The sequence below is a fragment of the Dreissena polymorpha genome, chromosome 2 (genome assembly GCF_020536995.1).
Source record: "Dreissena polymorpha isolate Duluth1 chromosome 2, UMN_Dpol_1.0, whole genome shotgun sequence".
NCBI classification, from domain to species: Eukaryota; Metazoa; Mollusca; class Bivalvia; order Myida; family Dreissenidae; genus Dreissena; species Dreissena polymorpha.
Genome location: NC_068356.1, coordinates 143,175,654 through 143,242,402, shown reverse-complemented (window position 1 = coordinate 143,242,402; position 66,749 = coordinate 143,175,654). Strand labels below are relative to the sequence as shown.

The 66,749-nt window shown below is 33.8% G+C and overlaps 2 long non-coding RNA genes across 2 annotated transcripts; one reads left to right on the top strand and one right to left on the bottom strand.

The window, feature by feature from the left end:
* The first annotated feature begins 6,068 nt into the window (after positions 1–6,068).
* On the top strand, positions 6,069–12,602 carry LOC127869289 (uncharacterized). Its single transcript, XR_008044505.1, has 4 exons — positions 6,069–6,492; positions 9,677–9,748; positions 10,491–10,573; positions 11,207–12,602. It is a non-coding gene; the product is annotated as an uncharacterized LOC127869289 (long non-coding RNA).
* A 1,565-nt stretch (positions 12,603–14,167) lies between these two features.
* On the bottom strand, positions 14,168–16,371 carry LOC127869288 (uncharacterized). Its single transcript, XR_008044504.1, has 2 exons — positions 16,201–16,371; positions 14,168–15,421 (listed from the first exon to the last, which is right to left on the bottom strand). It is a non-coding gene; the product is annotated as an uncharacterized LOC127869288 (long non-coding RNA).
* Positions 16,372–66,749: the final 50,378 nt, after the last annotated feature.

The window sequence follows — 66,749 nt, the reverse complement described above, 5'->3', positions numbered from 1 at the left end:
TGCATAGAGGTAATCACATTTTTCGTCCGGATATCGTTTGTATTTATACGGTGTTACTAGTACATCTTTCGGCCCTTGTTCGGCAGTGTTTCATTTAAATAAAATGTGTTGAATTGGCATTTAAAATTTTTAAGACTGATTGAAATGAATTTTGGACCGGAGGCCATATTTTGCTCAATACGCTTAAAGTCTCTATAACGCTCAAAACAACGAACATTTCGTAAATTATTTCGTAAAATAAAGTTAACACAAACAATCAGTGTTCCTTATAGAAATAGCCACCATATCAACGCTAGATGTGGTATGATTACATGTTTTTTTTTGTAGATACAAAATGCTCGTTGTTATTTATTTGTGACCGCAATAAATTCCATGTTAACTTCCTTCGAATATATCTATTGATACGAAACACGAACACTAAAATGGTACCATGTTAAAACCATAATAAAAACGAGCATTTTGTATCCACAAACATCTATTTTACCAGATCACATCTGGCGTTGAAATTTCGACAATGGCCATAAGGATCAATGATTTTAATTGTTTAGCTTTATTTTACGAAATATTGTACGAAATTTTCGTTGATTTCGAGTAGTAATGTAACTTTAACCTTTGGTGGTGATGTTTGTTCTACAAGTGTCCTGGCAGATCAGTATAGCCAACCTTTGTAATAGGTGATCGTATAACTACGCGGAGTGGCAATGGTTATCCAAATATCAATAAGCAATAATAATGATTAATTAATTACTCGTTTGCAGACACAATGAATAAACATTTCAGATCTCAAATGACATAAGTCATCCTTAAAGTCTCTATAACGCTCAAAATCAACGAACATTTCGTAAAGTATTTCGTAAAATAAAGTTAACACAAACAATCAGTGTTCCTTATAGAAATAGCCACAATATCAACGCTAGATGTGGTATGATTACATGTTGTTTTTTTGTAGATACAAAATGCTCGTTTTTATTTATTTGTGACCACAATAAATTCCATGTTTACTTCCTGCGAATATATCTATTGATACAAAACAAGAACACTAAAATGGTACCATGTTAAAACCATAATAAAAACGAGCATTTTGTATCCACAAACATCTATTTTACCAGATCACATCTGGCGTTGAAATTTCGACAATGGCCATAAGGATCAATGATTTTAATTGTTTAGCTTTATTTTACGAAATATTGTACGAAATTTTCGTTGATTTCGAGTAGTAATGTTACTTTAACCTTTGGTGGTGATGTTTGTTCTACAAGTGTCCTGGCAGATCAGTATAGCCAACTTTTGTAATAGGTGATCGTATTACTACGCGGAGTGGGAATGGTTATCCAAATATCAATAAGCAATAATAATGATTAATTAATTACTCGTTTGCAGACACAATGAATAAACATTTCAGATCTCAAATGACATAAGTCATCCTTAAAGTCTCTATAACACTCAAAATCAACGAACATTTCGTAAAGTATTTCGTAAAATAAAGTTAACACAAACAATCAGTGTTCCTTATAGAAATAGCCACAATATCAACGCTAGATGTGGTATGATTACATGTTTTTTTGTAGATACAAAATGCTCGTTTTTATTTATTTGTGACCACAATAAATTCCATGTTAACTTCCTGCGAATATATCTATTGATACGAAACAAGAACACTAAAATGGAACCATGTTAAAACCATAATAAAAACGAGCATTTTGTATCCACACACATCTATTTTACCAGATCACATCTGGCGTTGAAATTTCGACAATGGCCATAAGGATCAATGATTTTAATTGTTTAGCTTTATTTTACGAAATATTGTACGAAATTTTCGTTGATTTCGAGTAGTAATGTTACTTTAACCTTTGGTGGTGATGTTTGTTCTACAAGTGTCCTGGCAGATCAGTATAGCCAACCTTCGTAATAGGTGATCGTATTACTACGCGGGGTGGGAATGGTTATCCAAATATCAATATGAAATTATAATGAATAATTAATTACTCGTTTGCAGACGCAATGAATAAACATTTCAGATCTCAAATGACATAAGTAATCCATTTCAACAAAGAAGAAAAGACTAGTATTAGCGTTTGGCTTCTTATTCACTTTCTTTCTATTTATATCAACATACAACGTTTTAAACAGCATCTTCTTGTAAGAAAGACATTTAGATTATAATATTCTGCCACACTTGTCAATGTATGCTTATCAGTGTTGTGATAAATGTAGTGTTTTCTTTAAACAAACACTAAAGCACTCTGAACTCATACAGTAGATATTTAAGTTTATAAAAAATAGATTATAGCAATTGATATCCGAAAACAAGAACACACTTAATACAAAACTTTATTAGTCTCCTAAAACAATAGACTCATGTAAACACATAAATTGATTGATTTTACTGAATCCCAATTAGTTCTGTTTTTATGTTGACGCTTGTAATATAAGAAATCAGTCAATTCGAACTGGTAGTGTAATCATACTCTCTAAAGATAACACATATAAAGAGTTCCGGTTGAATGAGTGAGTGAGGACATGTGTTTTTCTCAAGGGTAAATTGTTGGTTTTAACTTGAAAAACAAACAATTCAGTGTTAAAAGTTGGATAAAGCGGAATATCAAATAAACGGTAACATCAGAAAAATTTCTTTTAGTTTCGCTCTCTCGAGACAAAATGATTTTATTGACTTTTTATCAAATCGAATCTGCAGAGGTAGAAGGCTAACAGGCAGGCATGTTGGCTTGTTATTAACTACACTTTGCAAGAGGAAAACATGCCTAGCCATTAAAATACAACAATGACCAAATGGAAGTATAGTCATCAAAAAAGTAATTGATGTTACAATGCAATGTCTTATGCGTCGAAAAGAAAACACAGTGACTCGAGTAGCAGTGAATTAGATGCAAGTTTTACAAATGCAAACACAAGAACAAGTAGAGACCCAGTAAAACAAAAAAAAAAGAAAGGTAAAGCTAACCCAAAACAAGAAACAATAAGCGAAATAATTGAATGTGGAAAGACATCTGTAGAAGAAATGCTTGATATAAAGCAAGAACTTTAAATATTAGTAAGAAACTTGAAAACCTTTTTTCAGGACAAGACAAAAGTTTTAAGCAAATGATTGTTGAAATATAAATCAGACTAAGGATGAGTTCTGAAAGTCAGTAAAACACAAAATTGAAGTCCTCGAAGGGAAATTGTTCGAGAAAGAAAAGGAAAATTACACACTTAAGGAGAAGGTTGATAGGCTGGAGAAACAAATTAAAAGCAATCGAGAACAAGACAACCAAAATTCAGCTAACATCCAAGAATACGCAGATTTTCATTCGGGCCAAATTAACTCTATTGATCAGTATAGCCGTAGGAACAATGTCCGCATATTTGGAATACAAGAAAGTTCAAATTCAATACAAAATAACCACATAACAGCATTAGGCGAAACGGCGAACTACAACTCAGAAAGTCATTGAGCAATTAAATAAAAAAATAGAAGGGCTGAATCTGCAGATGAGCGATATTGACATTTGACATAGGCTTGGTAAGTTTAAGGCAGGATATACAAGGCCGATCATCGTCAAGTTCGTCACGAGACAGAAGCGTAAATATGTGATGTCCGATAGGAAAAATGTTTAAGGGCTCAAACATTTATATAAATGAAGACCTTACGAACATAAACCAGAATGAGTTGATTACACTTAAAAAGGCACTGCCTGAAAATGAAGCTGTCTGGTCATGGGACGGCAAAGTATATCACAAAACAACAAAAGGCGAGATACGACCAATCGCTTTCGAAGACTACAAACAATGGATGGAAATTGAATGGCCTAAACTTATCAATAGGTTTTTCGACGTTAAGTAGATCGACTCCCTCTTCTTTATTGTACACTTTCAAAAAAACAGTGCACCATGATATCCCCGTGTTTTTTAACACCAAATTAACATTAACATATGACAACAATATCCTCTTGTTTTTTTCATCACCGAATTAACATAAACACATGGCCATGGTTCTCCCGTGCTTTTATTCGTTGATTGCTATCGTGTGTATCATAGGTATATAGACACTCAACCAATAAATATGGAATGTTTGTTCAAGCAACGATCTTATAATGTCTTTAACATGACTCAGAAATTATAGCTACAAAAGTTTAGGCAAATGTTAAAGCCAAGTAAATCTTAGACACTATTACTTGATCATAAATCCATTCTAAAACTTTTTAGAACATATATCTCAATGTAAAGGATAATTAAATGATTATGAGTGTGGATGAGCTTTATTAGAAATGGCTAACAATAAAAGTCCAGGCTCTGACGGACTGACCGTTGATTTCTATAAAATATGTTGGTCCACCTTGAAAGAACACTACATTAAATCAATAAATTACTTTGTGAACTTACTGCCTTACAAAAACAAGGTGTTATAACTCGTATTCTTAAATCAGATAAATACATTGATTATATTTCAAATTGGCGACCAATAAATTTGTTAAATATAGATTAAAAAATCGCAACTAAAACAATTGCAAACCGTATCAAAAAGGTTTTGCCACTTATAATAAGTTTTGATCAAACAGGTTTCATGAAAACCAGATATATTGGTGAAAACGTTAGGTTAATTTTCGATGTTATCGAATATCTAGAGAATCATAATAAACATGGACTTCTATTTTTTGCAGACTTTTAGAAGGCATTCGATAGTTTGAACCATCTCTTTATCATAAAATGTCTAAATCACCTTAATTTCGGGCCACACATAATTCAGTGGATTAAGGAATTTTATATTGATATAATAGTGTCATTATTAATAATGGTCATCTTTCCAGGAATTTTAAAATAGAAAAAGGTGTTCTTCAAGGTTGTCCTCTGTCTTCGTCGCTCTTCATTATATGTTTAGAATTACTGTCAAACTACATAAATAGCAACAATAATATTAAAGGGATAAAGATACATGGGGCCGAAATAAAACAGACCTTCTTTGCAGATGATGCAACTTACTTTAATGATGGTTCCCCAAATTTATTTGAAATATTAGTTCAAACACTTAAAAATTTCAGAAAAATATCAGGACTAAACCTCAACGCATAAAAATCTACAGTTATGAGAATCGGATCACTAAAAATCTCAAACATCAAATACAGCACAGAAAACAAATTTATTTTGACATCTGATGGGGCAAAAACGTTATGTATACATTTTTATAATCAACATAAATAAATCATAGACAACAATTTAATGCCAAAAATAAAAGACTTTAAATGCTGTTTAAAACAATGGCAACATAGGAAACTTACTCTTATGGGGAAGGTCACAGTAATACAAAATTGCGCTACCAAAATTAATTTACCCCTTTTGTGTTCTCCCTAAACCAACTAAAAAAAGTAATAGAAGGATTAAAAACAGCAATATTTGAATTCATATGGGACAATAAGCAAGACAAAATTAAAAGGAAACGTTTAACACAAAATTATGAAAATGGTGGCATTAAACTTACGGATATTGATTGTTTTCTAAATGCCATTAAAGCGAGCTGGGTAAAACGATATCTGGATAAAAATAATAAAGGTAAATGGAAAACTCTATTGGAAAAAAACTAAACACATTAGGTAACTGTCTTATATTTGAAAGCAATCTAGATGATTATATAATACAAAATGTAAGTAAAAATCATGTGTTCTTAAAAGATGTACTTACATCCTGTCAAAGTATTAAGAACAAATATAATGTTGCCAAAAGTTTTCCCATATGTAAACATGTAATATGGAATAATAAATGTATAAAGGTAAATAACAATTCTTTCTTTTTGACAAACTGGTATAACAATGGTATAAAAACTATCGGTCAGTTGTACAACTATCGAAAAGATACTTATTATACATTTGATGAATTAAAGGGACTGTCCAATGGATTATGGTCTGAACAAAATATAAAATTATTGTTTTAGATATTAAAAACGATTATCGCCTTTGATTTAAGGATATAAAAACTCAAAGCAGACTAAAGGAAGTATAACACAAACCAACACATAAGCCCAAGCGGATGGGAATTCCATATTATATTTCAAAAACGCCGATCGACGTTTTTGACCTAAAAATAAATGTAGCTGAAAATCAGCTGACAAGTCACGTGGTACATGGTACTGTCATTTATTTTTGGCATAGAAATTACATTATTTCTAAAGAAAGAGATTTAGCTTGTTGAGCAAATAATTGATTTTCATTGAATATTTTTGATAAACCAATAAAATATACTTCATATTTAAATCAATATTTTTATTGGAAAATCACTTTTCACAAATACGAATATGCGGTCGAAAAGAATTCAAGATGGTTCGGACAAAAACAAGTGCTAGCGCTAAGACTAAAAAAAAACAAGAGATGCAAGGTACAGGCGTAATAAAAGGGAAAGGATAATAGACATTGGTATTCAGTGTGATCGATGGAGAAGAGTTAAAGAAGCTACTGGGATTGAAAAGGACGAGAAAATGATGGAAATATTGATCGATGCGTAAGTCTTCTTCATTTTCAGTTTGTGTTTCATAGTAGCAAGAGGCAATGATTTTTTTTAAATGGGAATATTTGAATGATATTTAGCATTGATGTTATACTACTTAAAACAAACATAATGATGTCTTTCTTTTTTTATTAGGATGAAAAATAGATTTTTTATGATTTTTTTAAAACACGTAAAAAAATAGGTGAATTTTTCTGCTGTTTTTTCTGCCAAAAATCTGGTTCATTGCCAGCAAACAACTGACATTTGCATTTAACCAGCTATTTTGGCCATTTATAAGTTATTTTTATCCATGTGAATGCCTTTTTAGATATAAAACACATTAAAACATATTAATAACACGTATTTTTTATTGGTTTTGCACTTTTTACTGCACAGTTTATGGCAAAATAAGGAGGCATACAAATATATATTTATGTGCGTGAATAGCCTTTGTCTTTACTGCTATCAACAACAACTCTGCAGCTTTTTTAAGGTTTTATTTTCAATGATAACTAATGGTGAACTAACACATAATTTGTTGACACAATTTATATTTGTTGTGCATACACAATATACAAATACTTGTGAAATGTCCAATTACCCGACATTACATAATGATGAATTAAAATGACACATGCCTCCCAATCACGATGACGAGTTGTTCAAATTAAAAAAAAAACATTGTTGATGTTGGTTTTTTTGTCAGTCAAAGGTAGCATATAGGCAAAAACTAATCCCAAAGATTGAAATTTTTCATAAGTGATGATTGATGAATCATTTTACTTCAACTGCACTCTCACATGTCAGACCGACAGTGTCACGAGCAGACATAGTGGTCACTACAAAACAATGAAATTCTTATGGGGGCTTTCAATAGTTTTGACAAGTTTTATATGTTGTTCACTCAATTAAAATAAATTGTCCATTAGGTAAAATAAGTCCTCAAATTATAAATACACCCCAAGAACAACAGCCAATACTTAAATAAGGTTAACATGCAGACAATAGTTCACTGCCACACATGTTTAACAAAAGTAAAATCATTTGCTTCATTAAATAGGTTCAAAAACCAAAATTCTTCTTATTTAAATAAGACCTAACACTAGTTATTTGAACTTCAATGTATCTGTAAGTATTTTTCCTAAGATAGGTGACTAACAAACCTATCCAATGGTTTAAAAAATCTTATATTCAGTTATCGCCTATGGCGATTTCTTCCTGATTTATTCTCTTTTCCCCCCGCTGCCTTCAGCTTCTTTGCCTCAATCTCCTCTATCGCATTCACAAACGGCAGCTTCTTGCGGTACTCTGTAACATGTAAATGAACATTTGAGCTGCACTCTGGGAAAACGGGGCTTAATGCATGAGCCTAAAGTGTCATCCCATATTAGCCTGTTTAGTCCACACAGGCTTATCAGAGACAACACTTTCTGCTTCAACTGGATTTTCTTTAAGAAGGGACTTTCTTAAACGGAAAATAGCTTAAAGGTTCATTGTTTTTACCATTCAAGGCTTTTTTAAGGCTGTTGGGGGAAGGGGCCTTAGCCTTCATATTATATAGGAAAAAGTGTGTGAAACCCAAAATTTGGGGACACAACTCACGCATTGTTAGTCATAGGGGAATGTAATTTCCAGGTGTAAGTTTCTTTTTTGGGTTAAGTGCATGAATATAATGAAAAAAATTGAGAGGATGTAGCCTTTTTATGAAAATTTCCGAGGGATTGTAGACTAGATTAGGCTACAGCTTTAGAATTAAAAAAAAAGACTGCTCTTCCTTATCTTGTGATATCAGTCTTCTTAAACTCAATTATGTGATATCTGTCTTTTTAAACTACATTTTGTGATATCTGACTTCTTAAAAGTATAACAGTATATATTTCAAATGCATAAACATTAGTGAATTACAATAATGATGATTAATTAATGTTGATAATAAATGTATTTCAAAATGACCGATACATTGCCATAAAATAAAATTACATGGGGTTTATGTTTCAAAATGTCATTCTGCTGAAATGTCATTTATATACTAAGAATAATATTTATTGGTTAAAATTGCATATTATTTTTTATCTAGTACCTGATGCGGAAGCTTCAACTTTTCAGCTTTTGCAGCCCGGTCCTGTGTAAATTGACCTGGCTGCGGTGATACACGCTCACTGTGAGACTCCGAACGCTCACTGTTAGACTCCGACCGTTCACTGTCAGACTCCGAACGCTCACTGTTAGACTCCGAGTCAAACTCTTCCCAATCCTGAGACTCTGACTTATTAGTATCAAACATATGTCTGCAAAAAGAATAATTGAAATCAAAGAAATAATATATCTACATAATATAACTAAAATACAGTGACTGTATCGAATTGTTGTTCACATCCGACGTTAAATAAAGATTCTTGTATCTTGTATCATTAATGCAATATCCGAAATACTTGCTGTCCGAATAGTGCAAGTCTGTATTTTGTATTATCGAAACGTCTATTTACAGATATACGAATGAAATCTACCATTACGATATAATGTCGGCATAAATATATCCTTCAATGATGTTTAGCACGTACAACACATTTTTTGGCAACTTTACAGAGCAAAAAAAGAACAATTGATATTTACGTCGTATGAATTTTCAACAACGGCGGCCATCTTGCCATTCATGAAATGGGTCAATAGTGGGTCCATACATTAGCAACAACCAGCAGAATTGCGGCATTTTGCAAAGCAATTAGTGGCATGAATGGAAAGGAGAATGATTAACCTTCAAAATAAAAGCAATTTTTCTACTGGGCAATGTATCTTACCTATTTTTCTCGATCTCGGAAATTTTCTTAGGCTTTCTTTTAATCTTCAACGCAACTGTGTGGAAACGAAAGTGCTTTGCCCGCGAACATAAATGTATTAACTTATATGATTAGTGGTTATTTTAACCATATCCAATCGAAAACCACCTTAAAAACGACGTAATTCCGACCCCCTATCGGCACTATTTTTATGAACGAGATTTCGCGCAGGAATTGTTCAGTAATAAATGAGCCGTACACAGTTGCCTCCCTTGTGCCAATCGCTATTCATAGCTACTTTTCTATAAATTCCCTTAATTATTTTGCTATATAATGAACACGATTTGACTTACACACACACAAACCCTTATAAGTATAAAAGATGTGTTTTAGAAATGTACAATGCTTTTAAATTTCAGAACTACTTCTGAACTAGAGAGCTTCAACAATCATCTTTTGATACGCTCCAAACCAAAGCGAAATGTTTTCAGGTAAATAAAAAGTTAAATGTTTAAAAAATACACTTGTTAAAGTGTTTCTTTTTTTATGAACACATGCTCATTCATTGAACAAAGGAATTTATGCTCTTTCTTTTTGAGAATTTACATTTTAATAGTGTAAAAATGATGTACCCTTTGTGACAAGTCTCGTAATAAACTGCCTGAATGACTAAAATATGAATATATTTTTAGCTCGGCTGTTTTCGGAGAAAACCCGAGGTATTGTCATAGCCAGCTCGTCGTTGTAGTGTCGTCAGCCAGCTACTCGTTGTCGTGTTGTCCGCCGGCGTCGTGCTAAAACTTTTACATTTTGCTCTACAATCAAAGTGATTCCACCTACAACTTTGAAACTTCAAATGTGGATTCACCTTGATGAGTTCTACACGCCACACCCATTTTTCGGTCACAAGGTCAAAGGTCAATGTCCCTGTGACCTCTAAAAAAAAATTATGACAAGCTTTCGAAGCCTAGCGTGGCACCCGTAACGCGGTGCTCTTGTTTCATCATGTGATAGTAAAATTATTTATGAACAGGATTTTTGTATTTTTGTTCACAGGATGTTTAAACAACTAGTAGTTAATCAAGAAATGAATTCTGATTATGAATATGTCAAGTCATTGGTGTTGAATTAGTTCATATCTAGTGTAACATCATCAAAGTCCTAAAGGCAGATTTTCACATGATGAGTTGCATGATATTTTCTGAGTTTCATTTCTAAAATTATTTTTTTCAGCTGTGCAGGTGTCAGTTAGCAGCAATAGATTATTCAAAACACTTGAATCGTCCTGTTTTGTTGGACAAAGAAGGAAATGAGAGGTATTTATATTATTGTTTTCGCCCTGTATGTTGGTTTGTGTGTTTGTTTGCGTCAAACTTTAACATTTGCCATAACTTTTGCAATATTGAAGATAGTAACTTCATATTTGGCATGCATGTGTATCTCATGGAGCTGCACATTTTGAGTGGTGAAAGGTCAAGATAATCCTTCAAGGTCAAGGTAAAAAAAAACAAATTCAAGAGAAGTAATAAGCTTTAAAGAGTTCATCTGAACCTACCAAATGATAAAAAAAAAATCAAAGTGGCGCAGTAGGGGAGATAGTGTTTCTGACAAACACATTTCCTGTTTTTATTAAATTTTGAATTGTAAGGATCAATTTACAGATTTATGATTACTTATTGAAAGTTTGTATTATTAATAATTAAATTGAATTTACAAACATGATGTATTTAAGCTCAAATTTGACACATTCATGTGATATGAATAATAAGTATACATTTTGCAAACAATGCTCCTGTCATAAAAGAACTACTGCAGCAAAGTATGCACTGCATCAGTAAATTTATATTATGGCATATATATTGTCTATAGATCTTTATTCTTTTGTTTTGTTTTAGCAATTGTCATTTCATTTTTTCAAACATCATGTCAGTTATAAAACAATCTTTCAGGAGAAAAAAGGTGTACTCAAAAGCTGCTTGTAATTGGAGCACAAGGCCTGTGAAAAAAACATACATAATCGGTTTGATCACTGAAGTTATAAATGAATTCACCATAGGCAAGAAAAGAATAAGTGGCAAATGTGAACAGCTGCCTGAAGACTCCAAAAGAATTAGGTCAACTATAGCCCCCGTCACCCCTCCACCTACATCAATACTTGGAGATCAGCATGTCTCTAGATTGAGAAAAGCGAAAAAATGAATTGTTGCCCAAGACGTGTTTGATATTCATTTGAAATTGACGCAGAAGTTATCTTTGTTAGATAACTATTAAGTTTCACATCTTTAGTGTAAATATAATTTTAGAAGTGTTTTGAAAATGTACAATCTTACATTATGTTATAAATAATGAATGCTCTTGGTTGTACAATGCAATTACATTTTTTAGGAAGTTTTAATATTGAATTTAGCATAAAATATTTTTTTTTTATGTTATATTTTGTGCGTTTTTTATCAATACATTTTTATGCTCCCCCAAAATTTATTTTGGGGGCAGCATATAGTTGCCGCTTCGTCTGTCCGTCCGTGTGTCCGTCTGTGCACAATTTTTGTCCAGGCTATTTCTCAGAAAGTAATGACCGGAATTCAATGAAACTTTATGGGAAGCTTTACTACCAAGAGGAGATGTGCATATTATCAGCCGGTTCTCTTCAGATGATTTTTCACAGAGTTATGGCCCTTTGAAATTTTCCATTGTACATATAGTGCAATTCTTGTCCGGGCTATTTCTCAGCAACTAATGACTGGAATTCTATGAAACTTTATGGGAAGCTTCACTACCAAGAGGAGATGTGCATATTATCAGCCGGTTCTCATCCGATGATTTTTCACAGAGTTATGGCCCTTTGAAATTTTCCATTGCACATATAGTGCAATGCTTGTCCGAGCTATTTCTCAGCAACTTATTACAGTAATTCAATGAAACTTGATGGGAAGCTTCACTACCAACAGGAGATGTGCATATTATCAGCCGGTTCTGGTTGGATGATTTTTCACAGAGTTATGGCCCTTTGAAATTTTCTATAAACTGTACATATAGTGCAATTCTTGTCCAGGCTATTTCTCCCCAACTACTGACCGGAATTCAATGAAGCTTTAATCCATCCATCGTATAATTTTGTCCACAGTTATGCCCCTTAAGACGTTTCCTTTTATCTGAATATATAGTACAATATTGTGACAAAAAAACACTTTTGGGGAGCATCACCAGTCTACACCGGTTTCTTGTTACACATGTAAAAAACACAATTTTTCTTACAAAATGTTTAGTTTTTTGTTTGATTATCGATATGTGTTTTTCATTGCCTTCTTTATTACCTGTATTTAATAAACCATTGTAGTCAATGTCTCTAAGCCTCTTATAATTGACCTCGAGAGTAGTTTCCTCTTTAATTATCGATACTATGAATGTGATAGTGTATCCAGATATGCCTCAGTGTTCTATTTACACATCAACATTTAATACTTTGTAATGGCCATACTCATTTGAAATGCAAATCACCTAAATAATTAAATGCCAGCATCATACACTCGAACCAACTTCAATGAGTTCTCAACTCCTGTCACATTTCTATGTGCATGTATTGAGTTCGATCCATTTTCTGACACCAGATGAATATAATACATAATTTGTAAAAAAAAATCAAACTTCAATGCATGGATCAAGTTCATATCACACTGAATAAAATACCTCAATTGTATATTAATTTAATAGATAGGAAAAAATCGGCTGAGCTAAAATGTAGACGGTCTGCACAGGTTACTACATAAAGAAAGCACACAATATACAAAACATGGTTGAACAATAATAAGATACTATTTTTTTTAATTTCAACAGCAACTTGTTGCTTTTTTATTGATTTCGAAATGTTTAATCATGCATTAGCATATGTCATGTTTAAAATGTATTTTAAGAAACCTAATCTAACAAATATCAAGTGTGAAACAAAATGACTCCAAATAAAAATAAACAAGGGCTGTTTGTAAAACATGCATGCCCCCCATATGGGCTGTCAGTTGTAGTGGCAGCCATTGTGTGAATACGTTTTTTGTCACTGTGACATTGACCTTTGACCTAGTCACCTGAAAATCAATAGGGGTCATCTGCGAGTCGTGATCAATGAACTTATGAAGTTTCATGATCCTAGGCGTAAGCTTTCTTGAGTTATCATCCGGAAACTATTTTACTGTGTTGAGTCACCTTGACCTTTGACCTAGTGACCTGAAAATCAATAGGGGTCATCTGCGAGTCATGATCAATGTACCTATGAAGTTTCATGATCCTAGGCTTAAGCGTTCTTGAGTTATCATCCGGAAACCATTTTTCTGTGCGAGTCACCGTAACCTTGACCTTTAACCTAGTGACCTAAAAATCAATAGGGGTCATCTGCCAGTCATGATCAATGTACCTATGAAGTTTCATGATCCTAGGCGTAAGTGTTCTTGAGTTATAATCCGGAAACCATTCGGTGGACGGACGGACCGACTGACCGACATGAGCGAACAACATACCTCCTCTTCTTCGAAGGGGGGCATAATAAAACAATCAAAATGCAAACTTAAAATTGAATAAAAGCAAAAGATATAAAAAATAAAAATAAAAACAGGTAATACACTATTGACTGTTTTTTTATGAACGGTCTTTTCAAGCAAACGTTACCATTTTTGAACTCATCCAAAATATCCTTGAGACCAATCTTTATTTTACGGCTGTAGAGTGTTAACAAGGCAAATGTAGACGCCGCACGACGGACAAAAGGCGATCACAAAAGCTCACCATGAGCACATTGTGTTCAGGTGAGCTAAAAAGTGTAAAAATCAAACTATTAAGTTCAAACAAGAAAATAAAATAAGTATACAAGAAATGAATTTTGATTTTCAATTAGTTTATTTACATAGTATTCTTAAGAAATATGTCATTGCTTCTTTTATTTCTTTCATCTTACAATCCAGAGTACTCGTGGCATTTCATTCAAATGACACCAAAGTAAGCATACAAATGTAAAAACTGCTGTGCAAGTTTTAATAATAAACTAGCACATTTCACACAAATTGATTTTTCAAAACAAAATGCATAGAACTGAAAAATCCAAATGATTAAGCATAACTCAAATGATTTGCATAAATATAAATGTTTCAAAAAAGGAGCCAGAACAAAAAATAATCAAAACTAAGAAAAGTTCTATGTCTGATAAATGAAAAAGAATAGCAACAAGGGCTGTTTGTAAAACATGCATGCCCCCCATATGGGCTGTCAGTTGTAGTGGCAGCTATTGTGTGAATACGTTTTTTGTCACTGTGACCTTGACCTTTGACATAGTGACCTGAAAATTAATAGGGGTCATCTGTCAGTCATGATCAATGTACCTATGAAGTTTCCTGATCCTAGGCCTAATTATTCTTGAGTTATCATCAGGAAACCATTTTACTATTTCGAGTCACTGTGACCTTGACCTAGTGACCTGAAAATCAAAAGGGGTCATCTGCCAGTCATTATCAATGTAGCTATGAAGTTTCATGATCAAAAGGCGTAAGCATTCTTGAGTTATCAGCTGGAAACCATTTTATTGTTTTGAGTCACTGTGACCTTGACCTTGTGACCGGAAAATCTAAAGGGGTCCTCTGCCAGTCGTGATCAATGTACCTATGAAGTTTCAAGATCCTAGGCGTATGCATTCTTGAGTTATCATCCGGAAACCGCTTTACTGTTTCGAGTCACTGACCTTTGACCTAGTGACCTGAAAATCAATAGGGGTTATTTGCCAGTCATGATCAATGTACCTATGAAGTTTCATGATCCTAGGCCTAAGCGTTCTTAAGTTATCATCCCGAAACCATCTGTTGGACGGACCGACATGTGCAAAACTATATACCCCCTCTTCTTCGAAGGGGGGCATAAATATGCACAATTATTAGAACACTGGGCCTTCACCTGGTACGAAGCCTGTATACTGGCCTTAAGGACTAGGAAACTTCTCCCTTATTAATTTAACACAACATGCTGGGACAGTTATTCTCATGCATTAAGATGGTAAATTGTCTGTATGCAGCATGTCTGAAAGATTTATTGACATCTTCTAGTGTCTCTGCATAAAAGGAAAACACATCTTGTTGATACTGCTGCTGACTGTAGAGGGTCATCCTATCCAGCACCGAAAGAGTCATCTCCTACAAAGAAATTGTAACAGATTTTACAATAAACTTCTTGCAAATGTAACTCCAATCAGCAGTCAGTGAGACAGCACACTAGATTATATGAGCCTTGTTCTGAGAAAACTGGACATAATGCATGTGCGTAAAGTGTCGTCCCAGATTAGCCTGTGCAGTCCACACAGGCTCATCAGGGGCAACACCTTCCGCTTTTATGACATTTTTCGTTAAAATGTCTCTTCTTAGCAAAAATCCAATTTAGGTGGAAAGTGTCGTACCTGATTAGCCTGTACAGACTGCACAGGCTAAGCTTGGACGACACTTTACGCACATGCATTATGCCCAATTTTCTAAGGACGCGACTCATATAAAGGGGTGGAAAGGTGTTGATAGTATCAATGCAATGGATCAATGGAGTACAAAATATTGAAATGGTATGCAAACTTAACAATTTTTAAGCAAAAAAAGAGTAATCCTTTCTTTACTCATGTAAAAACATAAATTGCATTGAATAAAATAGCAAGATGACAAACAACTACACAATGTCTTAGAACTTAGCATCTTTGTTGGCATTAGCTGAAATTCATTTTAATAAGCCAATAATGATTCAGTAAATGATTTTCCCACATGACAAAATTGCCTTTATAGCAGGATTAATTTTTAAGATGGGATATTTAATAGGTTTGCATGGTAGAACATTATTGACCCATTTCTTAGTCCTTGTTATAACACAATATGACGCTGCAAAACTTAAGATATTCAGTTACAGAAACTCATAATACATGAATCTTACTCACAGGTCTGTGACTTGAGCATAATTCTGGGACCATCCCACAGCAAACTCGATCTTCCACTCTCTCGTATTGTGGGCATCTGTGACAAGAGCACCACTTAGTTATTGTTGCTAATGTATCAACTTTCTGGATCTTTCTGGCAGGACGTTTTCCTTAACTCTTCTGTAGACTTGAATCCAGAGTGTAACAAATAAAACATCATGCATTTGATAAAAAACCAAGTAATGCAGAAAATCTAATAAATAATAGCAAAAAGAGTAACCCTAAAATGACAAAATCATGATGTCAATGTCATGACCTAATCACATGAGTTATAGTGCATTTCTTGATTTACTACATGTTATTTGCAACCACAGCCTACATCCACAGATTTCGGACCTAAATATTGTGAAAAAAAAAGCAAAAAGTCCTACTATTCTTAGCCAAGTTGACTGTTCAACTCTCAGGCCTTTACAATAATAGTTCTAACTTGTAAATCATAATGGGTTATAGTCAAACCTGCATTTATCAACACAGAGCGGACAAGGGTGATATTATTATTTCTTCTTAGTTCGTCTTGTCACAAATAGATATACATAATTCACTATACCCCTCCGGTTGACCAGGTGGGAGAATTTATCGAATAACTGGCACATAATTAAAATGTGTACACACAAGAGCATTAAAATAAACTTACTGAATCTGTGTCCTGAGAATACAACAACATTCTCTTAGATGGCTGTCTCACGCATTTACTTCTTCTCATCTCTCCCTCTGTTTTGGCCTAAATAAAAAAACATAAATAATACACTGACTTATTTGTGCTCTAGGATCTGGGCACGAATTTACTGTGGAAGAATCCACTGGCTTCTATTAGCAAAATTTAAAAGTTAATGTAAAACGTACATTGCAAAATAAACAACACAAAATTCAAAAGTCAAAACGAGAAAATCATAAAATCAAAATACGTTAAATTGATTCTCATTTTCATGCATTGGAGTCGTCTACTATCGTCTAATTTGTAAACCAGCGACATTTAGCGTCGAATTGCAAGGTAAAGACCAACAATCCGCTAACATTCAACGGCAGATAAACTCATCTTGTTGAATTAAATAAAATAAGATCGGAATCTTAATATATTATATTTGATTAAATCAAAAAAACATATTTTCTTACTGGTACGCTCATTGTAGATTTCGAAGCCTCCGCCATTTTGTTTGTTTGTGTGTGAATCACGTGACACGAAGCGCGAAATACAAATAGAAAGGGATTTCCCAAGGTAGACGCAAAAGTCGTAATACAATTTGGCTGTTGCTCTTTAGTTTTGTAGTTTTTAGCAAAAGGTTGAGTTGGATATGGTTCAAATTAACGAATGTTATTAATTAATATCAAAATAATAGCCTGCTAAATTCAGGAAAATAATCCATTGGACAGTCCCTTTAAACTATTTATACGAAATTGACTCTCATGAGTTTTTAAACTTCTACCCACTTATTTTTGCTATACCAAAAGAATATAAATCAATATTGTATACGAAAGGAATTAATGCATTAACTATATCAGAGAAAACTTGTGTTGATATAATAGAAAACTCAAAACAGGTAAACATAACTTTCTACAATATACAGTAACACTCACAAAGTAATATCGACAACAGTATAGAAAGGAAATGGAATTCATGCCTTAATTTAAATGAAAACCTCAACTGGAGAACAATACATACACTTCCATTTAAGTCAACAATAGATACTTACTTACGTAACTTTCAATTCAGATTCTTATCAAGAATCATTCCAACAAATAAGTTTCTTATGAAATGTAAACTAACAAATAGCAGCCTGTGTGATTTTTGTCAAGAAAGCGTTGAATCAATTGATCATTTGTTTTGGGAATGTTCATATAGCCAAATTCTTTGGACAGAACTGCAAACGTTCCTTAAACGAGTGAAAATTGACTTTGAAATAAATTGTATATATGCTTTCCTTGGAAATACAGAAATAAAATTACACAGTGAAGTTCTCAATTTTATTATCATAATAATGAAAGTATTATTATTCAATATGAATAAAATTAAAATTAAAGGTTACTACAACAAACAAAAATTAAAGTAGTAGTAGTAGTAGTAGTAGTAGTAGTAGTAGTAGTAGTAATAGTAGTAGTAGCAGTAGTAGTAGTAGTAGAAGTAGTAGTAGTAGTAGTAGTAGTAGTAGTAGTAGTAGTAGTAGTAGTAGTAGTAGTAGTAGTAGTAGTAGTAGTAGTAGTAGTAGTAGTAGTAGTAGTAGTAGTAGTAGTAGTAGTAGTAGTAGTAGTAGTTGTTGTTGTTGTTGTTGTTGTTGCTGTAGATGGAGGATGATGAGGAGATGGAGGAGCAGCAGATGAAGAAGAAGTTACGGTAGATTTGCTTTTACCTCTACTACATCTACTCCTGCTAGTAATACAGATAATATAAATTATTCATGTTTCTGCTATTGTAACTTATCAAATAAAACATAAGATAATCTTCAATAAAAGAAACAATGCTGAACTTATTTTGAACAGAAATTTCGGACTTCTATATAGGGTCGAATGGAGATCCATCTGAATGTTCTTTTAAGGACACAATGTGATGTAGTGGCAAGGTAAACATCTAATATTGGTCTTCTCTTAAGATTTGTCTAGACGAGTTGTATGTCCTTCTATTTAGCAATCCAACGAATCAATCAAGATTTAGCACACATTTCGTTCTAAAAACGTATTCTGCTTTGCTGGTGTATTTCTGTTAATTGACAATGAATTTGTTCGAATATTTTTGGCATTTGTCTTAGCAACACACTGCTGTAACTAAAACGTGGGCCTTTTAAGATCGAAAAATGATGACGCATTTTCGGCTACGTTAAAAAAGACATTGTCATCCAAATATGGTTGTTATTGAGCGCATAGGAATATAACACACACAGATTAAGGCTCTACTCAAGCAATCTATTTTTACGTGAGACTACACGATTTTTATATGTGTTTAATTGTAATATATTGATACAAATATGTTACAATAACATAAATAGGCAAGAAAATTATACATTAAAGAAGACTTTCCTAAAATGCAGCAAAGACAAATTAGCGCCCCGAGCCGATTTCGACGAAGATAGCTCGTACATATTTTCCTACAATAACCAAAGCATTCGTCTTTTTATTAAGATCGGAGTTAGTGTTCGTGTGTCGTATGAATAGATATCGTTGCAGGAAATTTAAATGATCGGTAAAACTAAATTTAGATTCACGTCGTTCAGGCATGATGCACATGCTGGCAAATTCGACTGTACAGACATTTTCGCTTTCAGAATTTAATATCTCGCTTATTTCGCATTTTTCGACACATGTTCTTCTTAACTTTCATTTTAGTTTGTATTGAAATAGATGTATAATAAGTTTTTTTACACATTTTACATGAATTCATACATATTTTACAAAATCGTGGAGTCACACTTTACAAGTATATATAATGCCAAGAAATGCGTAGTCGCGTAGAGCAGGGTAAAACACGGGGCCTCATGAGCTTAAGATTGACATTACATACATAGAAACAACCCATCGTCTTCATAAATAGGGAAAAAAGTATCATGTTTATGCTACTGAATAAGATATCATAGCGACCGCCTTACATTTCAAATTAGGTGCGTAAAGGTAAAGACAATAATGAGGCGGTTCCATTCTCATTGTGCGCTAAACAAATAAAAATGCTTTTATATACAAAACCAATTCGTCAATGTGCACACATGCGAGTGCTATAGAAATGAAGTGTAATTCATCTATGAGGGTACTGTTTCTTTTTATTGATTCACATAAAAACTATGCCTACGATCCATAAACAAATAGTATAAATCAGGCTATGTGGTTATTGTACTCAACAAGACGTGCATGGATCTGTGGTAAGAGATCATTAAACTTATTCCTAGAATTATTGCAGACAAATGTAACGACTTTTTACGACGTGACTGTCAAGAGAGAAGATCATAAAATGAAAACTCAAGTTATAAACCCGTTTATGAGTTAGGTGGACAAGGCTCTGTTGGTGATTGCAATATTTGCACTTTATATGAACTATATATATATATTCCACTGCTACTGCTGCTGCTGCTGCAACAACAACAACTACTACTACTACTACTACTATTACTACTACTTCTACTACTTATTATTATATTTTCTTCTACTACCACTAGTTATACAGGTATAATAGTAAGTCTTTTTACCGCTACTATAACTGCTACAATAATACATTAGACAATCTTCAATCGAAGAAACAATGCTGAACTTCTTTTGAACAGACATTTCGGACTTCCTTTTAGAATCAAATGAATGTCCTTCTCTATGTGCTATTTAGGACGCAATGTGATGAAGTGGTTAAGGTGAACATCTTGTATTTGTCTTCTCATCAGATCTGACAGCACTTGCTAGCTGCAAATAAATGTCAATAAAGTAACCCGTTATTTGTCTAGACGAAATGTATGTCCTTGCTATTAAAATGCCAATGAATCAACCACGATATACAGTAGTCGGAAATGAATAAAATTTCGTAAAATATCAACAGACGAAAGAGTGTGTTTTTAAATTCACAATTTGTCCAGTTTCATCCCAATTTTATTTCCATTACAAGACAATACAGAAATTTTAAGATAACATCCAAACTAACCAAACTACATGAGAGGTCTGATGTATGATATATGATATATAATCATGTAATAAATTCGCTCCATTCTTATTGAAGCTTATTAAATGTGTGTAAAACAGTCACTGCATCAGTCACCAACATCGTCAGCCAGGATCCATCCATCAACAAGTGTTTCGACCCTTTAATCCTGGTACACTCTCCGGGTGGTGGGTCCGCAGTGGTGATCAGTCCACTACGTGTTGGTGACTGGCTTCCAGCTCCTCTCATCTCTTCGAGACCATAGCCAACTGGATGCCCTTTCAGCTGATTGTTCTAGTCTGCCCACAGCAGTCCTTCTCTCATGGCCGTTGAGTCCCAACAATATAACTGTAAATGCGTAAGTTATTGTTAAAAAATGCGAACTCTACCATCCAAGAGTTCACAAAGACGAAATTGTTGTGCACGCAAGTATACGATATTTTGTTTGACAAAGTTGAAACCGAACCAGAAATGGGAAACTTGATTCCAACAAGTCAGCTGCGGTCGTAATAGTGTCGACAAAAAAAGCTGATATCCTTTTTAAGTTGTATTTATGAAAAGCAGGTCGTTTTGTTTCATCACATTGGTGTGAATGCACTTAAGTGAAAAGACGCCACATTTCAATATTATTCGACATTGAAAATGAATTTCTATTTTAAGTTATTAACAAAAATGGTTCTGCTCTCCAAATTAATTACACAATTGATTGATGTTTCTCACGGGAATATTTTTTTCGCAAGAAGTAAACGTCTATATTCTACTTGTTTTGATAGACACTATTTAATGTCAAATTTTCGAATTCAATCGTCAATGATCGGTAACAACCATGTAATTTCGAAGATGGATGCAGAAATATAAAACTGCTATGCCCTTGTAATTGCGAAAATAAAGGCTAATACATGTATATTGAAACACTCCAAAACATGGACAGACACAAAAAACAAAATTCAAAATACGTTTTATTGTATTGATGGTTATTATGAAATTTGTTTCCAGTGCTATTATGCTTCAGAATCAATTATTCGTCTATATTGATTTACATATTCTTTGCGTCATGTAATATCATGATTTTGAACTGCATTGAGGTCGGCACATTGTTCGTTCGGAAATCGTTTGATGTAACACGGTGTTACTAGTACATGTTGCGGGGCTTGTTCGAAAGTGTTTCATTTGTTTTGGCTTTATATATTATATATATATATATATATATATGGTTTGTACTCGATAAACTCTTAAATGTTACATTTAATTATTTTCATTACATTGTATATATACGACCAAAAATAAGTGTAGATGTTGTGATATTCCAGATTATATTTATTAAGTTTAAAATTAAAACAAACAGACAATTATTGTTTTGTATTAATGATCGAATACGTATTTTACTCGGGACAAAATTATTTGTACACCACTGGCAAATGCACTTCTACACTTCAAACTATTTTCTGTACACCTACGCATGACGAAAATGCAGATAATCGTTAAAACTAACGGATATTATCTATATACTTCGAGAAAAACCTTGTGCAAATACCTAGTTTTACATTTTAAAGATCGAAATGAATTTTGGACCGGTGGCTATATTTGGCTCAATACACTTAATTTCCATTGGTATTTATTTGACAAACCATGGGTTGCTGAGAATAGAATTATTGGCCAATATGTATATGACATGGTTACATATTTTGTTGCATGTCTTAGTGTGTCCATCCTTTTAATAGTAAATGACATTCATATATAGAAATCTACTTTTTTTCATTTATGTTTTATAATAGTTTTGATGTTGTGATGTTACAGTTTATTTACAAATATATGATTGTAAATAAGTGTGATGTTCGGAGCGTCATTACATCGTTTTGTAAGTTCGTTTGCATAGTGTTCTCACGTTGCATGTCCCTGTGGCTCTTCCCATTGGTGCCAACTTTATCGATTGTAGAGCGGAAAGTTGCACGAACTGACACGCAAGCTTTAGCACGGGGATATCTTCGGACCAGCCGATGTCAGATAGCTAGACAGCAACAACCGAAGAGCACGGGACATGGGTTAGCAAAAAGGATTCTAACGCCTCCTAGTATTCATCCTACTGTATGCCTAGTAGACACACAGAGCAACGCCAAACTGGTATAAGAATGGATACTTTTAAAATGCACTCAACATTTAATCTACTATCTATCATCAGTAAACATGTATTTAACACACATGATATTTCACAAATTGAAACCAAGATGCGTTGACAAAAACTCTTCACTTCACATACGTTTTTGGTTTGGAAATGAAATATTAAACTTTGGTGGTAATGTTTGTTCTACAAGTGTCCTGTCAGATCAAGCACAGCCCACCTTCGTATAAGGTGATCGTATTTCTACGTGGAGTGCTCGGTATGGGAATGGTTATCCAAATATCAATATGCAATAATAATGAATAATTAATTACTCGTTTGCAGACACAATGAATTAACATTTCAGATCTCAAATGACATAATTGATATATTTCATCAAAGAAGAAAGGACTAGTATAATCGTTTGGCTTCTTATTCACTTTTTTTCAATTTCTTTCAACATACAACGTTTTAAAAACCATCTATCTTTAAGTAAGAAATTTAAATAATTATACTCTGCCACACTTGTCAATGTATGCTTGTCAGTGTTGTGATAAATGTAGTGTTGTTTTTTAAACAAACTCTCGGATCTCATACAGAAGATATTTAACGTTTATAAAAAAATTAAAGCAATTGATATCCGAAAACAAGAACCCACTTCAATATTGCCTCGACCATTAAATGTTGATACATAACTTGATTAGTCTCCTAAAATAATAGACTTGTGTTAACACATAAAATGATTTCTTTTACTGAATCACAATACGTTCTTTTTTTATTTTCAAACTTGTAATATAAGAAACCAGTCAATTCAAATTTGTAGTGTAATCATACACTTAAGGTAACACATACTGTGGCGGTGTCTGGTTTACATTAAGATTACTTATAACAACATCTTTGTATGAACTAGTTCAATAAACAAAGCTCTTAATATATCGTAGACGAATCGATATCAGCTCAGTTACAATTACGAATATAAAATAAATGTGTAATGGGATCAATTATTAACTTTACATAAGACAACACCCAAAATACCCGTGATGTTTTAATTATCATATGATATATAGCTCGAAATTAAACCTTATGACTTAGTCTTCTGTATTATTATTTTCAAAGACGATCGTTACTTCCACATTTTGAGCATAATAATTTGGTGTCTTTCTTCCTGGTCCAAACACGTCATAGGCTTTAATCACATCGTTTTATAAGAATGCATCATTTAATGACCATTGTATTTTCCTTCTCATCTATTAATTAAGAATAAGTCTTCAATTAAATCGCGTGCTTGCATGCCATTACGAAATTATATCTCTATACTCTACACAAGGCTGCTTAATAAGTATGCAAATTGAAACGTATGAAGTCGATAATGTTTTTTAAACCGATAACTTTGATTTACGGATAAAAATATAAACGTCTGTAGCACATTATTTAATAATTGTATTATTCCTCTATATGTAGTGCAGTCATTATTTACTTCTACCACAAATTGTATTGATGGTAGAAGTTGTTATCAAAGAGGTAGTGGTAGAAGTTATAATATATAAAATCGAAGTAGTGGTATTATGTATTAGTTGTAGTAGCAGCAGCTGTAGTAGTAGTAGTAGTAGTAGTAGTTGAATTGTTGTTGTAGAAGAAGTGGTTGTAGTAATAGAAGAAGCAACAGAAGCAGCAGTAATAGTAATAGAAGTAGTAGTAGTAGTAGTGTAGTAGTAGTAGTAGTAGTAGTAGTAGTAGTAGTAGTAGTAGTAGTAGTAGTAGTAGTAGTAGTAGTAGTAGTAGTAAAAGAAGAAGTAGTAGTAGTAGAAGTAGTAGTAGTAGTAGTAGTAGTAGTAGTAGTAGTAGTAGTAGTAGTAGTAGTAGTAGTAGTAGTAGTAGTAGTAGTAGTAGATGATGTAGTTGTAGTCGAAGTAGCAGCAGTAGCAGTAGTGGTAGTAGTTGAATGGAGATCCATCTGAATTTTCTTTAAGGACGCAATGTGATGAAGTGGCTAAGGTAAACATCTGATATTTGTCTTCTCTTAAGATTTGACAGCAGTTGCTTGCTGCAAATAAATGTGACCCATTATTTGTCTAGACGTGATGTATGCCCCTCTAAGTAACATCCAAATGAATACATCACGATTTAGCGCACATTTCGTTCTAAAAGCGTATTCTGCTGTGCTGGTGTATTTTGGTTATTTGACAATGAATTTGTTCGAATAAATTTGGCATTTGTCTTAGCAACACACTGCTGTAACTAAAACGTGTGCCTTTTTAGATCGAATAATTAGTGTGGGATTATACAACTTATACTGTTTACTTTATTTATTAGTCATTTATGACAGAGTTTCCGATTAAGTTTTTTAAACAATTTCATGTCCTGTGGGTCAATGAATTATTGATAATGAGGTTTCGCTAATATTTCCAAATTGCATAATTTTTTAAGCAGGGATTCTATACATATAGAGAATACTATGTTAGTGTGATTGCGTACTTAAATTTGTCCCACGAGTGAAGAAAATTTTAGATGGCGAGGTTTGCCGAGCCTTGTTAGCCTTTCTTAGACGAGTGGGATACATTTAAGAACACAATCACACTTACATAGTTTTCCATTTATCCTACAATGTTTTTTTATTTAATGTATTCCTGATGTAATCAAAAGAGTAGCCTTTCATTGATAAAATAAAAGCAAAAACATATTAAAATAGTTGAATCTAACATTGCGTAGAAATATTAATTGTGATCTTTCCCGTTTACGAAACTCGAAATAGTCCTTAAAAGGTCATTTTCACAGATTTTGGCACGTTTTGAAGTTTGTCATTAAATGCTTTATATTGATAAATGTAAACATTACATTTTAAAAGCTCCAGTAAAAGATCAAAAATAACATTTAAAAAAGGAAAAAATAAGTAGCCCGCAGCAGGGCTCGAACTAGTGACCCACGGAATCATAAATTAAAAACGCATTAGCCAACTGAGCTATCCTGACAAGCATACATAAGATGCGTATTGTATACGTTATATAAGCGATCTTCGTAGTTTCACAAATTTAAACGACAACAACAGAACTCTCCAAATTATTCAATCGTTTCGCGTTGCAACGCTTTATAATTTATAGGTTTTTAAATCGTCAAAAGATCCATATAATGGCTATATTAGACCATGGCAAATGTTCAATAATACTGTTTCCTCACAAATATCATAACTTAACCGAAAATTTGCGAATCTGAAATAACTTTTTTCAATTTTTTCAATTTACCAAACCGTGAAAAGATCCCTTTAAGAATTCCACGCAAAAGAAAAGTCACGAGACAAAATATCGCTATACGTCTCGATTCAAATTTAATCAGCGTTCCAAATGTTACACACTCAAGTAGAACACAGACGGTTATGTTCAAACTACAATTCTTGTTTCACCACTGTAAAATACAAAAAAAAAGGCTGCCATTTTGAAATTTTCAAGATGTGTAGACACCTACGTGAAGCATGATTCAGCATTTATCCCCGCCGATTTTGTTAATTTTAGTCTATAAACCACCCTTCTTTTTACACACTTTTATTTTACTGACATACAAAAAATAGTAAAACATCTACTGGTTATTGTTCTACTCACCGAAGTTGTGTAATAACCATGTTTATTTTCGTAAAGTTTAATTTGCTTCCATGCCGAGTTCAAATTCTGGACACATTTCTTCGTCGCCATCCATCTTTTCCATTTAAAAGCACTGGATGTAAGCAAAAAACGTGCGAGTTGACTACCGTGCGAGTTGACTTAGGTACGAGTTGACCGGCACCCGGAAAGACATTCTTTGAACGACTGACAAAGGAACGACTTATTCATCAAAGAAATTACCCTTTTAATTCAACATCGATTTCCTTCGAAAAGTTAAAAGAACAATTCACTGACACTTTTCTTTATTTGAATCCATCAATTGTTCAACAAAACATCGCGTTATTCGAGTACATTCGACATTTTAACGAAATCGAAAATGCGGAATAACCAGTTTCATTCCAGTTTTATATCCCAACACTGTTATCTACATTCATCATATTATAATAATCCATCGTAAACACACACAATCGTGAACTTGTTGAACGACTGCGTGCCCAATGACCTGAATGACGCAATCAGGGGTGAACGGCCAAAAAAGTAGTCCCTATGTACATGTTCTAAAAATATATGTGGGATAAACCTTATGCAAAAATATCCGTAGAAAAAAACATGATCTTTTCTATGTGGGACCCATGTTCTATAAAATCATTTAGCTGTAGGATAAAATTATTTTTATTTATATTGTTAAAATCAGAATTCTCTGAACATGAATAGTGTGGTTTAGCTTTAACTTTATCCTAGTTTGATCTCTGTTGACATGTCTGCCAAACATTCAAACGTTCAAGCAAATATATGCAAATGCATATTGGCATACGGTTTCAAGTTCGATTCATTGTTTTCATAGGTTCATAATTATCGAAAAAAAGTTCAAACTTCAAACTTAACCGACATTTGGCGGCTACAAAGATGTATCGATAATTATCAGATTCTTTCGGATTATTATTTTGTCGGCCGTTGTTGTTATTTGAATACAATATTACCACAAAACAAATATAAAGGTTTCTTTCTTCTAAAATTTAAATGTAACATTTGAAGCAAATGAATTTTCAGATAAGCATTATTGAACCGAAACATGCGTACACTGTATGTGCCTGCCTAAACGAGGTTGAGTTCATTATAGAGATTGCACTTTTAGGGCACACGTTGAAAATACGTTAAAAATTTTCTAAAGAATTTCATTCTGACTTTAAAGGAAAAATGGTGACGCATTTTCGTCTACATTAAAAAAGACATTGTTATCAAAATATTGTTGTTATTGAGCGCATAGGAATATAACACACACAGATTAAGGCTCCACTTCCTGTTGTTCGACAACAAATCATGCAATCTATTTTTAAAGTGATACTGCACGTTTTTTATATGTGTTAAATTGTAATAAATTGATAAAAAATATGTTAAAATAACACAAAATAGGCACGAACAATTATATTTTGAAGACGAATTTTATTAAATGCAGCAAAGACAAATTAGCGCCACTAGCCGATTTCGACGATGATATTTAGTACATATTTTCCTACAATAACCGAAGCATTCGTCTTTTTATTAGGATAGAAGTTATTGTTCGTTTGTCGTATGAATAGATATCGTTGTAGGAAATTAAAATGATCAGTAAAACTAAATTAAGATTCACATCGTATATGCATGATATATATGTTGGCGAATTCGACTATGCATATATTTTCGATTTCAGAATTAAATATCTGGCTTATTACGCATTTTCGACACATGTTCTTCTTAACTTTTATTTTAATGTATATTGAAATTTATTTCATGAAAATTCATACATATTTTACAAAATCGTGCAGTCTCACTTTACAAGTATATATAATGCCAAGAAATGCGTAGTCGCGTAGAGCAGGGTAAAACACGGGGCCTCATGAGCTTAAGATTGACATCACATACATAGCAACAACCCATCGTCTTCATAAATAGGGAAAAATATCATGTTTATGCTACTGAATAAGATATCATAGCGACCGCCTTACATTTCAAATTAGGTGCTTAAAGGTAAAGACAATAATGAGGCGGTTCCATTCTCATTGTGCGCTAAACAAATACAAATGCTTTTATATACAAATCCAATATGCCAATGTGCACACATGCGAGCGCTATAGAAATGAAACGTAATTCATCTACGAGAGTACTGTTTCTTGTAACTTATTCGCATAAAAACTATGCCTACGATCCATAAACAAATAGTATAAATCAAGCTATGTGGTTATTTTACTCAACAAGACGTGTATGGATCCGTGGTAAGAGATCATAAAACTTATTCAGAGAATGTATTGCAGACAAATGCTACGACGTTTTTACGACGTTTCTGTCAAAAGAGAAGATCATAAAAGGAAATATCTAGATATAAGCCCGTTTTGGAGTTAGGTGGACAATGCTCTGTTGCTGATTGCCATATGCACTATATATGAACTATAGTTCACTATCATTACTGGAAGAAATCAAGACGGAATATTCGTGTAGCATAAAGATGCATATTGCAAATACTCTTTAACTTTGGTGTAACAGACATTAAATAAATATGAGCCGTGTTCTGTGAAACAGGGGTGTAATGCATGTGCGTAACGTTTCGTTCCAGATTAGCCTGTGCAGTCCGCAGAGGCTAAAAAGGGACGACACTTACCGCATAAACTGGATTTTTGCTAAAAAGAGACGTTTTGTAAACGAAAAATACCATATATGAGATGCGGAAATGAGATGCTGGATGTGCCAAGGTTTACTGTTTTGGGCTTCCATTAGAATACCAGTCTGTGTTTCCAGCATTCATATTTTAGACGAACCAGTTTAATAGCCGGAAAATTTACGCTGATCAGATCTAATGTATGTTACTTAGTTTTCAACTCTTTTACAAATTGCAGACGTTCAACCTCAAACACATGGTTCGGAACGTTTCTGTTTCCTACGGAACAAAATATAGCAAAATCGGAACCATGTTTTTACTATGTTCCGTCTACTACGGAACAAAATATAAGCAAACACACATGTTTGTATACCACAGAATAGCACTTTTTTTGTAATGCCGATAATTACTAGCTCATGTATTCATGGTATTGAGTTCACGTCGATATAATGCATCATACATATTTGAACTGCCGGTTCTGTTCTTTTTCGCATTTATCGTCGTAAGAAAATTTATAGAAATGATACAAGAAAATCTTGTTTATGTCAACATGAGAGAAATTGTTTTGTTTTAATTTAAATGTTGAGAATACATTTATATTCATTCATTATGTAATCCAGTTTCGCAGTCAATAGTTTGTTCCACATTTGGCTTCTTATATTGCGTATATCTTTTTTAAGTACTGGTGCTCGATGTAAGGAAAATCAAAAATGCAAATGACGATGCAACTTATGTGAGTCGAACTAGAAAGAACATCACAGTGGATTTCCATAGTTTGACATAATATGGTATATATTTGGTAAAAATGAATTCATTATAGCTCACAAATAGCTGTGGGATTAAGATATTCAAAGGCTTGATACTAAATAGACTTTGCAGATTAACCGGAAAATGACAGTAATGAAATGCGTCTTGAATGCAGATTGCATTTCATCTTTTTTCTCGGCTTTTCAGCTGAGTCTGAATTTCAATTTCTTGTACGAAATTACATATTGTGTCGAATGTAATGCAGTTATAGAGAAATTATTGGATATTCCTTATAAGAGTCACTTCATTAGCGCTGCTACGGTTATTTAACAATTATTCCAGACAATACCACATTAAAAGTATCCGAATGTATTTGATGTAAATTTAAACAAATATTACCAGTAAATTAAGAATAAGGAAATGGACATTTGGTCAATATGTCCAACTAGACTGTCTTCTAGCAATAAATGTTCAACTTATAACTTATATTCTCTTCCAGATTTAATCAAACATCATGCCAAAGCTTCTTTTAAACAGAGACGCATGTATGTGATGTAAAAATAGAAAACGAAAAGATGTTTGTATATTGGGACTTGGTTTTTGAAAACAAGGCTTAATAAATGTGAGTAAACTGGATTTTTGCCAAGACTTCTTTCAATCGCAAAACACTGTTAAGTTGAACAGTGTCGTCCATGATTAGCCTGTGTGGAGGGCAGCGCGGCTCATATGTTTAAACCATACCCAATAATTTGTCCGAATGTTTACATATGTAAATGTGAATTATCATGTGATTTTAAATTGGCATGGGGTATATGTTTGTGCATAGAGCAATGATAATTGCATTCGGAAAAAATAAAATAATTGGAATTTGCTTAAAGTGATATTATGGGCATCTAACAGTTTATAGGTGTCGATCGCAACCGTTGTTTATTTTTGGTGTTTTCACTTCAGTATTTGTCAGTAACCACTCTTTTGACCTGTTGATTCTTTTCAGCTAAATTCAACAGTGAAAAATGCCCATAATATCACTTTAACGTGTACATGATACTTTGTTATTATTAGCTGTTCATTGTAAAACAGATGCACCAGAGTGTCGTTTTATTTCTAGAAAATATAATTAATAAATATTTAATTCACTTCTATATTGGTCGATATAAGAAAGGAATGTTGGAAAACGTTTGAAACTGTTTAATACCACGGTAAAAAACAAACTTGCACTTCTTCATATATGTTTTACCAATCTTGCGCTTTTATACGTTAAACCAGCATAAGTTTTCATAAATGATAAAATAGTATGGCATATTAATATTCTCTAAAGAACGTTAACATTTGTAACATGCAAGGTCAAAAAGGAAACAAATATACTTTGTTTGTTCTACCAGAATTCTCATTGATGTTAGCAAACCATGTGTTCATATTAGATTAACCGATTGTATTTGTTTATTACGCGGAGGTTGGCTATGTATATATTTATGAAATTATCAATAATTTAACACAATAGTAGGCCCATTTATACCATAAATAACAATAATAACACGACAGCAACGTCTCTCTACAAATAAATTCATGCTCAAAAGTACAAATATTTTGTTTATAGAATATTTCATACAAAAAGAAAGTTCAAATATGGCAAACAATAAATATTCACCTTGAATCTTCGGCATCCTTTTATCATTCATTGCAATTTAGGGTCAACTAGAAATAAAGCACTTAACAATTAAATGCAACAAAACATCACACAGTCATGTCGCACTATACTGTCATTTGAAGTTCGTCAGGCGGCGCACAACTTATTGATCCTATTTAAACAAGTTACGACAAAACGAGCCGTATCTCGCGACAAATTTCTGCAGCACGACCCATAGAGTATTGCTAGTCAGCCCTCGGTTATTGTTCCTGTTAAAACAGGGAATTAACCATTACCGAATTTAATATTCCATAATTATCTGCCCGTTGTCTGCGGATTCACGTAATTATATTTGTATATTTTAGGTTATTCTTGGACAATACACAAAGTGGTTAAAGAAACTGAAACGAAGATATCAGAAAAGCAGGAGAGGAAGGGTAAAAGAAGGAAAGAAAGGGATAAAACCAAGAATAAGTCGAAGGGTATGGTAGTCATTCCGTCTGTGAAAAATGTATCTGAGGCGCCGGCGCGAGTCTACAGAAAGCACAACATAAGTGTAGCAATGCGACCACACAGCAGATGCTTTCTCGTACATCCTAAGGACAAGACGCTGACGAAAGAGATGTGTGGCTGTGTATACAAGATCCCGTGTAAGAATTGTGAAACTGTGTTCATAGGAGAAACAGGTCGCAAACTTGGTACTCGGATAAATGAGCACAAAAAAGCATGCCAAAAACAGCCCACAAGTTTTCACGAGGTCAGGAAGGAGAGAATCAGAAGCAACAGAACACTCTAGTGCAGTTACAAACCATATAGCTAGGCACAATTATGTCATTGACTGGAAGGGGGTGAAAGTGATAGATGGTGAAAACAACACCGCGCTCAGAAAACTTAGGGAATCGGTTGCGATAGCTAAGGAGAGACGGGTAATGAACAGGGACGATGGGGGCTACCAACTGAGCCCCATCTACCGGCCTTAGTTTACCGCTGGGAACCATTCCGGCAGTAAACCCGCCCTGTGACGTGCATTTCCCATAGGAGGGAATCCCGTATTTGTTTTTGTAAATATTCAATAATAGAAACAATGAGTACAACTTGATTTGCCGAAAACTACACCATCTTTACTGTTAACCATCTAACTCGAACATTTTTTAACGAATCAACTACACACCGGTTGTTTTCGAAAGATTATAAAATAATGTATCAGAAAAAATTAACATCAGTACCATTGATCAAGCAGTATTTCGATAGAAGCCCTCAGAAGTTGACACTCAAGGAAAACAAATTGGTCGGACACAAATATGTCCAATAAAGCTTCATTTTCCGATCGTTTCAACAGCAGAAACACAAAGATTACATGACTGTTTGTCATTTAAACGATTATTTCCCGTTCAATAAACATTAATGAGTCGTTGACAATACATTTTATAGTCATTCGCACACAATCAAAAGTGTTTTTCACTCCGATGTGTAAGTAAAAAACCAAGAGGTTTAATTTGTGAAGGAAGTGTGGGAATCCTTTGACGTCCTTCGATAAAGCAATGTGTTCGCATACGTTCTTTTTATTGGTTGGGCGGAATTTCCCGAGGATCTCCGTAAAAAGGTGAGTGAGAAATTGATGAAAACCGACCGATCGTTTTTTGTGTTTACAAAATCTCATACGTCATCAAAGGGTTTCCCAGAGCCAAAATAGAATGTTTCAGTTAGGATTGTGTACTCGAGGATTTTCGACGTGATGAAATGGTGTTTACCATACTTTTTCGATAACAATGGGTATTGTAACCGATTGAAAAATGTTAAATGCATAAGGTGATGTTTATCTACCGCTTAATAACTTGGTTATTGAGTTTTAGCTCTTTAAAGTGATCGACATGGAAAATCTCTATATCGACACATTTGTGTCCGACCAAACACGATTTTGGAAGAGTGTCAACTTCTGAGGGCTGGTATCGAAATACTGCTGGATCAATGGTACTGATGTTATTTTTTTCTGATAAATTATTTTATTAGCTTTCGAAAACACCCGGTGAGTAGTTGATTCGTTAAAAATTGTTCGAGTTACATGGTTTACAGTTAAGATGGTGTAGTTTTTCGGCGAATGAAGTTGCACTACTTGTTTCTATTATAGCATATTTAAATATAAAAATACGGGATTCCCTGCTGTGGCATTTCCCACAAAGTCACAGTCTGATGAAGATTCACCAATGGTGGATCGAAACTGTCACGGTATGTGAAAAAAATTCTTGGAGTGTACATAGAAACTGTTAAATAATTAACAATAACATTCCTGATGAATTTATTGATGTATGTTATAACAACGATTTCACGCGTTATAATTTCTCGTCTGCATTATATACTTTATTTTTATAATTACACCATTTCCCATTATAAGATTTTTTAAACGTTCACAAATATTAAAGTCAATAAAAGCGGTGCTCATAAGTTGACGTTCTTCACATTTCAGATAACTCGTGTTCTGTCTGATAAGATTGGGTTGTAAAGGTATGCAACATAAGTGCCATTTTCAATTGTTCTTCGTGTACTACCATGTAGTTTCCATTATGTAGTTTCATTAGCGACATCAGTAATTGTACTGATGACCAAACTATGGTACAAAAGATCCCCAAATGTTTGGAAAGACTGTTCGTGGTCCTAGGTCAGCACAGTTGAGACCTTCGGTGAATTTTCTTAATTCTCTATCTAAATATCATAGCGAATCAGTATGTTTTATGTCTTAGCCTAAACGTTGACATAACACCATACCAAGTTTGACTCAGAAATAAAGCAGCTCTTGAATATCCAATTTAAAGAGTATTCTTTATTCTTATACTGAAGTCTAAGAATGTGTTGGTGAATACGGGCCTAGTTTAGTAAGAATGTTTAAGTATTAAAAAAACTGCTGATATACTCAAAACTATCACTAGCGCAATTTCGTACATAATAAAGCAATTTAAGAATAAGTTACTTTGTACCTGGTTATTTCCAAACCTTTACGGTTTGCAATTTGTGTTCTAGAATGGTTGAATGCATATGCTTCGGTCAGGCAATGAACCCCATCTTTCAATTTCAGACTCTTCTAATAAAATATAGTAAATCTATCCTTAACATTGCTTTGTGATGATTGCAAGTCAAACATGTTTGTTAATGCACCTGAATTTTTCTCCATATTTACGAAATGTTAATTAAAATAATTGTATTTAGTTGTGGAAAAATTGAGTTGAATGAAGTCCAAAATGAAAGTAATAAACTTACTTTTGTTCGCCAAACCTTCATTTATCAGTGTTACGGTCATCCTAGATATATTAACCTAACCTTGCATTATCAGAATCAGTAAAACATTGACAACGGTCTATAGACAGCCATGTTTCTGCAGTTTCAAAACTTCGTTTGTTTTATTCAACTCAGCATGATATTTCACTGCAGTATGTGTATACATACTACAATTCAGCATGATATCTCAGTGCAGTAAGTATATGCATACTACAACACAGCATGATATTTAAATGCAGTATGTGTATGCATACTATAAAAAATAAGCTATACTTGGGCCGACTAAAAGTAACACACAGACTGACTACGTGTGCGTATGGACAACATCTGTATATTAAGATAATAAAATAGGTAAAGATAAGAAAGTCTTGGTAGCAAAACAAAAAATAACACGAAACCCTGTACAAATCAGATCATACTTATGCCGTCTAAGAATCACAAAATTTCATTCGATCAAACAGATCTAAAAAGGTCTAATATTTTCTTACGATATAGTCAGTTTCCAATTATATGGTAACAGAATCCATTCAACTGCCAATATTAGCTGCCAGATGTCCATACTGGTAGTTCATGATGGCTGCAATGCTCAGTAATTTCTTACCACAGAGTTAAAATCCGAAATCATATCTTTATTCTTCAACTGGAAACCGTTCTTCCGCCTTATTTGATTGCATAGATATGTCTTAGCAACTCTTTCAGCATCTTCAATACCTTATTAAGAACAGCGTTTGTATAGGAAGCATACAGATAGGAAATATAAAGCAAAAAATTGTACTTGTTCAAGATGAAATAAAAATGATATGAAAACTCGTTTTGTGAGACGAGCTTGCAAATAATATTTGTATGAATCATGCGAATACCATCTTTCACAACTGTTATGTTTGTTTTAAATATAAAGCAAAAGTAGAGCGTTTTACAGATTTGCCTAAAAAAGTTTATGTCTTCTTACATCTAGTTTTTATATAAATCATCCAATAAACTATTAATGCGATGTGTATTAACTTTAAAATATAACCATGATATATTGTTGTGCGAACAATTTAATTTAAATACCATGTCCAACTTTTTTTGCATTGCCAATGGTCATATTTCTAAAAATAGCGTAAGCTCTGTGTCATGATTGACGTCACCTTTTTGTAATTGATAATCATTTACATTTTAACAACGGTGTTAAATCCATTAGTGTTTCCCTGGGCAAACAATTGGTTGATCATGTTAAAATGTGTCTATTGCTTGGTCGGTCATATTTTCCGACGAATGCATAAATATGAGCAATATATGCACAGTTATGTTTACACCCGAAAGTACTCTTAACATTGTCCGCCTTAACCTTTTATCCGTGCCGAGATAATAAAAAAAGCTTATCGAGGCACTTCCTAATTGAATAAAATACCTTCGCCTATGTTACTGCTTCTATTAACAACAAAATATCTTATTGCAGTTTGCATCTTATTTCTGTTTTACACGCTTTACGACGACTATGAGCTAAATTCATGCAATACCTTCGCCATATACACATGACCATTTTACTCCAGGGATGCCTACCTATAGCGTTTGAAAGCAATAACGATGAGAATTTTCTTTCACGTGTATAATGTCAACCGTTATGAATTATACGTTGATATCTTATGTATACGCATCTCATATTCCAAAATAACAACAGCACTATATTTAAAATTCAAACGACATACGTGCATATCGACCTCCAGAACATTAATGTGTGCTAATACATACCATGAATTGCTATTCTTTCCTAATGTCTGCTCTTTTTAAATTTTAATAATTGGAATCTTTAATAAGAGTGAAAAGGCAGTGAACAATTACAAGTTATCAACGTGTACAAGCAGTCGCAACAAAACAATTCTTTCAATATTTTATATCCCCCGCTGTAAGTTCAATCGCACAACTATGTACACATTGTATTATTGGAACACCCTTTGAAAATCTTTAATACAGATTTAATGAAATATATCAAGTTTCTGAGAAATAGCCCTGAAAGGTTTTGACAGACAGGCGGACTTACAGGAGGACAAACGAACAACGCCAAAACAATAGCCCTCCGCCATTGGCGGGGAATAACATAATCAAGATTGGTCGTAATATTAAAGCCACACACCTTGAAATTAAATACAAGCTAATCAATACATATAGATGCAATTTGAAAGTGTGCAAAATTGTCATTAAATAATATAGCCTTGTTAGTAAGTAATTTATTTTTATTTATTTTTTTAAACCGAAAGTAGGTTTTCTATACGTATACTTACATTTCGACAAACGTGATTATGTTTAAGTATTAAAGCGCAAAACAGACGGATTTCTACCTTTTAACCGCCAGATATATTCCTAATTGGCATAGATAAAATTAAATCTACAGCATTGTTAGCAAGTAGTTTATTATTTTTCAGACGGTACCGCTGTTAAAACCGAAAGTAGGATTTCTAGACGTAAACGTCCGTTTCGACAAACGCGATTATTTTCAAGTTTTAAAGCGAAAAAAGACGGCTTTCTACCTTGTAACCACCAGATATATTCTAATTGGCATAGATAAAATATGTCTCTTATTTATACTTAAATTTACTAAGCCATGTTTATTTCATTTCAAGGTGTGTGGCTTTAAATATCCGCTTATTAAAAACTAGTGCACAATAAACGACTATGAATTTAATAACTATATAAAGAGTCAATGCCCATCTTATTTTTTATATATCACGTAACACATAATATATAGAACCAGCTCATACCATACCGTATTTTTTTTCCATCAACATGTATACAAGATGTTTGGTAATTAATCGTTGTTGTTTGTTTTTTTGCTATTTTTGCACTTCGCTTCCAGATCCAATCACTTTTTTGCATTTCGACCTCATCGCCTCATCATTTTGCATCAATAAATGTTCATGTTCATTTTCTTTTAACCAATAAATAAAGAATTACGTTTTCGAATAAACAGTTTTCGCTCATGCCATCAGTTGGTCAGTTGTCCTTCTAGAACACGGACGTGGGAATTACATTTAAAGACACACATCACAAGCTAGTGGTTTTTCGAGGCTAAAATCTACAAATAACAAAAAAGAAATTGTTACTTGTCAGCTTTATTTTCCATACTGGCGTAATACATTGCAGCAAATCTCAAACGAATGACAACAACTGTATGAATCTTTTCTTAACCTTATGATACCGATCATCTATGACGAAAACCCAATAGTATAAGTATATATAAATTATCGCTATAACACTAACTCCCTATGACAATTTGGTTATTTTCATACATATTTGAAAATTGACAATATAGGTTAATCTAATTTTGTTGTTCGATTTCTGGAATAGATAAAATAACTTAAAACCACGATAACAACACATATGCATGCTGTACAACTTCAAGTAACAAATTTAATCTAATATAAAACGTAAAACAACCACATATCACTTTCATTTTATCAGAAATGTAAAAATTCCATTTATAGTGCAACAGATTTCGTTGTGAGTGTTCTGTCGAAAAATAAATGTGATAAAGCGCTGTCGGTAAACATCTAATATTTGTCTTCACATCAGCGTAAATAGTCGATGCCTGCCATGAATAAATGTCAACACGGAAACGTCGTGGCGATATTCATTTCATTTTAAACGTCAAAGCGCTGACGGCACTGCAGTTGTTCGCTGTTGTCATCCTTGATTAGCTTGTGCGCATTGCACATGCTAATCAGTGTGCACAAGCTAATCTTATTTGACGTGCATTAAGCCCCGTTTTTCCTGAAAGCAGCCAATATGTACAGATTTCAATGATAAACACGAAACTGGCCAATGTCGACTTACAAGCTGGTATATAGACGCACTGCAAGAGGGTATATACACTCACTGCTAGAGCAGAATCTTTTGTCGTCTGCTGCAGACATGCAGCGGTAATCGTCCCTTGCAGAGTGAGTTGTGGTTTTTATCGTACTTAAGGCTTCTAAGCACATACTGATTTGCAAAATATGCTCTGTAAATTTAGCTGGCCGCTAACGCGACCAACTAAAAATCGCAACGCATCAAGCAGAATCGTAATGCTCGTTTCGTTACTGAGACATATAATGAAATACGTACCCATGTGATTGTATTGTCACTTAATAGCCATTGTATCGATATTTGGTATAAACACATTATTGTCATTTCGATTTGTGTATTCGTAGAGAAATCAAAAATACATAGAATAATAGGCTTTTCCATGGCTATGCTTAATTAAAGTTGAACAGGTTTATGGAAAAAAAGGCTCAGGAGAACCGAAAGATATACTTACAGAAATCAAACGTCAATGAATAGTCTTACATTGTGCACAAAACAAAGCGTAATTATCGTTTAAATAAATACTGTCATCTCCATACAAAGGTACGCGTGATGAAACAGTTTTTATAAATAAAATAATATAGTTGTTATAAGTGTACGTCTCAATGCCGCGTACAGAGGGCATATGAGTAAAACTTAGTACGCGGCCACAACGGCAAAGTATAAAACGTTTTCAATCAAGCAAATGTTTAATTAGAGATCACCAACTGATTGGGATTGGGATCCAATGTGAGTCAGATATTTTTGAGTTAGGCATTTGCCCGTTAATAACAATATATTTGTTTATGTTTGAAAATATCATTCTTTTCGTGAAACGTTATAGTAAATCCATACACAACGCGGGCTTTCTCAGTTTGAATAATTATATACTTAGGTCTTTTTTAATTTGCAATTATCACATATCACATCCGCATATTCTTAAACTTCTCTGTTTAAAAAGAAGTAAACAACCTATAGTTACTGTTGATCAAGGCGATATCAAACCGATTGTATACTATTGTTACGAGACCAGGTTTTATATTGAAGATCTTCCATTTGTTGTGACAGCTCATGTCGTTTGATACTATATCATCTAGAGGCACGTTACTTGTGACCAAAGGAATATAGGACTAACGTTTAAATGCTAACCATATTAATGCTAATTCCTTTTTTCGAGATATTGTCAATTGTTTAGATTAACTTTCATTAATCAGTTATTCGTTTAGTTTGCAAATGTATGTTCATATCATTGAAAACTATGGCGTCTGCATAAATAATCGCTTACATATCTACTTTTACAAACAGATAGGTAAAGTTATTGGACATTAACTCATACACACGTAATAAAATATACAAGCAATATACATGTAAATGCATCTGCAAGATAATGGGGTAATACGTATAGCGGTTTGACTGTTTATCTCATTTGCACAAAATAGCTATAAATAACCTCGATATAATGATTGTTGCCATGTGTTTATTGTCAGTATAACGACATTACTTCTTTTCAAAATGTCTGCAGAACTATACGGTTTGCCATGAAGTCAGTTAGCACCAGCAAACGCTCAAACGTGTTGCGGATTAATTCTTGTTGAAGGCTATCAATACCCATATCGAGTCAACGGATAACAAATCCAACACGCGATATCCATGTGCTATTGGCTTGCTTTGATTTGACCACCGTATATACTTTATATGGTATAAGGTTGCTTTACGAGTCAAATCATCAGTGATATACATCCTTGATGGAAGAAATCATTTGAGGGTATATTTTTGTCCCAGGAGTTTCATACAAGACCTTAAAGTTGCAAAATGTAACAATACTGTCCTGAGACGAATTTGGTGATATCGAAAGCAACACACATAAATTTAATAATTGGTATTACCTCATTTTCATTGCTTTCTTTTGCATAATCGATGTAGCTTTCATACAGAGAGTCTGTCCCCAAGTGTCTTATTTCGTCGAATTCAACCTGTGCTGGTAACATTTAAGCAGTATCACAAAAGTCGTCAAATATGGTATGTACTTCTTCATCATCGATAAAATATCAAAAGGCAAAGATTTTTATATTATTATATCATTCATAGGCGTTTTTAAAACCGTTTCTAAGCGGATTCAACCCGGTTTGTTATGGATGGAGCAAATATCATTTAGGAAATATATTCGGCTATATTCATTGGGTGTTAGTATCGTATTAAAAAAAGACACGTTATTTACGTGTACTCTTGTCTTGTACAAACGAAGCGAAAGTGAAATCAGCACGTCAAGATGAACCTATGTTTAGAATTAATGTGTTCCGCATTTTCCTGCATAATACATTCTTTCCATATCCATACAGAGTTTACATAAGCTATATAGAACTTAAATGTTGTGAAATACCACTAATTATTGGTTTTGGTTTATTGATTTCCTTGTTTTTGTCATAATGTATACACGTACATTCATTATTATTTATTATTTATCCCAAGTTTTATATTATAACAGATTTTAATTTGTATTTATTAATTTATCGCATTTTTCATTATGTATACAAGTACACAAGACGTATTCTCCGATAGGTACGCAGTGTCATAGTGAGTTAGTTCAAAACTCAATATACGAACGAGTGTGTTTTGTTCCGTAATAACATACGCCAACTTCATGTTTGATCAACGCATAAAATACCACAGAAACCGCTCATTATCATTTCTAATAAAAAAATAAAAATAAACATTTCCCACAAAAAATGAAACATATATCTGACTCATAATTAATTGTGAACTTATTGTTATTATGATCATATTTATTGTTAATGATTCAGTGTTAAGACAGTACAACTTGAAATCGGTATCATTGTGTTTATATGAACATATTCATTTAAAAATATCAAACAATTAAACATACGATTGGTTGTTAACATACATGTCATAAAGATAATATATTTATATTGAAATGAATCAATGTTTATTATAAATGTTTAGCTCTGAGCTTCGTTTTAACAGGTATTACTGGCATCCAAATAGTAAGTTGACGCAGTATCCATTGTGTAAGTTCAAGCACATTTTACGTTTTCTGCATAATTTTAAAAAATACAGATGTTTTATCTATAAACATTAAAGCATATTTGCCTGAACAAGAACATAAACAATAACATTCATTTAAAGTAGCGCTCATTGTATGATACACCATGCATCAGTATAATTCGTTGGGACGGAACTTATATTTTAATTAAAAGTAATAATGAACTACGCGACCCATGATATCGATCAATTTTAAGCTAATCGACCTATGTTTTGCCATAATACAGTAGATTTGGTAAAAATATTTACCATATAATTATTCACCAAAGGGTTGCGCGAATCTTTTCCGTATATTGCACCATAAAATAGGGACACGAAATGCCACGCTGCGAAAGCTAACGCATGTCTAAAAGTAAACACACCAGTATTGATAACATAAGCAATAGTATAACAACTTATTCTCTATCAAAGAACATAATATATCAGTTAAGTTGACATGTCATTTGAAACGAATTTATTTCTCCATGTTATGTTTGAAACGAAAGTTGACGAAACCGGTAAACATGTTATGTCTGTCTTCTCCGCGTATGTGATTTATGCAGAACCGGTCACATATTAGCAGTGGCGACAATATCGATTTCTGTATTTCTTAGAATATCATGAATGAATCAGAATGTGAAAATCTTTTTTAACAAAAACTAGTTGTGTCTTGCGTATTCATTATTTTGTTGCCAATGTTTTTTTCCGTAGTATTGGATTGGTTTTACTGTTTATGTTGCATTTTTTCTGGGCAACACAGTATTGGTATTTAAAAAAGAAAGTATGAATGCTATAATGTTAAATAGTACTGGATGGTCCTGAATATTCCGTTTAGTAAGTTTTGTTATCAGTGATTTCTGACACAGTTTCATATAAGCTTTGTTTAAGTGGCACGTTTCGTCTAAATTAAGGGTTTCGGAGACAGCTTCGCTATACTTACTGACTTCTTGCTACTTTTTGATTTTATTTATTAATGTTTTTGTTTCTGGTGACAGTTGAATCTGAAACCTTGTCTGATGGACACTCATTCCAGCAAACAGTCAATAATACGACACATTTGGAACTCAGTGCCTCTACCATACTAAAAAGCGTTTGTTTTGAAAACAGAACGACATACAGTATTTGATTAAACATCCATACTGAATGATAAGAAAAGCGTGTTATGGAATTGGTATAAAGATAAGCACTTCAATAGTATTGTTTATGAAATGTATATTTCACTCTTGATAGAACTCCAAAGGAATATAAAGAACATTAATTTTCTTTTAAAAAGTATGTTCTTCATATATAAATTATTTAAAATAGTTAAACACATAGCTACTGTATAAATATGGTCACTTCCGGATGAAAACAATATCTTATTACAAAAATGTGTAAACTATATTGGTGGAAAAACGATAACTGGACATAATTCGAGTCCGGTCTTTAAGTCTTAAATAATATATTCTCGTGAGCAGCTACATTGTTTTGGTTTAAAGCGGCCGTCTTGAAATAAAGAATGTTGCTGAAGCAGAAGTATAAAGAGCGTATGGCATTTACACATACACACTGCCTATAAAACGTTTCAGACAAAAATGTTTAGAAGACAAAACGTATCAGGGTACGGGGTTCTATATTTATGGCAAATGAATTTAAGTGCTGTAACCGCATATGAACGTTAATGCAAAGCACTGGCTGTTTCGGACACTTATCTCTTATCACTAGATTTGTACTCAGACTTTTCCGATAATGAAGCCGTTCCGCGAAATTGTCCAGGCAACTAATCAGTCGGGTTTTTTTACGCTTAGGTCAACATAGAAGTTAAAGTGAAGGCAGATAATTCTAGCTAAAATAAAATAAGGTCGAATGCGGGCTAATTCTCTCGGTAGATGTACAGTACTGGGTTATAATTAACAATGCACATATACTGCAATGCTGGCGGAACCATTCGAACCTTGCGAGTAGTTTAACGTTAAATAGTACGTGTTTTCGTCTGGCTGTGTTTATCAAGGAAGGCTTTAATATATATTTCATACACTAAAACGTGCATAACTAATTTTCTCACACCATATTTTTCTGCAATAATTACCTGCTTTTAAAAATGTTATTTTGAATGTGAAATTAAAATTAAGACATCTGTCAAACAAATATAATTGAAAGAAAAATTACCTGCCCTCGGTACGTAAGACACGCTTGAATGTGTTTTTTAATCATAATGATAAGGATTAAACCATAATATAAACTCCAGTTCTTAAAGCGAGATTATACGATTTTTAATATGTGTTTAATTGTAATATATTAATAAAATATGTTACAATAAAACAAAATAGGCAAGACAAATTATACATTAAAGACGATTTTATAAAATGCAAAGACAAATTAGCCGATTGTGACGTAGATATTTCGTACATATTTTCCTACAATAACCGAGGCATTCGTCTTTTTAGTTAGTGTTCGTGTGTCGTATGAATAGCTGTCGTTGCAGGAATTTAAAATGTACCGTTAAACTAAATTTAGATTCACATCGTACTTGCATGATTTACATGCTGGCGACTTCGACTGTACAGAAATTTTTGATTTCAGAATTAAATATCTGGCTTATTTCGCATTTTTCGACACATGTTCTTCTTAAAGGGGCCTTTTCACAGATTTTGGCATTGTTTAACTTATTCATTAAATGCTTTATATCGATAAATGTAAACATTGGATCGTAAAAGCTCCAGTAAAAAATCAAGAATAAAATTAAAAAAAGGAAAAGAACATTGCCCGGACCAGGTTTCGAACCAGTGACCCCTGGAGTCCTGCCAGAGTCCTGAAGTAAAAACGCTTTAGCCTACTGAGCTATTCCACCGAGTACACATATATGACGTATTTTATACCTTATATAAGCAATCTTCGTAGTTTCACAAAATTTAACGACAAAAACAGAACTCTCCAAATTATTCATTCGTTTCGCGTTGCAACGCTTTATAATTTTTAGGTTTTAAAATCGTCAAAAGATGCATATAATGGCTATATTAGACCATGGTAAATGTTCAGTATTACTGTTTCCTCACAAATATCATAACTAAAACGAAAATTTGCGAATCTGAACAACTTTTTCAATTTTGTCAATTTACCAAAGCGTGAAAAGATCCCTTTAACTTGTATTTAAATTTATATTGAAATATATGTTTAGTAAGTTTTTTACACATTTTATATAAATTTATAAATATTTGACAAAATCGTATAATCTCGCTTTAATGTTCATATTTCATAGTTACATCATACAATAAATTCGAAGTTTAAAAAAAAATCAAGTCATAACGTACTTCAGTAATGCAACGTCGATTGTTTAAATAGAAAACACTTTGGAATAATTATATAATTTATTTCAGTGAAATATTAAATAAAGGAGTTTTTTAACATCAACATTACAAGAAAGACTGCATTTCAATTCACCATAATTGCAAGCTACCATAAATAATCCTCTTAGAAAATTCTAAATATTTTATGTGCGACGTTGGAACATCAAACGTATAAAATGTGTCAAGGGATTTGAATTGGGGGATGGTTTCATGTCGTAAGAGAACATTACCGTTAAGAATACTCTATCACATGTTAACAGTCCAAGAACATGACTGTCATTTGTTCGCCAAAATAATACATTATGGAATATCTTCTTGAATATTTTCCTTAGGTCATGCACAGGAAACGTATAGCAGTGTTCATAAAAAGTCCCTTATCTTGTTTCAAAAAACAAATTTGGCATATATTTGGAGGCTCTGTAAACGTACATGTCCTTTATGCGGTCAAATAGCATTGGCATAGTTCATCCAAGCTACTGAATAAAACATTGGCATCACAAATAATAATATAAAGTAGACATATTTCGTAACGTAACCTATTAACATTTAAAACTTTGTTTCCACGTCTGTAAAAGCGAAATGATATAAATTTCATTACATCAGTTAATGCCAATACATTCAATTATATGTGTCTGGTAGACAACGGTTTCTTTCAGCACTGTAGATTATTGAACATTATGTTAATCATGAACGTAATCAACAAAGAAAAACTTACGAAACGCACATTTACAAGTAAACATTAACCGCATGGCATCGTTACTCAAATTCAAAAACAATGCATGAGAATATTCATTAAAGTTACATTTCATGCAATCACTTAATTCTTTAATACACACCAGCGCAACGGAAACACAACATGTGGTGGAGTAAATAAGTTGGTGCAACGACAGCAACATAAACATTTGTCAGCTAGCATGGTAAAATACCATCAGATGTCATAACATAAATTAGATTGCACTGATAGATTATTACAAAACATGACTATGAACATATTTAATTTATACATCGAACACTATTTATGTTTCGTTTTTCACTTGCGTTGGATATATCTTTTGCTATGATTAAAGTGTCTTTTGTATTTGAGGTTTCATTCAGACTATATATTGAATGTCGAACACATTTGCAACTGCCTTCAAAGTATTGCGTTGTCTTTTTCTTATTTCTATTTATATAGGGCTAACAAGTAAATCATGAATTAGGTACAAAACAGTTTCTAATGCAAGCACCCGATTGTATCATTCTTCAAAACGTATGTACCTATTTTTATGTTATTGATTTTGATTAATAACATGACATGTGTACATGATTTTCTTTACGCTCAGTAAAGTCAAGTATTCTTGTAAACGCCTGTCATCCACTACTGCATTAAAGTGTGCTTATGGAAGCGACATAGATGCTATTTAAGGGCAAGGTGAGTTATACATGTGTTTAAGAAACGACGCGAAACTAAACATATTTTGGATTTCGTTCATGAATCTTTATGGGTCGTCCTGAAACTTTGTCATATGATCGAATACTATGCAGAATTGTGTACCTTTTGTCCATTAAGAAATGACACGTCCCACATTAATAAGCCAACGTGTAAGCAGATTCTGAGCAACAGCAAAAATATTCGATTAGTATCAGTTGATATTTGCAAAATATTTATATGCGGACATTCGACTTGCAGTTTCAAATGAATATAAGGCAAACACAGTGGAATATCATTTTATTAGTGTCCAGAATCTCGCAAAAACATAATACATTTTATGTATCGATTCCTTCTTCAATAAGGATATCACCTGTTTTTGTTCATACGTCTCCATGATTTATCACTCCCTTGTTCCCGGAAAAAATCGTGTCAATTTGTCTATTGATGTTTTCTCGTCAGTAATATGAGTATGGGGCTGAGATTGTGGATAGTGTTAATACTCTTGAGATCTGGCATTGAACCTCATTAGTTTATGCACAAAGGAAGTGAAGGGAGCACATTATTAAACGGTGATTTGATATAAATTACTCATATAATTTATGACAACTTTCTAACAAATATGATTGTACTACACAGATCAAATTGTACATTTGAATTAATGTCAATTTGAAAGACCTTTCGACCCTAGTAATGTTATATGAAATGTTGAATGAACCAAACTGAGCATTTGTGTGTAGAAGGGTGGTCGCAATAGAATGTATAGAAGTCTGATGCAAAACATCAACTTTGTTTATGCGTTTTCATTTAAGAGTTTTTTCCTCATACGCGTTCACACAGGATAAATAAATTAAAAATTTACACACTTTTAAAGATGTATTTTAACTAACTGTGTTTGTTTTGGTTCAAGATTCTGATGTGGTCGATGGCGCAATCAACACAAACGATCTTAATTACTTTCGTTTTTATTGATAGCACATATATTTTGTATGACAATTTGTAAAGTAAATGTAAACATGTTAATGGGATTCAATTAACCGGTTAAAAACGGTTAACATTAATAGGTTAACCTCTTAATACTTGTGTAACAAGACTAAATATCATCAAATTGAATTTATACAACTGATTCCTTCTCAACTGGTGGTTTGAACTATGCCAGAGCAGTAACTACATTTAAGAACGTGTAAAGCCCTTACCAAATCCACCAGCTGATTTGATCAACCCAGCCCATGATCATGCTGATTTTCAGTATGAGCTTAAGCAAGCTCGGCTTGATTATTCGCTTAAAATACATGATTAGCGGGTGCAACTTTCTGTCCAAATCATGTTTCTGGAGTATCTCTATTTCTATTTATGTTCTAGAAAAAATGTCGCCAAATTCAGGAACTAATGTGTATGACGTTTTTGCAAGTAATGGAAGTTTCATCGAATACTTTTTTTATTTATATTGGGCGAAAGCGCGATAGTAAAATCTGATACTGTTTTCTTTGAATATAGTTTACATTTAAATTGATAAGGAAACCCAATTGGGTTAATAGTTTTAGACTAAATCTGGCGATTCACCAAGTGTGTCTTGAAAATATATGTGAAAAATCATACGCATTATGTGAACAAGGGATAGCTAAAGAACCGTGCAATATGCATGTATAGATTATAAATCTTTGCATGTGACAGACGAGAACGATAATGCTAGAAGTTTTAAAAGTTAAAGGAAAATGCATAGACGAATGAAAGAAACGCCAATATTGTTTCTATAGGTCTTAAAGATGATATATGAAGATTTTACTATGACACACAATATCTTGAATATAAAGAGCATCGTACTATGATATGTTTTAGCTCCCTTTTAAATGTTCATGCAGTTTCAGAACATACATCTTCAAAACATACCGAGTCAGCTTACGGATGTGAAACAATTATTTATTTTACGGTTTCACTTTTATTATTCAGATGCGGTGTGCTATTGTATTCTTCTAGGAATGTTTGGTTATGTTTAAGGTTTTACTCGCTTTATTTGAACATTAATTAAACTATATTTAAAATATTGATATTATAATTTTAACTGTGAACAATTAATATCCATGATTGAAAATAACTGTAAAGAATCGAGACTATTTAAATATACTTAAAATAACTAAAATCCCACCCTTCAATAGGCATTTGAGTAAGTAACTCGACAAACAGTAAATCAAATTAAAACTCTAGAAACTCTATACACAGAGTTATTTTGTTAATTTGACCCATTATTATACGTTCACAAAAATGCATCAAACAAAACACTCAATTCTTAAGCCAGAATCATCACAAGGAACAGTTGCAACGGTCCGATGGATAGCCTAACATTGTACGTAGCCAACATATTATCCCAAATCATATACATTTAGTCAATTAATTGGCCTTGTCCAAAATTCACATATCCATTCATCGGTAGTGTATGTTTTTGTTAATTACAAATAATATTTCCAACTCGAGCAATAAGATGCTAGTTCAAAATGATCACTGTGACAGAAAAAAATAACAATCCAAAAGCCTCTAGAAGGTATTTAAAATATCTAACTTTCCAAAACTAAAACTAGCATGTCTTAAAGTTTATAAAAGTAAAGTGTATGTAATATATACGTTACGTAAGTATTTCAAAGTGAACTACTTAGGCAAAACAGAAATAATAAAGTTGAGTTGGTATGTCGAGTGCAACGAATATATTTGAGTGTTCGAAATCTGATGGAGTGACTAACTGCCTGTACATCTTTTACACGGTATAGCATTCCTATATTTATATTTCAAAGATACTTACAAGATTACTGTAACTGATTTTATGTTGCTAAGAAAATAATGTCGTTATAGCTCAATTTCTCTTTTTTTTTTAAAAGCTCATAACGAACATTCTTCTTCAATTATACAATTGTTCTCTCCTGCATGTTATTGTTCGTTGGAACGAAGAATTGTATTTGTTCCAATATTTGTACAAGCATTTTTTGCAGCATACTAATTTTAACAATTTAAATGTTAGATAAAACTAGTTTCAGAATTATATACAGTTCAAATACTTTTGCGATATGAAATTCATGACACAGATTCCTAGTGTGGTATTTAAGAAACAGTGTCTGAATCGTAAATGTTTATGAACGAGTAATGATTCAGAAGAAAGTTTCGCGATCATTCATTGCGACATGAGACAGTTTCGCGATCATTCATTGCCGATATGAGACAGTTTCGCGATCATTCATTGCCGATATGAGACAGTTTCGCGATCAGTCATTGCCGACATGCACATATGTCTAGTAAGAGATTCTATGTATACGCTTTTTATGCCCCCGGATCGAATGATCGGGGGTATACTGTTTTTGGTCTGTCTGTCTGTCTGTCATTGTCTGTGTGTGTCTGTCCCAATACGTTAACCTTGCTCAAAACGTTTGCAATATTGAAAATAGCAACTTGATATATGGCACGCATGTGTATCTCATGGAGCTGCACATTTTTAGTGGTGAAAGATCAAGGCCAAGGTCATCGTTCAAGGTCACAGGTCATATATATGGCTTCAAAGCGCAGTAGGGGACATCATGTTTCACAAACACAGCTCTTGTTCTTCATGTTCTTGGTTACAATCTCACTGCTTCTTGGAATGATTGCTAAATCTTTGTAAATACAACAAAAACTTTGTTTAGATAAGCTAAAGATCAAATGACATAAGACGACACATATATTTTATTTAAGGAAGACAGATTACCTTGGCTTGTTCTGCGTACAAAACGCTTTAACATATTACGCCTGTTTTTGAGATAGCCATGTACAAGTTGTATATCAATATTTCACAGAACCCACATTTCATCGACCGTTCGCAGTTATATCGATTCAATCGTTCAAATAATATGCATTTGAAAATTCGTCTTACATGAAAACAACTTACAGAATGGCGGACACGGAGTACATTTAAAATTTGTGTAGTGTTGTTTTTTATTTCATTATTGTAGTTAAATTGAATTGATATGAGGTTTCTTTCATACAATCGTCCCGGTTCAAAAATGGTATGTGTACAATTGGAATAAGTAGGTTATTCAGGTATACATAATATGATGGCTTGTGATCACCTTTCATACAATATGACTTGTGACCACCTTTCAAACAGTATGGCTTATCCCAAACAACACATATAAACACAAATGAATTTAAGATGGTCATCGTTACTTGGAGGTTGGCTAAGGGGGTATGTAGCGTACAAATACGTGTTTATCTCTTAGCAACAAGATAACAAGAAGTTTGTGGATGCATGAAAAATGAAAATTAAAGCTACTCCGATACTATAGTCCAAATAAATAAATCGGGAAAATGTTGTCGGTCTTTTAAAAATACTGGCTGATAACTATCAATTGACGTATGATTCAAAACTATAAAGGTATTTAGAGTGCAATACATACTCTTACTATTATATTCAAAATGATTTTTAGATTGTCATGTATCTCTAAGAAAGTTATAACTGAATGTTTCTTTACTTCTTCCGTGAGCTACAATTAAAAAAAGAAGTGAAGGATTCAGAAACAAATCAGTAACGACTATACATCCTTACATCATAATTAAAATCGTTCATTATGCCACTGTTAGTTATGTTCGCATCATAAAGGTTCTAAAGATTTGCTTATTTAACTGGTAACCTTTATCAAAAGCTTTAGAGTTTTAATGGCTTGAAATAAATGGATATCGTTTAAGAATAATATGGAGACTAAAACAATATCATTAACCACATGTGCATGTCCATAACTTAAAGACTTTGAATGCCATTTGCTGATCAATCCAAGCACACTTTATTAGATATATATTTTTGCTAAAAACGTTATGTTATTGGTAAGTTATATCCTCGTTTTTTTAAACCGTGTGTCATTTTTTGGTTTTCTGGAATGTTGTTTATGCAAACATATTGGGAAGATTTTTTCAAGCAATTAAACTACTGAGCGAAGGAAAAATGGGAATGAAACATCAAATCACAATGTAAAGAGATGGTTTATATAATGTAGCACTAATGCTTTTACGATGATGTTGTTTTCTGAATTCTTTAAAAAAAAAAAAAAGTTCAAATATGTAAGTTGCTAATTATTTTATGTGAAGTGCGTTAGTTCTTTTAGCCCGATCGAAAACATTCGACCATCGCGGCCAGAATAATAGCCTTGTAGTTTTGCTTATGAAAGCGACCTGGTCTACGCAGATAAAATGGACAATACTTTCAAAATATTTGTTTCTTTTCTATCGAATCAGCCTTGTTCGGTCGGAAATATTCAGGCTACATTTAAATTTATGCTGAAACAGTTTATTTGTGTGTGTCCATTAACACATTTAAAAAGACTCCGTTGCAAAAGCTGAACACTAACGCAAAGCTGAATGCAAGGTCGCAGCAGTAGTAAATATAGCCACAACAGGTAAATTGGTAGTAACACTTCCCATAGTCACATAGAGGTTATACAACACGAAGGAGTGCGCAAACACACATGTGACTGCGCACGCAATCTATGCATCAAGGAATATGTTTTAGCTATTTTTTTTAAAGCAGTGAGATTTCTATCAGTATCTCAATAAGTCATTTTCCCCCATATGCATTTTAAGTGATAAGGATCTTATAAACTTGAAGCGTAAACACAACTATCAAATATCGCTGTTTTAGTTTTTAGTGTAGTTTTTCATCCAACATAAACGTGCAACAACATTTATCTTTGTAAACCAAATTGTTTTATTTGGTAAATATTTGTTCGTTCGAGATTCAACTTGAAATTTAATTATCTAAAATGCTCTTAATTCACGAATTGTGAGCATTCTTTAACGCATTAAACTTTGGTAACTAAACATTCATGCACATCAGAAAAAATGTATGCATAATTTGACGTCAAGACAATTTGGTCTGATCAATTTATGTTGTAAGCTTTAGGCCTATAATACTAATAATATATTTACAGCTTTGAAAAGTTTCTTCTTATTTTAGCCCCAACATTCTCTTAATGTATGCATATGATGTAATTTCCAATTTAGAATTAAGTGTTGTTGGTACGGGAGTATGAGATAATCAAATAATAGTTACTTAGTAATACAGTTTTAGTACACGGATACATATTGAACAGTTACCTTTTAATCAAATGGCAATATAAAAGTCTCATGTGTTTATTTTTTACATCAAATCATCAACTTTAGTAGTGTATATGACTTTAAAAATAATCAGGCCATACACTGTATAGTGTCAAAAATTCAAATTTGTATTCCTCAGATGGGCTCGGTATACATGTACATTACATATAATACACTTTTCGTTGATGTTTGCGTTGGATATGTATGCCGTCCGCAAGGGATGAATGGGCATTAAGCCGTTTGTCCGTCCGTCCGTCCGATTTCTTATTTTGATGAAATTAAATGTACGGGGGTTAGAAACAAATTTCTTTGATGAAAGTTTCCTTCCTTCCATTCGTCACAAACTTTGTTTCCGGGGAAAATCTCGGAGATAATGATGATCCAAAATCGATGAAACTTAATATCTACATTCCTGTAGGGTAGACATGCACTTATTGTTAGGTCGTTCCACTACTATGAATTTTCAGGAGCTTTTGTGCAACAATATTATGGCGTGTTTTCCGCGATAGATCTTAAGGAAGTAATGATTTAAATTTAAATGGATCTTTTCACGTTTTGGTAAATTGACAAAATTGATAAAAGTTGTTTCAGATTCGCAAATTTTCGTTTTAGTTATATTTGTGAAAAAACAGTAATACTGAACATTTACCATGGTCTAATATAGCCATTATATGCATCTTTTGACGATTTTAAAACCTGAAAATTATAAAGCGTTGCAACGCGAAACGATTGAATACTTTGGAGAGTTCTGTTGTTGTCGTTTAATTTTGTGAAACTACGAAGATTGCTTATATAAAGTATAAAGTACGTCTCTTGTGTATATCTGACAGGATGGCCTAGCGGGCTAATTGGTTTTTACTCCAGGACTCCGGAGGTCACTGGTTCGAGCCCCGCCGCGGGCTACTTTTTTTTTCCTTTTTTAAATTTTATTCTCGATTTTTTACTGGAACTTTTTAGATCCAATGTTTACATTTATCAATATAAAGCATTTAATGAAAAACTTCAAAACATGCCAAAATCTGTCAAAAGGCTCCTTTAATGAAACATTATATGCCGTCTGCTTATAAGGTGAACATGTGCATATTATTAGGTCGTTCCACTCCAATGCGTTATTTCCCTTTGAATAATATGTTGTTTCCACTTGAGATCTCGTGCACTAATGATCTGAATTAGATCTCATATTCTATGAAGCATCTTGCAATTTCGTGTCATTTCGCTCGACATATTTTTCAGGGAGTCATTACCCTTTGCAAATATTAAGACAATACTAATATTAAATACTTATCAGTGCATCACTGGCTTGGTATTTTCTTCGTAAATCAGAAAGTTCTTACTACATTTAACGGGCAGATACACGTGAAAACAGCGTACTTTTCTCAGATTCCGAGAATTATTATATGGACATAAGCAAAGTATCAACAAATGATTGTTTATTTCGACATCATCGGTTTGAAATGTATACACGGAGTCTATTCAATATCTGCAACAAAAACCTTTTATCACGACATCCCAAAATCAGAACCTTTATAAACCTAATTATTATAGTTTGATGGAAACGATATATTCCGTTGTATGATGTATACACGGCAGTATATCCTAATAAAGTTGTATGAGCTCTGAATGATTATGTCGTCTCTGAACAGCGCTCTGCATTATGTCCGGTTCTGTAGATTCAAGTGTCCTTTTTCCAAAAAATATGCAACTAGTTTGCTTAACTCTACATCAATTATGTTAGATACTTGGCTGTTGCGCAGACGGGTCGATGTTCTGAAATACAAGTAGAAATTAAATAAATGTATTTATGTTATCCTTTCAAAATTAATATTTAATACTTAAATAGATGTACTGTCAGCTCAATCGTGTTGTCTATTTTCAGTACATTGTTTCGCAAAACAAAAACGAAACGGTGTGAACAAAATTATTTCGGACCAATATCGCGGTTTCAAACACAGTCAGTGTGGCTTTACACAATTCATATATATAACTACTGAAAACCGTCATCAGCTGAATCAGCAAGAGATAATTCATATATGTCCTTTATTTTCCGTGTCCTATTGACCCTCTGAATCAACTGCAAGAGAAGAACAATAAGACAAATTTCAAAGCAGAGTGTCCGTGAGAGTTAAAAATCAAAGTTCTAGCAGTACTGGTTTGACGGTTCTTTTGCAGAGGATGAATATAAAAGTATCAATTTAAGTTTATCTACATCACCACAATTGTGTATGTGGGTACGAAATTTTGGTTACGAACAAAAATGTGGATACAAAACAAATTGGGTACGAAACAAAATGAGTGTACGAAAAATGGGTACGAAAAAAATGTCGGTACGAAAGAAAAATTGGAAACGAAAAACAGTGGTACGACAAAAAAATGGGTACGACAAATTTTGGGTACGAAAAAATATTTGGGGGACAGGGAAGTAATACCCGTGGGTAACTGTGCCCATTCAGCGAAACTGGGAGGCGCGTTACATTCTCGATCAAATCTTAAAATAACTACATTTGGGGTTTTCCAAGCGTCAAAGCGTTTGAAGTGCCACCTGGCAGTTTTGTGTCTGGTTCCTGTCCCAAACCTCTCGATAAATTTAAAGGAGGACGGGTACCAAGCTGCCTTTACCTTTATCAATGATAATCAGCGAGGTATGCCGATTGAGAAAATTTAGCTTACTCAATCGGACCGGCTCGGTCTTTTACATAGGTCGCCATTTTGAAGCCTTTTTTTATAGTATGATCACTTACATTCATCGACTGAATCGACTCTGGTAAACTCATGTATGAAAGAGGGCATTATTTTGACATAAGGCAATATTATTTAAAATTTATGTGAACTATTGCAGTAATTGTTCATGTTAACCGTGTATTGTTCATGTTCTCATCTATTGCTGAATTGTTCAATCAGGCACTTTCTGTTATGTATCGTATGTTATGGAAAGTTTGAATCTCATTATTCTCTAATTGAATTAAATTAATAATATTAATCAATCTCAATTACTTACAAACCGCATAACTGTTATATAACACGTATATTATGTTCCAGTAATCAAAAAAGTATGTTTAAAACACTTGTTTTTGCGTTCATAACATACCAAGTGATTTTTGTAGTAAAATTTTCTCAAGAATATATAGAAAAAACACACAAAGGGATATTTCAACAAGATTTCTATTTCATTCATGAATATTAAAGTAATGAAGTAAATCTGACAGGTGAAAATATGACATGTATTTATAATTTGTATACATATTAAGTCCATATAAACACAAGCCGGTAACCCATATCCATATTTCAATAATGAAAATTAAACCCTGCAATGAGTGTTCCGCCTTATTAATATGATATCTTTTTTCAGTATCCACATTCAATTTTTTATGTTGGGCCCATCTAAATAAATTCGACATTGTCATGCATTTAAGGTTTCTAGATAAGTGAATTATTACAATTTTTGGAATTTCTTATGACGGTTGCATGTGATTTTTCGTGTGTGTTTTTGTATACAAGCTGTTGCGTAATGTATTGCTTCATTATATCGTAAACCATCAATATCGTGCAGCGAGCTATTTTCAGAGCAGTCACAGGAAGTACCAATGACCTTTTAATACGGGTTATTTATTACATTATCCGTTTCCTGGAATAAACCGCGTGGTCGTTGTCTGTCTGAAACATCTTTAGACACATACTCGCCGTGGACATCTGGAATTTACCGATATAATCAAAGCGTATTCACTTGAGAATAGAACATTTCTGACAACGTAATGTTAGATGCATATCATATATCTGCACGTTTTTCGTAATGTTCCCATTTTTGTCCACATTAGATCGGTCTTGCACACATATTTCAACTCAGTTTGTTGTTTTTTTTCATTTCTTAGTTACGACCACAAACGTACAATCAGAGAACATCTGTGGTATTTCGCTTCATGTTTTATGTTCTTAATTTTCGTTTATTAAACAAACGGAAATATGCAAAGGTCGTTTGCAACATGTATATCTCGTACTAGTTTCTAATTTCTATTTTGCCCAACATACAAAACAGTATACACATTGCAATGATGCGTTATCTTTCCTTTCAGATAAACTTTTCTTTAAAAATGTTGCTGCCGAGTTGCATACAAACCGTGTGTAATGTAGCAGCATATGCATATTATTTATTCATGCAACATAATTTTATTATAATGTTTATTCATATAACATAATTTTATCATAACTGTGTGTATTTCAGAAATTATATAGATGTTCTCATAGTATAAGAAAATGTTAAAGATTTATTTACATTAATATATATATATAAATAACTTTTGCAATTAATGATTCATCTTATATCATAATAATAAGGGTTCTATAAGGAAAATAGTTGAATGTTAGAAATAATAATAACATAAATGATGTTTGGAAATTTAATAATAAATCTTGGTGATATATTGGCCATGATTATAGAATTTAAAGATTGTTATTATTTGTTAAATTATAAAAGATCTCTCGCAGGTAGAGACCAGTCATACATGTACATTCAATGTTAAAGTAGGCTAAATCAACAATTTGAAAGGTCAAATATGACATATTCTAAACGTATGAATCTGTTACTAGGAGGCTTGTATTTAGCAAAGGCAGTCCAGTTGATAGTTTGGTCGAAAGTATTGACACAGACATTCTAATCTTATTAAATTATTTATACATCCATTGAACTATGACTGGTGAACACGATTACAGTAATATCTTAGTATCACTAGACATAAGTACCGTAACGGGAATCTAAGGCTTATTAAATTATATCTCACATCCATTGAACTATGAAGTCAAATCAGATGTATGAAAGGATTATTCGATAAATGAGTAAACGCCGTAAATAATTTGGTTACTTCGTTCCCGGGGGGGTCGTATTGGAACAGTACTCTAGCCAATCGGCAAGTAACAAGCATTAAGGGAATTCTTTGACTTAACCATTCAAATATATTGTAAGGAATTGTGTTATTTTATGTTGATGTGTCTTTTAGTATAAAACGAGATGTTTTATGTAGCAAGGATTATTCTGCGGTTAGATTAGAAAGAACATTGAGACTTATAAGTTTATTGATGTTAGAAAATATTTTAATAGAAAAATAAAAGAAATAGTTGTAAATTATTTAGAGACTTGTCTTGTTCATATAAGTTAGAGTAAATACATTGACATTCAATTACGTTACAAAAGTAACCAACTGCAAACCTTTGTTCATAACATGAGATGAAGACAGACGACAGAAAACCGTTGAAGTTAGTTCTGACACCATAAATAAGATTTTGTCCTTTGCCTTTTCCCACATTTTTCAAATGCATTATGTATTTCAACTTTCATATTACTTTTTGAATTTAGTTGTTTTGTAGTCTTTGTCATTGTATTTTAGAGTAAATATCCGAAAAAAGAAAAGATCGATAGTAGTGTATGGTTATAGAACAACTTCAAGTCACAAATAGCTATATTCACTCAATATTGAATTGTAGATTTTTTGTATAATAAAATGGTTTACCTGCTATTCCTAATTGCTATGGTTTTTTATCAGTCATATTTGGTCAATGTATCTACCAGAAAATGTTTGGAGGGTATGGGTCAATTTCTTGATTGTTGCTAAAATGTATGATACCCTCTTCCTAATTGTATAGTTTAATGCATGCTATGGTCAAAACTTCCTAAAACCAAGTCAGTCATGATCGTGTTTGTCCTTATGGGTAGGAACAATACATATAAGCAAACAGGTACACACTATACACTCGATGACCAAATGATTATTGTATCGTGCATCTGTTATTGTTTGGTTAGTATTCACTTAATACAAAACAAAACGGTACATAAACGTTTGTCGGGACATTAAGGCATAAATAAGCGGTCTTTTCAAATACATTACAAATTGTGGTACAAAGCATTAAATGTAAAATCAATTAAAAAACAATAATGATTGATTTTGTATATATGTATATTAGAAACGATATCTCAAGTGGGGGAAAAACGCATCCATTGGCGTCAGATACCATGTATGGCAACAATACAGAAAATGGACAGACCCACTAAAATAGATACAACTTTAGTCGATTCAAAAAGGACGCATTCAGTGCAATCAATCTCGTCGCATCACTTAGGTGTGGCGTGTTTATTACTAGCACACACCGTATATGATATATATATTTTTAAAATCCTTGTATGCTATCATTAAGTATCAGCCCACGCCATAGGCTTCAGATAGAAGACTTTCGCAATACGTTGACATGGAATTTACCGAATATGTTCGGTAATGAAGTCTTGAGACGATCTTTTGTGTATATCGCGATTTTATTTCGAGTTCTGAACATTTAGTCACGAATGTTTTAATTTTTTACCAAAACCTATAGCGCACTAGAGTGAATTTGTTTGCAAAGTGAGTCACCCATGTGCCCGTTCTTCTTACCTTATAATATATCGACAGTGTATTATACAAAATGAAATGGATATGGTGGCCGTTTAGCGACCTGGAGGTCACGTGTTTAATCCCCTCTGTGGGAGCGTTCTTCAGATCATCCCAAAAAGACACCAAATACTGGTTCTAAAAGTATGTTTCCCAATATTTGAGTCCTTATTAAAGCGACCATTTATAATAATTGCGTTATTAAACTTACATATTTCTAGTAATATATTTCCCGTTTATTGGTTTTATTACAACGTGAACTAGAAATGGCGTGGAAGAGGCCGACGCGTATCCCCACGCCGCATGTTTGACCCAGGGGGCGCCCCAGGGTTGGTAATGGGGCCATACATAGTTGAGATTGACCATATTGTCATAAGAGATGTTCAGTATCAATTTGAAGTAAATCGGTGTAGAAATGAAGAATTTATATTAAAAGGCAATTTTGAGTGGGCGTGGTCTATGTGGGCGAGGGCGCCCCAGGGTTGGTAATGGGGCCATGTATAGTTGAGATTGACCGTATTATCATAAGAGATGTTCAGTATCAATTTGAAGTAAATCGGTGTAGAAATGAAGAAGTTATAGTAAAAGGCAATTTTGGGTGGGCGTGGTCTATGTGGGCGGGGGCGCCCCAGGGTTGGTAATGGGGCCATACATAGTTGAGATTGACCGTATTGTCATAAGAGATGTTCAGTATCAATTTGAAGCAAATTGGTGTAGAAATGAAGAAGTATATGCCCTGTCCTGTGTGCGTTCAGCCATGTATAATGTATATAAAGCAACGTGTTAATGATTTTAAAACAACAAATGAACACAATCTGCACTTATAAATGACTACTGAATCGAAATTCAGACATAATGTTATCATAACTAAGACTCTTCGCCCATGAGGGGTGAATGGTCATGAATTTAATATTTATATTACCGAGAACAGTTTTTGTTAAACGTATAAACAAGTATGCATCATATATAACTTATTTGTGAGGTAAAAATAATGCCTTTTATTGTTTTATAGTTTATAATCACTTTATGACGATATACTACACTGCCTTTTCCCAAGTTATTTTCATATACAAAAAAAATGTTGATTATATATTTGGAACAATCGCAAAAGTGTCAAATTTAAATATGCCGACCAATCTTGTGTGTGATGTAAATAAAAAAGATAAAACATTAAATCAACAAAAGAAAAATGAATGTTGTTAACACATTCATATTTGAACTACATGTATAATAAGAACTTTTTTGTTTTGTTTTCTTCCAATATTTATTTTCCCTTTGTGGGAATCATGAGACCAAAAACCAACACTCAAACTCGGAAAGCGAAGCAAACGTTCGTCAGCAACACGAATGGCCAATGTGAATGTAATCTTGGATCAAAACCAAAGATGAAATATTCAATAAAGTGAAATATGAATACAAAAACACACATAATGTTTATTCATCACACAGTCCCAGTCGAAATGCTGTTGCTAGGTGAACATTAGGAGTACGGTGGGATAGCGCGAGAAGAAGCGAAAGCCAGTTGTTACCTATAGACTTGGACTCGACATGAAAGATACCCCCTTTCTGTAGAATTCCTTGTTTTAGAGGGATTGCAATCAAGTAGCTTGGCTTGAAATAAAACAGACATATAAATATAAATATATTAATATGCATTATGTGTGTTTTAAAGGCCCTATAAAGGTGACAAATCCAATTATTATGCATATAAACTGGTCTAATTTTGACCGGATTTCAGTTACTCTTGCATAAAAAATGCTAATAACACATTAATAATAAAGGCTTAGGTGCAACGTTATCAATTATGAAAGATATACCCGTTTCATGAATGGAAGAAATGTTTACAACTTTGCAACTAACGTGATGTGTAGCCTCAAAGCGGTGCCGTATGCTAAAAATAGCCGAAAGAAAATTCAATTTTATTTCTAGTTTTAACTACTTTTTACCAGCAGAAAGTAACTTATTAGATCACTACAAACGTTTTAACCATTTCGAAGAGACCTACTTTGTGAGTGATACCGGAAAACGTTGTAAATCAACGATATATTTTTGGTGACCTGAGTCAGTTTCACTTTCACGTTCCCGAGTAAACAGTGATGTAAATAAACTGATTGTTTGTAAACACAATTGGCTTGGAGGACACTGTATTTTGAGCTCAAAACAAGTTGTTTTGCTCATTTTTTATGGTAACGTCCAATAGCGTATATATATATATATATATATATATCTATATCTATATATATATATATATATATAGATATATATATATATATATATATATTCACACATATGGCCAGTTACGGGGTCTCTGATTTAGAAATAGGTTATGGGGTTCCCACTTTAAATACATGTATCTCCATACCCTTTTTTATCCGATATAAACACGAATTAAGGTATATAGGGGTACCTACTATTATTATTGTATATAAATACGTCATTTATTTAACGTCTTATACAAGGAAATATATAGCGAACTTATTTGCGAGGTATATACAATTTCAATTTCAGACCTGATTGTGGTTTTCGATTTAAGACCTTATTGTGAGATTTGATTGCATTACCTCCCCTACACCCCCCTCATAGTAATTAAAGGAGCCTAGATTGCGGGGTTGTATATAGACCCCGTTTTTTATATTGACCTCGTAAGTACAGTCTGAAAACTACAGAGACCGCGTAACTGGCACTATATATTGGTATATATATATATATATATATATATATATATATATATATATATATATATATATATATATATATATATATCCAATAGCATTTATATATATATATACATATAAATATATAAAAATGTTATTGGACGTTACTATAAAAAATGAGCAATTACACGGATTTAGCATACATTTTTAACCGATTTGTTTTGTTTTCATTCATTTTGTTTCAGAAATGTTGTTTCCGAAACCGTCAGGGCGACGGCAGGAGACTCTCAGACAGTCTGCGACGATGCCAAAACTGTCTGGTCACCAGCCGGATACTCACAGAAGTCTCTCAGACCGGTGGGGCATCTGCAGGGACTCCAATACAGTCTGCGTCGGTGCCAAGACCGTCTGGTCAGCTGCAGGAGACTCCAAGACAGTGTGCGATGTTGCCAAGTACGTCTGGGCACCTGCAATCGATTCCCAGACAGTCTGCGACGGTGCCAAGACCGTCCTGGCACTTGCAGGAGACTCTCTGACGGTGCCAGACAGTCTCCCAGACCGTCGGGGCACCTGCAGGAGATTCTTAAACAGTCTTCGACGGAGTGAGAGACTGTCGGATACTTTTACAGACTGTCTGGGAGTCTCTTGAAGGTGCCCATAAGGTCTTAGCACGTCGCAGAATGTATGGGAGTCTCTTGCATGTGCCCCGCCGGTCTGCGAGACTGTCTAACCATCGCAGACAGTCTGGAAATCTCCTGTTTGTGTTTTTACACCGTCTTGACACCGTCGCAGATTGTCTAAGAGTCTCCTGCAGGTGCCCCTCCGGTCTTAGAGACTGTCTGACACCGTCAAAGACTTCTGAAAGTCTCCTGCAGGTATTGGCACCGTCGTAGACCGTCTTTGAGTATCCCTCTGGTGACCAGACGGTCTTCGCACCGTAGAAGACTGTCTGGGATTCTCCTGAAGGTGCCCTGACGGTCTAGGAGCCTTCTGCCACCGTCTGGGAGTCTCCAGCAGCTGCTCAGACGGTCCTGGTACCGTCGAAGACTGTCTAGGAGTCTCCTGCGGGTGGCTTGCCGGTCTGGGGGATTTTCTGGCAGCGTCGCAGACTGTCTGAGAATCTCCTGCATGTGCCCAGAAAGCATTGGCACCGTCACAGACTGTCTGGGGGTCTCCTACTGGCGCCCAGACGGTCTTGGCATCGTCGCACACTGTCTCCGAGTCTCATGCAGGTGCCCCGCCGATTTAAAAGACTGTCTGGCACCGTCTCAGACTGTCTGGGAGTCTCCTCCAGGTGCCCAGACGGTGATGATATCGTTGCAGACTGTCTGGGAGTCTCCTGAAGGTGCATCGCCGGTCTGGAAGACTTTCTGGCAGCGTCGCACACTGTCTCGGGGTCTGCTGCAGGTGCCAAGATGCCGCCGCAGACTGTCTAGAAGTCTCTTGCAGGTACCTCGCCGGTCTTGGAGACTACCTTGGTACCGTCACAGACTGTCTGGGAGTCTCCTGCAGGTGCCCCGCCTGTCTGAGAGACTGTCCGGCACCGTCGCAGACTGTGTGGAAGTCTAGTGCAGGTACACAGACGGTCTTGGCACCGTCGCAGACTGTCTGGGTGTCATCTTCTGGTGCTCCGCCGGTCTGGGAGACTGTCTTGCACCGTCGCAAACAGTATGGGAATCTCCTGCAGGTGTCAAGGCGGTCTTGGCACCGTCTCAGACTGTCTGGGAGTCTCTTGCTGGTACCTTGAACGCGACGAGTGGTCAGTCTAGTGCATTCCTTTGTATGTCCCGTAGCTATTTTTTACATGAGTCTGCTGTCCCCAACGCCACCCCACACGCGTTTATGGCTGCCACAATCTCCTGCCACTTTTTCCGCTTGTTTGTCTCGGTCATCAATTGCCCGTGCTTTCCCTCCAGCAGGTTCTTGTTCTCGATAACAAGCTCTTAAAGGATATCTCCTTTTTGGACCACGAATGGCACTGAATCGAATCGTTGCTGTCTTCGTCTTTAATTTTTCGCGTGTATTTTCGCCGTCGGATGTTGATGGCGGAAGTGGTAATTTTCATAAAAATAGCGACTACCACGACCGCAGTCGACTTACCACACCGTCGTGCGACCACAGTCGCGGCAACTTTCTCCTTTAATACGACGAAAGGTCAGTTGGCGGCCGACGAGCGTCGGTCGACCACACAGTCAACCGACTACAGTCGGGTTTTGAGTTTTTCATTAAACCGGACCCAGGTATCCGGGCTGTTTCGAAGACAATATTGTGGGTGAGAGTGACGGTTTTCTGCTTCACGTTTTGGGTGCTGCTCGAGCCTTGCCTTTGTGACGACGTGTCGTTTCGGTTCGGGGCTACGTATTCCTGATAGCTGTGTCCGATTAATCGCCTGAGGCGGATTGTACCTCATTAACAGATGTCTATTCTTTGGTCGGCCCCGTGTTTGTCTCGGTAGTTGAGTATTAGCACTGTTGCTATAATATGTATATACAATAATAGGAATTTTCTGGAAGCGGTGATCAATACGGATGGAAACGTTGGGGTTTCTGGTATCGCGCAGTACTATGGAAAACAAGGAACAGGTTCCTGATAACCTACCCATGAACAGATGGTGCCGCCGGAAATAGCATCTTCACATTACTGATGTCGTATTTGTCGCGAGCCGCCTTAAGATCATACCAAAGTTCCTTGCGTATTTTTATCGGTAAGGATAGTCAACTATTTTGTGTAGTCTAAGAGTCATATTGATTTTACTTGTCGGGTTGTTTGTTCGGTTATTACGGAGGGAGCGGGCTTCAATGTCGAGATTTTTTAACTCAAGGATCCGTAGACGGGCCTCTGTGACGTCATCGATTGCTTTTGAGTTAAAAAGACAATGTGTAGTTTATAGCATAATTTGTTGATATTATGTCAAAGAGACTTGTTTTATTACCCATGTTCATATGTTCGAACTGCGAATGGTATGTTGCGGAAAACTGCAGGTCATCACTGGTTGCATGTCACTTTCGCTTTGAATCTTGTGTTTTCCAATCATCTGAGCTGAAATAAGGGACATATTTACCTGTGTAGCGGTTTGCCATTACAAAGTTCGAAAAAGCAAGGTTTGATGAATAAATCGGCTGACTGTTGTGACCTGCGATGTAAACAAAGTTACAAAGTCCACAATTAGCCCAATGGGGCTATACGATCCTCTACGATATCGATCGCTCCACTGAAGAATGCCTTAAACAACCATTCTCCATAAATGAAAATAATGCTCCCATTGTATAATTAATCCTAAAGATTTTCGTAAGAATTTTATAATCCTTATGAACGAGTGTTTTTCCCCAAACTCTCAAAAATATTTCTTTTATTATTTGCAAATGTATACTTTTATTCGGATCTTACGGGGTTTCGTCCAGTCTGCTCTTTTGCATTAAAGGTTTGAATTGACATCACACATAAATCTGACGTTTTAATAAAATTGTTTACAATAGACACCACTAAAGCAGCCACGTTAAATGTCAACAAAACATATTGTTTATTCATATAATTCTTTCTTAAGGAAATCAATATTTAACGTTTAATTCTTACAATGTATGCAACCGATGTTTTATTACCATACAATACAGTTTTCTTTGTTTAAGGAATCCACGTATAAGCACATAAACTTTAAAATAAAAACATAGCAAATACTTACTTATCGTTAACAAGTTTCAAATTAATATAAGTTATAACACGTATAATATTTTGTGAGGCAGTTATAGATCTATACATGTTCTTGGTTATGTGAAGTATGTCATATTTATAATCCAAATATATCGGGTCACTCCAAATTACATGCAAATTTGCCTTTGGTTCTATCAAATATAAAGTGCATTGGCAATTACCCTCAAAAAAGGTTTTGAAAACGATATTGAATTAAATTATATTGAAATCAATGTTTTTGTAGTAATAATATGCACCACAAGTATGGCAAACTATTCAGCCATGCTGCATAGATCATAAATAATGAAGACATTCACTCAATAATATTAGCTCACTACTTTTTTCTTAGCACATAATTTTTTTTACACAAGATATCAATTATATCACATAAAGTCATTATTTCCTACTTCCATCAAGACCTCATTCTTTGACAACATATAAAGTCTGATATTGAAGTTTTTTTCTTCATTTACAGAAGGATTTAAACCAGAACGTTTACCAAATGGTTTTAAGTAGACAATAAAAACCGAAATATTTCGCAACATACACTTAATCTGATTCATTTAATGTCCTCATACTCTTGGTAAATTGTACATATGAATGTTTCTTGATCTATATGCACTAACACATGTTCATGACAGATTAACGTTAGCCCACGGCGGGAAATGAACTTAAGATCATGCGTGAGCTTAGGCAGTTAGAGCAACATCTGTGTGTTTTATACTAAGTCTATATTGCCCATTCTAATATAACAGTTATTGTCGCGTATTGTCAGTGCAAATCGATATACATATGCCTGACCTACCTGACCGCAAAAAAAATATTTTTCTTTCAAACGTACTTTATAAAGGGGCATAAACAAACTATATTGATGTCCAGATTTGAGTGTTAAACTGTTTTATCTCTCAAGCCATTTCAAAAGAGATAAAATTGTTTCATGCTGAACACGCAGTCAACATTATTGCGAAACTTCCTTAAAATTAAAGGTCACTTGAATAACATATTTATATAGATGTGAAAACTAATTGAAGATTGAATGTTTTCTATTTCGAAAAGTTTCATATCTATCGGCGGGAAATTGTAAATTCACATTGAATGGACCCTTACAAAGATAAGCTAAGGTGAAAAGCTTGGTTAAACAGCTTTGCCGAAAATTAACTACTTATGTACGATGTTCACTACAAGTAATCGACATCGCGACATATTGTGCGTTTATTTAAAGCCATTAATTGAATTGTAATAAGAGGCATAACATTTATACTATCGGTATCTCTTGGTGCCAATAATACATTATACAATGACCTCACAATTGTAAACTCTGAATTAAATAATGTTACATTTTTTTATAAAATGCAGCCCAAAACATATATAGAAATGCACAATTATATGTATAACGTGAAAATATTTGAAGATTGGATTTCAAGATGTTAAATAATGCATACGAACTGCATTATTTTAAATAAATTGTCGAAAGTAACAATCCTAATTGTATTTTAGTTTTGTGCATGAGAAC